The sequence below is a fragment of the Poecilia reticulata genome, linkage group LG20 (genome assembly GCF_000633615.1).
Source record: "Poecilia reticulata strain Guanapo linkage group LG20, Guppy_female_1.0+MT, whole genome shotgun sequence".
Taxonomy (NCBI): Eukaryota; Metazoa; Chordata; class Actinopteri; order Cyprinodontiformes; family Poeciliidae; genus Poecilia; species Poecilia reticulata.
Genome location: NC_024350.1, coordinates 22,674,951 through 22,742,825, shown reverse-complemented (window position 1 = coordinate 22,742,825; position 67,875 = coordinate 22,674,951). Strand labels below are relative to the sequence as shown.

At 38.9% G+C, this 67,875-nt stretch overlaps 5 protein-coding genes across 13 annotated transcripts; 3 read left to right on the top strand and 2 right to left on the bottom strand.

Moving 5' to 3' along the window:
• The first annotated feature begins 3,354 nt into the window (after window positions 1-3,354).
• Window positions 3,355-5,662, top strand: LOC103456943 (clusterin-like protein 1). The gene is made up of 6 exons (XM_008396828.1): window positions 3,355-3,423; window positions 3,652-3,838; window positions 3,922-4,026; window positions 4,108-4,236; window positions 5,019-5,233; window positions 5,465-5,662. The coding sequence occupies exons 1-6, from the start codon at window positions 3,355-3,357 to the stop codon at window positions 5,660-5,662; spliced, it is 903 nt and encodes a 300-aa protein (XP_008395050.1).
• A 1,510-nt stretch (window positions 5,663-7,172) lies between these two features.
• Window positions 7,173-10,000, top strand: tyms (thymidylate synthetase). 2 transcript variants are annotated; one of them, XM_008396694.2, is made up of 7 exons: window positions 7,174-7,520; window positions 8,065-8,138; window positions 8,228-8,402; window positions 8,930-9,031; window positions 9,106-9,281; window positions 9,369-9,440; window positions 9,524-10,000. In XM_008396694.2, the coding sequence occupies exons 1-7, from the start codon at window positions 7,289-7,291 to the stop codon at window positions 9,659-9,661; spliced, it is 969 nt and encodes a 322-aa protein (XP_008394916.1). In that variant the 5' UTR covers window positions 7,174-7,288; the 3' UTR covers window positions 9,662-10,000. The 2 variants fall into 2 exon arrangements, with proteins under 2 accessions (XP_017157374.1, XP_008394916.1); XM_017301885.1 differs by having other exon boundaries at window positions 7,173-7,520; window positions 9,106-9,440.
• On the bottom strand, window positions 9,964-17,073 carry enosf1 (enolase superfamily member 1). Of its 2 annotated transcripts, XM_008396695.2 has the most exons (15): window positions 16,911-17,073; window positions 16,718-16,820; window positions 15,361-15,476; window positions 14,627-14,713; window positions 14,509-14,535; window positions 14,360-14,432; window positions 13,314-13,352; window positions 13,069-13,151; window positions 12,861-12,983; window positions 12,642-12,776; window positions 12,134-12,175; window positions 11,913-12,042; window positions 10,799-10,898; window positions 10,645-10,726; window positions 9,964-10,082 (listed from the first exon to the last, which is right to left on the bottom strand). In XM_008396695.2, the coding sequence occupies exons 1-15, from the start codon at window positions 16,989-16,991 to the stop codon at window positions 9,990-9,992; spliced, it is 1,314 nt and encodes a 437-aa protein (XP_008394917.1). In that variant the 5' UTR covers window positions 16,992-17,073; the 3' UTR covers window positions 9,964-9,989. The 2 variants fall into 2 exon arrangements, with proteins under 2 accessions (XP_008394917.1, XP_017157373.1); XM_017301884.1 differs by lacking the exons at window positions 16,718-16,820; window positions 16,911-17,073 and having other exon boundaries at window positions 14,627-14,744; window positions 15,361-15,447.
• A 692-nt stretch (window positions 17,074-17,765) lies between these two features.
• On the bottom strand, window positions 17,766-40,700 carry LOC103456867 (tyrosine-protein kinase yes). Of its 2 annotated transcripts, none has more exons than XM_008396692.2 (12): window positions 40,124-40,700; window positions 31,495-31,801; window positions 28,947-29,046; window positions 27,862-27,960; window positions 27,583-27,686; window positions 26,323-26,472; window positions 25,876-26,031; window positions 24,324-24,503; window positions 22,513-22,589; window positions 22,131-22,284; window positions 20,711-20,842; window positions 17,766-19,758 (listed from the first exon to the last, which is right to left on the bottom strand). In XM_008396692.2, exons 2-12 carry the CDS (start codon window positions 31,790-31,792, stop codon window positions 19,550-19,552), a joined length of 1,659 nt encoding a protein of 552 aa, XP_008394914.1. In that variant the 5' UTR covers window positions 31,793-31,801; window positions 40,124-40,700; the 3' UTR covers window positions 17,766-19,549. The 2 variants fall into 2 exon arrangements, with proteins under 2 accessions (XP_008394914.1, XP_008394915.1); XM_008396693.2 differs by lacking the exon at window positions 40,124-40,700 and adding an exon at window positions 35,822-35,919.
• Window positions 40,701-46,999: 6,299 nt separating this feature from the next.
• adcyap1a (adenylate cyclase activating polypeptide 1a) lies at window positions 47,000-54,904 on the top strand. Of its 6 annotated transcripts, XM_008396690.2 has the most exons (7): window positions 47,005-47,412; window positions 47,590-47,694; window positions 48,110-48,244; window positions 48,762-48,866; window positions 49,429-49,563; window positions 50,061-50,181; window positions 54,824-54,897. In XM_008396690.2, the coding sequence occupies exons 2-7, from the start codon at window positions 47,597-47,599 to the stop codon at window positions 54,830-54,832; spliced, it is 603 nt and encodes a 200-aa protein (XP_008394912.1). In that variant the 5' UTR covers window positions 47,005-47,412; window positions 47,590-47,596; the 3' UTR covers window positions 54,833-54,897. The 6 variants fall into 6 exon arrangements, with proteins under 6 accessions (XP_008394911.1, XP_008394913.1, XP_008394912.1 ...); XM_008396689.2 differs by having other exon boundaries at window positions 47,000-47,412; window positions 47,593-47,694; window positions 50,061-54,904; XM_008396688.2 differs by having other exon boundaries at window positions 50,061-54,904.
• Window positions 54,905-67,875: the final 12,971 nt, after the last annotated feature.

The following is a 67,875-nucleotide window of genomic DNA, read 5'->3' as shown; positions in this document are numbered from 1 at the left end:
GTGTGTGTGTGTGTGTGTGTGTGTGTGTGTGTGTGTGTGTGTGTGTGTGTGTGTGTTTTATAAACCTAAAACCTGCAAAAATATGTAAAACAGAAAGCTTAGCCCAATTCCTATCATTATATATGTTGTGATATAATATAAGGGTATTTTATTTAGTGTTCAAACTTAAGTCCAACCAAAAACAAATACATATATTTTTGCATATTCACACAAAACTGTTTTGGTTACATACTCACATGCTCAAATAAATACATAAATTTAATTATTCCTAATATACAAAGATGATTTCTCTTCTTTTTTTTACCCAGCAATAAATTTTATTGAACATTATCGGTGACAGACAGATGGCCTCCCTAAAGCAACCGAAATGATCCCCATCTCATCAAGGTTATAAAATGGAGCGTCCACAAGAAACCACTTTCCTTTAATTCTTCCAGGTGCTGTGATAATTCCAACACTTCCTGCATCTGCAGTCTGTCCGGCCTACAGATGCAGCTCGATGATCAAAGGTTGAATGCCCAGCTGCATCCCTGCAGGGCAAACAGGAAGCAATACAGAATGCATGCTGTTGTCTTGATATTCACTGATGATAATTCATGTTGACAAAAGTTCAAACTGGCTAATTTATAATTAAGGATTTAGAAAACCTTGCTCTCATTTCTTCTGAACTGCATTCTTTATTCTGTTTCTCTCTATTTCTTTTCCAAAAGACTACAAAGCATGCCATATATCAGATTCCAGACCAACCTCGCAAGGACAAATACACTAATTTCTTGTTTTTCGAAAGGCTTCAAAACTGTTATCCCACTGTCAGTTATAATATCACCAGCAGGTTTGTGTTAGGGCTCAAAGATTGTGTTGAGATGATCAGAAGCAGATGCAGGGTCAGATATCTTACAGGTTCCTTCTGCTGGCTTTCACTCAAGGGTCTCGGATCTCATTTGCTGGGTCAAGGCTTTTCAGCAGCGGATTCGGATTAAAACAAGGCTCCAAAACGACAGAGGAATTCCACATTTACCATGCAGCTTACATGAGAGGATATTATGGAGAGAAAGTATGTCAAGTAACATTTCTGAGATGGTGGAAGGAGAGGGAAATTGATGCTGCAGGCTTGAATGACAGGAAGCAGAAAAGCACCTTTCAAATAGGATTTCTAAAGTATTTAACTCCAAATTCCTTAAAACTCAGTCCAGTTAAATATCTTTGGGTTGCACATGGGAAAAACAAAAACAAAAACAGTTTATACTCCAAGAAAAAATGTTATAGGTCTTAAGAGTCCAACAATTTTAGTTAAGCAGCACGGGAAGGTTGTGTGTGATATATTGCTTGTTACTTTCATGTTATGGCTGCACAATGTTGCACGGATCAACTTGTGGCTGATTGCATGGCTCCATCTGTATCTGAATTCTCATGCACCTTCTGACAAAAAAAAACAAACTAACAAACTATAAATCAGACAGAGTAGGTGGAGCTGAAATGAAATCACACATGTTAAAGGTCTTGTCATGATTATTAGGTCATACGGATAAGTCTCATGCCAGTATGGACTGGGACTCTCTGAGTACAGAGGCAATTTGAATCAGAGAAACTGAATCAGAGAGCAACTCTACATAAATCTGCGCCAAGTCCGCCCGGAGTTTGTTGTACCCGGTCTTTGAAATTGTTCGCACTGGCACTGGGTCAGAGTTGATGCTTGAGCTGGTCCCACACAGATGATGTTGTTCAAAGAATGGAGGACTCTGCAGGACTTTGCAGGACTTCAGAATTATACAGGTATTCCATGGACACACATTCCACAGTAAGCTCGGACAAACCCCTGAATGTGGGGACTGTCGTTTTCTGATACCGATTTGAAGGCCTCTTTACAAAAAAGTCAACCACTAACTTAGTTCATAAAAATGGTTTCTGTGACTCTTTCTGTATCCCTCAGAGAACAGAAAGAAGATGTCTAGACAAAGAACTAAACACCCAGGTCTAGATCTAACTTTCTGTCAGAGACAGATGCTCATGATGCTTTCCCAGAGTGTCCAGGATCTGGGAACATGCTAAAGAGAGTTAGAAAAATACAAGCCAACTGATGAACATGAGTGTGCAATAGACATGTTTTATGCTGGAAATTAAATAAGTCGTTTCCTTGTCTCCCCAGTAACATGCTCCTCTTGTCTTGCGCATGTGGTGGCCTCTAAAGTAGAAGCTTAGCCACTGTCTGAGACAAAGGAAGTAGGTGCTGGGTCTCTGCAGGAGGTAGAGGCTTACCGTCAGTCTGTTGGAGATTAGAGTGTAAAGTTTAACCTGAGGAAGGTTCTGCAGTCTGTTACAGGCAGGTATGTGCAAAAGACAGACATGTAAACATCTGAGCCTCGCAGTAATTTGTATTAATGCCGGTATTATGTTGATCTCTGTGTATGCTCCACACATAACGCAAATACATTAAGAGGATCTGTGCTGCTGAGCAGCTCCACAAAAATAGAATACAGGAGGCCGACTCTTCCACTCTCACCCATCCGAGAGGACCTGCAGCTTTCACTCCGAGGCTGGTTTATTCATCAAGGTAAAACTCTGGTCTACTCTGTTTCTGCCTCTGTTTTGCATAGAACGTAAATGAACAAAAAAGTAAAGTATTAAAAGCAGCAGCTAACAATATACAGGTGCTCCAAACAGAATTTTTGATTTATTTTCCAGCCAAAGAAGTCATTTGAAATTTTGCATTATGACATTTTATGTTAGTGTCTAAATGACTTCACACACATTATCAAAGCTAAAATGTCTGCAATGTTCTCTTTCTACATCACTCAGAAATGCTGTATATTTCCAGAATACTTATGAAGTAAGACAAATGGTTACACAAGTTGCATTTAATGCATGTATTCCTACTATTCCTACTATGTTGCAAATGTTTCATGTTTTGAGGGAAAGATTTGAGAAATGGCGCCACCTTGTGGCCACCTTTACAGAAATCCTGCAATTTTGGAATAGCAAAGAATCCACACCTTCCACATATATTTTGAGTTAAATGTCTTCCAACGTTCCCAGATTTACAATGTACATAAGAAACTCAACAAAAAATAAGTTAAATTCAGCATTTTTTAAACAGGATGAGGAGGCTTCTAGTTCAAATCCTGTGCATCACTAATATTTCCCTCTGTTCTGCTAATTCTCCTTCACTGAGTGAAGACACTCTGACAAGTAAGGTCTTCCATAACAGTAAAACATTTGACTGTGAAAAGGGGAAAAAAAATCAAGGAAAACTTGATTGCTTCTCTGATTTGTGTAGATCTGTCTGCAGCCGGTGAGAAGTATGTGAACGTGCAGATAAAGGAATCTCTACTCAGAGTGACACAAGTAAAAGAAAAAATGGAGAAAGAGAAAGAGAAGCACAAACACCTGATGGAGGAAGTGAAGTACAGTGGAGACAAGAAAAGGGTGTGATTTTTTTTTTGTCATTTGATAACAATTTTGGCTTTTTGTGGATGGATGTACTAGCTTCTGATAATAGGTTGGAAACTAAAGAATCAATTATTTTTAATGATCATTGAATGCATCTTGCAGTGAGAAAATTATTGCTATTGACTTCATTCTTAAAAAAGTCTGGCAGAAAGTGACGATGACGCATAACAGGTGCTGACCTGAAAAATCTCTCTTTATTTTCAGGTTGAGGAATTTTTTAGGAAAATGGCCTCCCAGATTGAGACCACAGAGCTGAATTCAGATAAGCCTAAATCTGGTTCAGCCGAGAGCCAGATTAAAGAGCACGAAACAGACGTGGAGCTTCTTCAGGCTGATGCTGCGTTCACTCAGCTGCTGTCAGACATGAGTGACTTGTACAACCACAGCTCCAGTCGGGGTCTACCTCTGCATCGCCGGATGAATCTGATGGTGGATTTTTAAAAAGTTGGGGTTTGGTCCGCGTCTTTTACTCAGCATTTGCGTTTGGGAAAGATGTGCTGGAGGAATTGAGCTCCACGGTGGAGGATGTCTTCGAAGAGATTCAAGAAGCTGATGAATATTTTCACCACTCAAACAGAGGTATCTGACACATCCTGATGCATTATGTCTTTATTTGTTTTATGTGAACAGAAATGATAAATTCCTTATTAATGTCCAAAGATGCAGAATCGCTTTCTTCGTTTGGACAGCATCCAAATGGGTATCTGTGCCGAACGCTCCGCAGACAAGCATCAGAGTGTTGGCAGCTCCAAAACCTGTGTGAGAACTGCGGAAGCAATCTAATAAAAGGTAAATAAAGTGTTGTTTACCAGCCCTTTGTTTGCTTAATAAATTGATTTAACTAAACTAACTAAAATTGTACTGCTTTCTTTCACTGTAGAGGTTATAGCAAGAACCATGATAAAAAGAGTTATGTTAACTTTCTGACATAGAGGCACACGCAGCTGCCCCTTGACCTTCTTTTCCGCACATTTTATCATGTTACAATAAACGTATTATGTTCAGATTTTAAGTGGTGGGTTAACTGAAAGTAGAGCATGAAGTGAAAATAAATGACAAATGGTTTTCCAAGATGTTTAACAAGAAAAATATTAAAGGAAAATTAAAGCAAAAATTGTCTCCTACAGCGTTGTGCTTCCTGTGGTTTTAATTTCAGTGAGTTTGTATATAAATGGTAAAAATTTGCGCAAAAGGAAATAATAAAAAATAACATCGAAGGACAGCTGAGGTTTCATGATGCTGCTGGGGTACTGAGCCCCAAAAAACAACTTAAATAAGTTAGCTAAAAACTTTATACAATTTTTATTGTATTGTTTGAATTGTGTTTTTATCGATACAATTATCGTTTTTGCACAACATCTGTGGGCATTAAGTTTTAATGATAACAGCATAACCTCAGTCGTGTTTCATAAGAAAAAATACACAACCCAGACCGAAGAGTCTGCAATCGTATAAATAAGATGGACTTAAAGTTCACAGTGATGTTTTAAGCATTATAACCCATAGGATTTCATAAAAAAGTTTTTTTTTTTACCTCAATTTGATACTTCCATTAATGTTTCTGCTCACAGAGTGTCCCCGATTGCAGCAGCTGCACTCTGAGATGGAAGAGATGCACACCCTGCTGAACGTCTCTCGTCTCCAGTATGACGACAGGCTGCAGCTCGTCCGCAGACACACAGCGGACACGCAGAGGTGGCTTGCGGACACCGGGGACGAGTATGGCTGGATCAGCTGGGTGGCCAATGTCTCTGGGGCTCAGAGCAACATCTTCAGGGTGATCGCAGTACGTCTGGAGAATAACTTACAAAGCAAAGTGTTGCTTTTCGTTCTCTCTTGTTGGATTGCAACATCAATTCTGGAGAGATTTGCCATTTATATTGAGTGAATATTCAGCATCTGATGTTTTTTGCAATAAAATATTACTAATACACAGTCTCTTTATCAACAGAAATCTAAATAAGCTGTTCTCATTTAAATAGTGAGATGATGCTGTTGTACTCTGATTGTTTTTCAGATGAATCTGCAGCAACAACTGAGGACTAACAGCCCCGGAGCTGACAGCAGCGTGGTTGTGTCCGTATTGGATTCAGCTCCTCTAACTGTATCGGTCCCAGCAGCTCTGATGGTGGAGGATCCTGCTTTCATGGAATATATTGCTCACCATGCTCTGACACTCTACAAGCAGCACATAAGGCGTAAATGTTCTTCTTAATTCCCATGATGCACTGTGTGTCACCTTTGAAATCCTGAAATCAAAGTTAAAACACTGCGATTATAAAAACTCTTAGAACTCTTTAGTGCTAAAATGGATTTTTGTATCTCAGTCACATTGAACAGAAATAAAAAATGTTGTTTTTTTTTTACTTACAGAAATGAACTGACCACCCCCATTTCGGAACAAATTTCTGAAGATAAAAAAAAATTGCAGTCCAGTCCACTCATCTTGTCTAATTTGAAGTTTATATCACTAAAACAAATTGGGAAAGCTTTTCAGCTTCTTGGCTTTCATTGATAGATTTTGAATTGCTTTACAGTATCTGATGCACTGGTTACTATTTTTCCTTCCTAACGGGCCAAACGTTTCATTAGCATGATCCTCAGCAATAATGAAAATAAAGAAATAGAAAAATCACACCTTGAGTCATCAACTTTTATGCAAGTAAAAAAATAAAATAAAAGTAAAATCTATCCGTATAGGGGTTGTATGGAGCATAGTGAGTGATTAGTAGCATTCCAGAACTGGACTTTGGGTACCACCGTTTTTCAAAATTACACAATAATCAGCATCATGCAACTTCCGTTTTTGATTTGTTTTTACAGTGCCACGCTAATGCAGTGTAGATAACCTGTTGACTATTATTAAATAATATGTTGTGTGAAATGTTATTCTGTAATAATATCCATCCATCCATTTTCTTCCGCTTATCCGGGGTCGGGTCGCGGGGGCAGCAGCTTCAGAAGGGAGGCAAAGACTTCCCTCTCCCAGCCTCTTGTTCCAGCTCCTCCCGGGGAATCCCAAGGCCAGCCGAGAGACATAATCCCTCCAGCATGTCCTGGGTCTTCCCCGAGGCCTCCTCCCGGTGGGACGTGCCCGGAACACCTCACCTCCAGGAAGCCACGTCCCAAGAGCCAGCTTCTGCAGCCGAGGATCAGACCGCCAGGGTCCCCCCCCTCGGCTGCCGCCCATAGCACAATGCACCCGACCCCTTAGGCCCCTCCGACAGGTGGTGAGCCCATCGGAAGGGGGACCCACGTCTCCTCTTCGGGCTGAGCCCGGCCGGGCTCCGTGGGTAAAAGCCCGGCCACCAGGCGCTCGCCATSGTGCCTCACCTCCAGGCCTGGCTCCAGAGTGGGGCCCTGGTGACCCGCGTGCGGGCGAGGGAAAACCAAGTCCAAAGTTTGTGTCCATCATAAGGGGTCTTTGGGCTGCGCTTTGTCTGGTTCCTCACCTAGGACCTGTCTGCCTTGGGTGACCCTACCAGGGTAATAATATATTTGTAATATTTTATTTGGGCAAAAAAAATTCTTTTTTTTTTTAAATTTTTTTATTTTTATTTTTTTAATGGGTGGCGGGAGAGATGTGGGAGGTAAAGGAAATTGCCTTTTCTCACTCGGCCAAAGCAGGTAAAGTCTCAGGGGAGGCAGCCCCACCTCCCCCCACGTGGCTCCTCCCCTTCTACAGGGCTTCCTATTGTCGGGCCAATAGGAAGCCCTGTATTGCCCGGGAAATTTTGCCCGGGGAATACAAACAAACGCGGGTTCGTGACTGTCTTGATCAACTCAAGAGGCTCGGACTCTGCTTCGTTAACCGAGGCAACCTCAACTTTTATTTGCTAAAATGCCTGCAACGTCTAAAATACACACCGAGGAGGTGCGGAGAGATGCCGCCTCTCGGGCGGACAAGAAGCCTGCAGTGGAGAAAGAGGAGACGAAGTTCGGCTTTCTGTGTGATGAACGGGGATATTTGAGTCTAGCAGAGCACATCATGGAGCACGGCTCCAGGAAAGGAGACCGAACCGGGACAGGAGTCCTGTCTTTGTTCGGAGCTCAAGTCCGATACAACCTACGAGGTAAAGACCAGCTTTAGCCCATACATGTGTCCAAACATAGTCGTGTAATAAATGAATGGAAATGCAGTACAGGTGCAGAGATGGTAAGAGAGTATGCAGTATTTAGAGTTACTAAGATCTAAGATTTAGAACAAAATGAGATTAGGACATTGAACTCTGGTGATTTTAGTTTAGTTTTCCAACGAGTGAGAAAATTAGAGTTCATGAGAAGATGACCAAGGCGAGGTTGTTACAGACTTGGAATGAGAAAGCTGTGCTCTACCTAAATGTGGCTTTTAGTCAGAGCCTAGTCAAAGTCCAGACCTGCACTTTGGCTAGGCTGGCTAGGGTTGAAAAAAAAATTACCACGCAATATTTTGTTTATGATGGAATAAAGTCAGAAAAAGTCAAAGTTGTGTGAAGATTTATTTATTTTTTCAAAACACTAGAGGTCCCTTAGGTCAATCAGAGGTATGAATTGCAAAAAAATCTTAGAATTGCAATGTAAAAGGCATATTTGAGCATTATTAGCAGTTAATCTGCTTTGTTTTTGTTCTCTTTGCAGACCAGTTCCCTTTATTGACAACTAAGAGAGTTTTCTGGAAAGGCATCCTGGAGGAGTTGTTGTGGTTTATTAAGGTGAAGATGATGGGGAAACCCCCTCTTGATCATTTTTCTATGTTTCACCAGGGCTAACGAGGTTGTTGCATTTGTTTCGCACGATGCAGGGATCAACAAATGCCAAGGAGCTGTCAGAGAAAGGAGTGAAGATCTGGGACGCCAACGGGTCCCGTGACTTCCTGGACAACCTGGGCTTCACAGAGAGGGAGGAGGGGGATCTGGGACCTGTGTATGGTTTCCAATGGAGGCACTTTGGTGCAGAGTACAAGGACATGCACACAGGTACTGCACTGTTGCAAAGCTATTAGAATATCTTCAGTGGGATGTTTAATGTTTGACCCATAAAGTCCACTAAAACATATCATTCGATAATCTTTTTTTAAAAATGAAAATACATTTTCTCACTTTAACCGTTTTAACTTTAATAATATATTTAATGAAATTTGTTATCAAAGCACTTAACAAGTCTACGAAAAACGGGATCTGCAGCTGTTATGGTACACTGCAGAGCTGAACCGGCCCACCCTTTGTTTTTTGCTATATTAGATGCCTATTATAAGTCAACCAATACACACTTGTTTATTTATATGAAACAAAAATGGAATATAACTAATTAAGTCCATGAACTGTATGAAAATATAATATCCCTTTTTTTCAAAATACCCACTGTATGCCTTGAATTACCCATAAAACCTACAGTAAACCTCTTAAGAACTACTGTATATCTGCTAAGGGTTCTTTCTTTAATTACAGCATCCAGTCTGACTTTCATTCATCTAAATGTGTTGATTCCCCTGCGCTTTCAACAGATTACACAGGACAAGGTGTCGACCAGCTGCAAAACATCATCGACACCATCAAGAAAAACCCGGAAGACCGACGAATCATCATGTGTGCCTGGAACCCCAAAGGTAAGTCGAGGTTACAGTATTTTGTATTTTTTTCTGTCATTTGTTTTCTGTTTGAACATCCTCGGTGTCTGCAGACCTCCCCATCATGGCGCTGCCCCCCTGCCACGCCCTCTGTCAGTTCTACGTCTGCGACGGGGAGCTGTCCTGTCAGCTGTACCAGCGCTCCGCCGACATGGGTCTGGGCGTGCCTTTCAACATCGCCAGCTACGCACTTCTCACCTACATGATTGCACACATTACGGGACTCAAGGTACGAGCGCCGTGCGAGCCTCTCCTTTCTTGTTTTAATCTGCAGACGTGTTGTCCAACGTCTCATCTCGCATCTCGTCTCTCGCAGCCCGGTGACTTTGTCCACACTCTGGGAGACGCTCACGTCTACCTCAATCACGTCGAACCTCTGAAAGCGCAGGTGGGTAAGGTCGATCGGTTCAGCTCAAACATTTCTTTTGTTGCGTTTGATTTCTGATTCATGCGATCTGTTCAAATGTGCAGCTCCAGAGGGAGATTCGCCCTTTTCCAACACTAAAAATCAAGAGGCAAGTGGAAAGCATTAATGACTTCCAGGCGGAGGACTTTGAGATCTGCTGCTACGACCCACACCCCACCATAAAGATGCAGATGGCCGTGTGAGACCTGAAATTGGCCGTGTGTGCCTTTTAAACTTAAAAGACTGTGGTTCCCACAACGCTTTTTTTTTTGCCTAATTTAGGGGGAAAAAGGTTATTTTGCTCCAGACGTTTTCTACTGTTTGTTGGTACTTGACTATCTTTTTTCTTTCCTGTATTATAACTAAAAAAATTATCTAATTCTGTAAAAAGAAAAAAACTTTATGATCAACCTGATTCGAAACAAACGAATCACAAGAACCCTCCAAATTCTGCGTTTGACAACGCTCTGCTGATTTGAGGTAAATGATTTACAGTGAGTATTTAATAGTGAAATGTTGACAATAAAGTCCTTATTTGTTGAGTTGTAGTTTCCAAACGTCTCCTTCCGGGTACTCGTGTCTCTTCACTGATGACTCCAGCATCTCACAGGAATAGCCTGGATCCTAAAACCAACAAGCACCACACAGATTCAGGACCTTGTAAAATTATTGTTCACGCCTCTAAACCTTTCCACACATTTTGTCAATTTATAACTACCAGCCTAAATCTATTTTAAGTGATGGACGAGACCAGAAAATAATATTGAAAGAGTTGCGTCTTGGTGTTCAGCCACCCTGAGTCAGTGCTTTGTAGAACCACCTTTTGCTGCAGGTCTGGCCGTGCCGCCGCCCGACAGAAATGTTTCTTAGCAAAATGGCTCCAGTTCAGTCTGACTGGACAGATGAATTAGATTTAGGTCAGGACTTTGACTGGGACATCTTTTCACAAGTATACGCTGTGAGGTGAACTGAGAAGGCATTTGGTTGCATTGTATTTAGACTAAAGGGGGCTGACTACAATTATATGCCATTTTTTTAACTTGTAAAATATTTTGTAAACCTTGCCACATTTTTCCTTTCCAATTTTCAAATTTGCAGATCTTTGTCTTGGTCCATCACATACAACCCCAACAAAATAAACTTTCAGTGAAATACGAAACGGTGAGTTTTGTTGTGATTCCTTTACCTTCGGGGTCAGGTAGTGGGCGTTTTGTATCACCGCAGGACTGGTGAAGTGTTCGTGGAGATGGTCGACATATTCACACATTCTGCAAAGACACCGAAGGGTTGTTCAGACGGTGCCGGCACTCGTGGCAGTCGGGGATTAAAACGCCTCTCACCGGCCGCTGAGATCCGCCGACACGCAGATGTAATCAAACAGGATGAGGTGCTGAACCAGTTCACACAGACCGACTCCTCCAGCATGAGGACACACAGGCACTGAAAAAACAAACACAATGTTTAAAAACAAAGACACTGGAGCAGGGTTTAATGTTTACACTTTGTATTCAATACGTGATAAAACAGAGTTGTACAATTGGTAGTCCCAACTTTGTTATTCAGTAACATTGCAACATTATTCAGCACCGAAAGGTCACCATCTGGATCAAATGGTCATGTTTATACAGCATAATTATCAGTTTGTACAAAACAAGAATGATTAGTGTCTTTGACTGTGATAATGCTTCTGCAGAAATGCAGCCTTTTGAAAAAGGTATTAAAAGCATGTTTAATACCCGTCAATGTGCAAAAAAGACTTTCAGTCTTTTAATCTGACAAATGAACCTCGTCATGTTCTAACTTACAGGAAATGACCCGCCTCAATGCTCCTTAGTCGTGACTTTGTGCCCTCATTGTTTTTCTCTCCCATTTAAAGTTGCCCTTTGTTGAAATTGACTTTGCGTACTCTACTTTTTTTCCATTGTAGGTAACTCTGGTTTAGCTAGTGATCCTGTGTTTAGCTAGACAAACTTGTTGACAGAGTAACTGCTGCCGCTTTTGCTTCCTACAGAAAGTGCTCTTTGATTACTGCCTTTTCCGTCTTTTCCCTCCGTCTGCTTCCTGTTCTCTTAAGCACCAGTCTCTGCCACTGCAGATGGCCACTCATAACCGAGCCGGTTCTGCTGGAGATGCCCGTCTCTCTCATCTGATGCCTCGAATCAACAAATTGCTACTTGAGATTTGCTAATTGGAATTGAATGAATCAACTGAACTTGACTGCATTGTATATGAATTCTAACTGAACTGGATTGTGTGTATTTTAATCCAAATATAACTGGGATGCAGTGAAAATAAATGTGAGTTACTGACGAGTTTGTTGAGTGTGTTCGTGTCGTAAAGTGCCTTGACAAGATTTATTGTGAAGTGGTGCTATATAAATAAGCTGACTACATTATTCCAGAGCATGGGTCTCTGAATGATGCGTGGCTGAAGACAAGCTGCCCCGCTTTTTACCTTTGAACTTGTGGGCCATCAGCAGCACAGCCAGGTTTTCATTGACGCTGCCCAACCGGCAGCTGTCTATTTGAACAAACTGCAGCGCCGAAGCCTGCAGGAACTGCTTGAACATCACCCTGTTGTGACACTGCAGAGTAAAAACCAAAATTGTCCCGCTGAGGAACAAATCTAGTTGTTTAGCCATATTTTAAGTGCGTAGAAAACGCTTGAACTCCAACCTGCTCGCCTGAAGCCACTCCAATCCCAAGTGGAGCCAAAGCCTGAGAAAAGAATTGTAGATTATTCATTTATGATCAAAGAGGGACTAAGAAAAAAAAAAAAAAAAACATATTAAAGTTCTGACCTACGATACTAGGTTTTCATAATGTTTTGTAAATTCTTGCATTTAAAATAAATATTCATATCACATTTGTTCATATTTATTCATTTTTAAAAGTATTTTTAGTATCATTTATCAAGGTTTAGTGGTTTGTCTAAATGTGCAGTCCTTAAGTTAGCTAAAAAAAAAATGTAAACCTTTCTAGAAGTACGTGGCCTACGCTGATATTGCATTTCAAAACATTCCAGATATAACTAATCCACAAGCTAGTTAAAAGCTCTCGAAAAAATAAAAAAAAAGTTGTGAAATAAACTTAGAGAAACAAACTACAATCAAAAACAATACACCGAAAACCACCGTCTGGTTTAACGAGCTGTTAAATACATATTAATGAACATTTCTCTTTCCTTAGAAATAGCAGCATGACCCAGGATGTCATCCGGAGAAGTGGGCTCCTCGATCCACAGAGGTTTGACCTCCGCCAGTTTGGTCACCCAGCTGATGGCCTCGACTACGTCCCATCTCTGGTTGGCATCAATCATCTAACTCGAACATATTTCGAAATTCAACAAAAACACTTCACTGCTTCATGCTTAAAAGTGGGATAAAAAAAAAACAAACCTTACCAACGTGTTGCTAGGCCCAATCATCTGCCTGATGAGACGACACCTCCGGATATCGTCCTCTAGGTCAGCGCCAACTTTCACCTTAAAGCGGGTCCAGCCGTTTTGAAGAGCATCCGCGCAAAGCTGGAGAAACATCGTTAAAACAAAAAAAACAAAAAAACGAGACACTCCAATGTGTGGAGACGCAGCAGGTTGTTGTGGAGTCCACCTGTTTGAGCTGTTGGTCTGAGTATCCCAGCCACGCACAGGAGGTGGTGTAGGCAGGATAACCCTGGCTCATCATAAGGTCCTCTGGCAGGTGAGAAAAGTCAGTACAGTTAAGGAGTACTACCCACAGCAGATCTTAGCGAGGATATTTAATTTAACAAAAAGTGCTTGACTTAGAGCACAGAAGAGGTTTTTCAAGTGAAATCCAATTTAGGGATGACATTAATGGCTCTTCTGTTTGCTCACCTCTCTGCTGCTTTCCCTCCTTTGCATTCACAAGTATGCCTGAAAAAGCAGAGGGGAGCAAATAAAGCCAACTAGTCACATTAAGAAAAACAGTGAAGAGTTCAAGGCCTCTCATTAATAGATATAATGACTTAGACATTTTAAAGACACATTTGAACCATTTTTTTTTAGGTTGGAGAAATTTTACAGCATAAAACAACAACTTAAAAAAGAACAAGTGTTAATTTAAAATTATGAACAAAGGACTTTGGGTGAGGCTTTTTGGAAGTCAAGGGAATTCATTTTATCTGATTTGTCCATCTCTACTTTAATTTTGATGTATGTTTAGGACCATAGTCCTATGGGATCATGTGATCCCATAGCATGGTTGATGATATTAACATCATCAACCATCGGACCCAAACGATCACCCTCAGAGGGAAAGAAATCCAGTAACCACCAGGGTGCAGGTTTAGTTTTTTTTTCTGCCAGATGTTAAAGTGGATTGCAGTAAGGGAGTAAAATAAGGACAGTTTATTCAATTTCACCCCCAATCCGCAGCTAACTGGTTGGAAATTGAACACAGTTAGGTGCTCCAACTAGACATTGTGCCAAACAGATATCAAAAATGAACTTTTGAGTAGATAAAGGAGGTTGACATTACTATTCTGGAAAGTTCAAACCCTAACTACACTGAAGATATGTGGCATAGGTTTTAAGACAAGGTCTGAACAGGGGAACCAATCAATAAAAAAATATAAATTTAGTAAGAAGTGTAGTCAAACATCCAACAGGATTGCACTGGAGGCTTCTTTATGGTAAAGAAGTCTCTCTGCAGCTTTCTATGGAACATTTAGCCAGATATTAAGGGACATATGTTTGTATTCTTTAGATTGTATGTATAATTTTGAACCTGTTTGAATAAGAGACAGTCTAGAGCAAATTCAAACTTGTGAATTAAAATATTGTATTTTGTCTTTAAAATCCCCAAATCAATGCAGATTCATGTATACGAGTGGATGAAAAGCCCTGACCGAAAGGCCAAGTAGTTTTCTAACGTGTCTCACCAAGAGCTTCCTCCTCTGTCAGGACATCGGTGATGTATCTGAAGTCAATGCAGGAGACGACCTGTTTCGGATCCTGAATCGACACACGACACAATATCTGTCCTCGGTGATCGCATCCTGGACGCAAATCTGATTTATCTCACACTCACCATGTCGACCAGCAGCTTCCACAGAGGCTACAGGGAAATAGCGACAGTAGCTTGTGAATCTTGAGCCTCGCTGACAAACTGTGAATGTTATCATGAGAGCCTGAAATGAAGGTCCCACCTTGCCCTCCACCCGAGCCCACAGGTCCCAAACAGCATTCAGGACGGCAGCGGTGGCCAAGTGGATCACTCCTTTCTCTGGACCCAGCTACGCCAGCCAAGATAAGGTATTGTGGATGCTTTAATGAAAGCAGTACTTTACATTTGATCTCTAATAGGGTGCTGTTTAGGTTCTACAACAGATGTGAATAAAGAAAAGCCTGAATTCAGGAGTTCCAGCTCTGTTGTATTTGTTTGTTTGTTCAATTTTGTCCAGGATAAAAAGATTCAAAAATGATTAAAATAAATAATCTAAATAATCTGTTGTAAGGTTCTACAACAGATGTGAATAAAGAAAAGCCTGAATTCAGGAGTTCCAGCTCTGTTGTATTTGTTTGTTTGTTCAATTTTGTCCAGGATAAAAAGATTCAAAAATGATTAAAATAAATACAAGCATATATAACATTAGCTGCATTTATTATTAGATCTTTCCTTTAAAATATGAAAAGGAAAAAAAGTCTGTATAACCAAATAATTTGTGCTTTATTATATTGAACATAATTATAATGAACATAAAGTTTGCTTTTTGATTGGAGTCCATAAACTGAGAAATCAGTAAACTGTTTCATGATAAGCTGCACCAAACCCTCCTTGGTTGCAGCACTAATCCTCTATGAAATCTGAAAGCAAATTTCACACAGCAACCAAATTCAAAATCTAAAAGCCCTTATGTGTTTCAGATCCATCCCAACTTACCCATCTCATTTGGCCGTCACTGGTCAGCAGCCGGTAAAAGTCCCGAAAGTTGCTCACAATGTCGTGCAAAGATTTCCCAACAACCAGTCCTGCTAGAGCCTGGACGGCACGCACCACTGCAGGAGTTCACATGGAAAAACACTGCATTAGAATGCATTAATGTATGCATAAAGGCTCCTACATTCCGCAAAGTACATTTGAATATTTTATCCAACAGAGGTCTAAAAAAAATGCACGGACTGACCACAAGGTGGCACTGTTGGTTTTGACAGGAGAACAGAAAAGCTTTCTTGCAGCAATGTTAGAAACACACCTACCCAGAACCCGTTAGTAAATTAGATTTTTAAAGCCAGTACATTATGTCTTTCATCAGTTAAAGCATTATTTAAACTCTTCTTAATAACCAGCGACAAATACTACTGAATAACAATAATCAAATTTGAAGTTTTCCACATATGTGTTATATATTACTTGGTGATGACCTCCAGGTATTTGAGGTTGGATGACCTCTGAGCCATTATCCTGATTTCTGTCCTACCTGACACATTCTCTTTCTGATTCAAACCAAGATTCTACCTGGACCACAGCGAAATTTTCAGTCGGAAACAAATTGCAGCTGAAAACAGTATATTGACTCCAAATTTGCCACGGGTATAAACAGTTGTGGGTTCACAAGCTCTTTGTCTCACAAGGACAGAGAAAATTGTGGATTTCTAGATTGAAGATACAAACAAAAACTAACTTAAGTCAGAAATTTTATAAAGTTTCCCTAACTTATTTTAAAGGAGTTGTTAAGGTTACTAAACCAGTTGTTTCAACATATTTGGGATTTTTCTTCTCTGAATACTAAAATTAAATATCAGGTTTTTTAAAAAAAAATGAAATTATTTTTATTTCAATGAAAAGGTTCATTTAAGGTTTCCAAAAAAAAAATAAATAAAATAAATCTTTGTCAACTTTAATTGCTAAAATAATTTTTTGTATGTTTCCTATATTATTTCAGAATGGATGCACATATTATTTTAGTTTAAATGTCACAAATAAAAAAATATGTTATATAAAAATATTTCGGTCAGACTTGTGAAAATTCTTATTTGTATCTTATATATTATATATTATTCTTGTTCTTTCAGTATCACCATGACATATTATCTGTCTGTTTACATTGTGCCTAAAATGTGTTGTTTTCTCTATGGCCTCTGTTCACCAATCAGCACGAGCTGTCAATCTTGCTCAAACCCAAAGAAGTTCAAATATCCGAGCTTCTTAAAAGCACTTGAATGCACCACCAAGTTAAAGCTCTGGTCACGTGAACACGCCACGCCGTGACAGTCTTCAGAACGGCTTCAACTCTTACCGATCTCAGTTCCTTTTCCTAAAGTGAAAGTGAGCCCGAAGCCCTTCAGCCCACTGTCCGTGTCCAGAACCACGTAGGCGGCCGAGTAATCCGGGTCCGTGTGCTGCAACGTGACAGGAGACAGCGCACAAAGGCCTGGTCTTTAACTGCATCTGAACCCAATCTGCTCGATGTTTGTGCATGAACGTCTTACCATCGCATCTGAGCCGTGCTGCTCCAAAGACGTAGGAAATCTCACGTCCCTCACAGTAAAATTAGTTATTTTTTGCAACATTTTTTGCACTCAAATTAACTAGTCTATTACAATGGTTCACTCTCCAGTCACCTGCGGATTATAATCCCACCCACTCACTCACCACAGCGCCGTTGGTTAAAAAGACACAAACCACGATTTAAAGAAACATATCAAATTGTCTCATACGGACATGTTTCGTGTAAAATCAAGTTTTTATTCTACAAATTCCACAGATGATTCCCCCACAGGTTAACGCCTCAAAATGCATTCTGATTTTATGATATAAAGCCCTCATTGTAAGGCCTGTGCTCACTTTTCATCTTAATACAATCCTGCTGAGTCCATGAAAGAGCAACATTAAGAAAGAAGAAGAAAAAAAAAACATTAAAAACATCCATCCAATGTCTTAAATATAGTGTTTGCAGAGTCCTTTTGGTTACATAGACGGGCGAGTCCAAAGGTTTCTCAGCAGTCACAGTTTAGTGGATAAAAGGCTTTGCTTTCTTCAAGACAAAGGTCAGCAAAGGACTTCTTCAAACTTGGCTGGAAGCAACGTTTCATGTCATCATGACTTGACAGAAAGCCTCAGTCCATAGGTTTCTTCAGCAGCTCTTCACTGTAAAAACCCAACCGGTGAGACAATATATAGAGCGGTTATAGAGAAGGACTGTGATAATCAGGACACAAATTACTGCTTGGTTGAGTGGCGAGCAAATAGAAAGTCTCCAAATGACATTATTAGACACTGTGTAATGTAAGAAAATATAACAAAATATGAAAATGGAGCACAGAAAACACACAAAGGACGTGAGATTCAGTTGTGTAAGATTTCCTTTAAGTTTTATCACCCCAAAATGAATAAGAATGCATGAGACTAACCCCCTGAGAACTACTGACAAAATATATTAACCTTGTTTCTGAAATTGCTAATATAACAAATGGTACATTTACAAAATCTATGCTTTTCAAAACTTGGTCACAATGATTTTGGGCTTTTACTGTGATAATAAAAGTGATGATAAACAGTTTTTTGGCAACACATCTGTTCCTTCATACAGAAACATTGCTATGAAAATACAACCTAACCTTCAAACGGGCTACTTTCGAACACCAATTCGATGACGCAGTAACACGGCTAAAGAACAAACAGTAGATACATTTAGTAATACTTTAATTACAATTATATTTATCAACGCGCTCATGGAGTGGAAAAAAAAAGCTGAAACGGCAAACTTGATCAGAGTTCATCATTGTTGCTGTAAATCACACTCGGGAAAACGAAACAATTATTGCTTGTTCAGGGTTTTGGGTTCACAGATTTCTAGTGTGATGTAACAGTTGACCGCAGCAATTGTATTACAAGTTGCAACGTCTGCAAAGCTGTTTCTAGGCTGTTCACATTATTTCGTCAAGCCTGCACATCTGGGTTTTCCTTATCACTCAAAAAGTGTTTCACTCTTTAAAAAGACCTTCACTGTGTAACAGCGGTGGGCAGAGAGCAGCTGAAACACAATCCATTAGATTTTATTATGTTCAAAGCAAGATGCTAAGTTGACGGGGCGGGAGGACATTTGTCTGCATGTTATTTCTACACATTATAAGCCAAATTATCAAAGAGTAATATCAAAACACAAAACAAACTTAGCCTACCGTTTCTGAAAACTGCTCTGAAGTTTATTGAAGACTATAGCAAAGAAGTAGTTGAGTCACAGAAACATACGGTTGTCCTACAGAAAATAGAGTTGGGACTAAATATCGGTTGCTGTCAAAACAAAACGCACGCTGCATCATGAGAAACGCCACAGTTAAGTGGAGCACAATCGAAAGTGGACCCTGTAATACTGACTAAATGCAGCGAGTTACTTTAAATCGGATGAGCATTTTGGGTGTATAAATGGTTTTGACGTTGAGGTATAACAGCCTGGGTGAAAAGCAAATCATAAATGACTCGTGTCAGGATCGGGGACTAAATATTTGGGTTCAAAGATCGCTTCTACAAAGACTGGACACTACAGCGTTACCTCTGGACAGTTTCTGTCTGTACCACATACTGAACCGGCTACTGCACTTTGCCCCTTCTCTTCCCTATAAGTGTAGGGAATACCGACTAGACCAAAAAAAAAAAAAAATCTGTGCTCTTTTTTTTTTCTTATCTAGAAATGAAATAACATTCCATACTTTCATAGTTGCTGTGAAATGAGAAAATCAGGGAGAATATGTTCAAATAAAAGGAGGCAAATTGCCTTAGTAAACCATAGAGATGTGAAAAATGATTACAAATTTCATTGTGGATGTTCAATCACAGCTTATTTCACAGAAACATAACACTGTGTGATGTCTGGTATTTAAATGTGAATGTGTTTGCTCATAACTGCAATCATACATATTAATAAAATCTTAAGTTGAGGTAAAAAAAAAAAAATTCCCTCCAATCATTGTTGTTGTGCCAGATGTGAGAAGATAAAAAAAAAAATCACGTAAAAACAAAAATCTGAACAGACAATGGAAGAACAAAAAAAACTAAATTAAAAACAATGGACACAAATTAAGTAGAGTTGTATGCAACAGTCTTTAGCAAAGCCTCTTCCTCCTTATGGCTATAGGTTTTCTCCAGGCTGATACTGAGGCTCTGTGGAGGTGAAGTAGTCCTCCAAGTAGGACTGCAGGTACTCGAAGGTGGGCCTCTCATCTGGCTCCTTCTTCCAGCAGAGCATCATCATCTCATGTAGGGTCTCAGGGCAACCTGGTGGGCAGGGCATGCGGTAACCCCGCTCCACCTGCTCCAGCACCTCCCGGTTCACCATACCTAAAAGGAGCAGCATTAGGATCGCAGATTGCACCGAGAGCTGGACATCCAGGACAAGACGTTTATTCACTACCATTAATAATTACAAACCTGGACGGAAAGACTAATCTGGACAGTCTGAATGTACTTGATTCTGATTTAATTTCTTTTTGTGTATCTTTTATTCAAAATACACAAATTAATGTCTGGAATTAATTATTATATTAATTCTAGACATTCCTGAGAGGTTTTAGAATATTTTAGCATATCTTACTGCGGATGTTCTTACACTGGTCAGTCTTTAAAGTATGGGACATTAATGATGGACAGACGGATGGACGGACAAAATCCAGACTGAATATACTTGTCAAATTCTTAATCTTGCAAATTTTTGCTAAAAAAGTTACACTCCTGGTTTGAATTATAATAATTTGCATGTTTTTAAAAAAATGTTCCTGAAGCTCCTTCTGCAAATTTTACTTTTTGCAACAACGCAAAATTTTCTTTGCTCTGTAAAGCTTGAAACTTGATACATGACAGAGACATTTCTAAATAAAACGCGTAGTTTAAACATCTACTCTGTGTGTCTGAACTAATCTCTTAAAAGACGCCACATTAGACACTTGCGAGGTGATCTGCGACGGTACTGCAGGAAATCGAGATGCAGAGTGAGTCCGGCAGATGGCCATTAATAACTGAGCTGTTTGGTCCCCTGATCGCCTCCCACCAGATGGCCTCATCTAATCTCAAATCTGACCATGTGTGTGAGAATGTGTGTCAGTACCCCCCCACCCACCCTCCAGTCCCCCTGCAGAGCCATTAACAACCACCTTACACAAAGTATGAGACGCTTCACTTTGTCCTCTGACATTAACAACAGCAGCATGACAACACCTGACAGACTGGAGTCAATCTGCTGCAGCCATAAATCAGAAAGAGACTTGTGTGTATGATGGAGGAGTGTGTCGCTCACCTGGATAGGGCACCCTGCCTTTGGTAACTAGCTCGGTGAGGAGGATCCCGAAGGACCAGACGTCTGACTTGATGGTGAAGCGACCGTACAGAGCGGCTTCGGGGGCCGTCCACTTGATTGGGAATTTGGCTCCTGTGATGGTTATGAAGAGGTGTAAGATCAGAGGCTGTGTCCTCAAAAAAAATGTATTGCATAACTGAAAGTAGTTCTAATTACAAACACAGGATTAATGTATTTAATTAATAATATAAACCAGAACAAAGTAGGAAGAAAATGTGAAATAGACGAAGAATATCTGTTTTATAAATGTCATAAAGCCATTATTAATAAGGCTGTGCATTTATATTCACTCCCCTGAGTTAATAGTTGAGGTATGTCTTTGCCAGTTTTGCACATCAAGACATGGAACGTTTTGCTCCATTGTTCTTTGCAGACTTTCTCAAGATCAGTTAATTGCATGAAGAGCATCTCTGAGCAGTCAAATACTCTCCATCAGATTTAGGTCAGTTTCCCCCATTAGGGTCACAAGCCAAAACGTGTTGGTTTGCAAATAAAGTTGTTTTATAGTACCTCGAGAGTTCCTGGAGTCTTCGCCTCACCAGATCTTTGATCTTCACTTTCCTCATCAGGAGTCAGTAAAGTTGTGCCAGAAACGTTTGGATCTCTGAGTTGAAGTTTCTGGCCATGTCTTGGCTTGTGTGCAGTTGCTCCATCCTTTTTCCATTTCCAGATAACTGGCTGAACATATCACCGTGAGGGGCTTAATAACCTGTCCTCACTTTAAACTGACCTGTCTGCTCCGTTAGTTGGTTTTCATGACGCTGCTTCTTCAGTAATGTTCTTTGACAAACTGCTGGGGCTTTTTCCACGAAAATCCGGGCTTATAAAGTAAAATTACACACAGCTGGACTATGTTTATAACTTAGATGACTTCTGATGGCTAATTGGTTGTACTGGACTTTATATCAGGGTCTCGGATTAAGAAAAGGGGCTGAATACAAATACACAACAGTCATTTTAAGATTTTCATTTGTAAAATGTGTCTTAAAACCTTCATTTTGCTACTCTAACCTACTTTGTGTTGGTCTATCACATAAATGAAAACACACTGAGGCCACGATGCAACACGACAAAATGTGAAAAAGATTAACAGTGCAGCACTGCACAAAATTTGATATGGTGATCTGACAATGAACAAGACAAAAACATGTAGAGAAGGAAATGTGTTCTAACCGGTGACAGAAATACTTCACTTCGCAGTGTGTGAAAAGTGCAACTAATCAGAGCAAATAGCAGCGTCTGGTTTCCACTATTAGCCTAATTCACCATGATGGGAGACCACATATAGCTCTCCTGTATTTTCCATTCCTTCTCCACATACACACACACACAAGGTGTTTCTCTGTGTGAATGTACCAACCTTGCCTGGCTGTGTACTCGTTGTCTTCTATCAGCCTGGCCAGACCGAAGTCGGCAATCTTACACACCAAGTTCTCGCCCACGAGTATGTTCGCGGCACGCAGATCTCTGTGAATGTAGTTCATCCGCTCGATGAAAGCCATCCCGTCTGCAATCTAAAAATAAAAAAATATCCGCGTGAGTCATTTCAGCTCCAAACAATGTCGGACATAAAACACACAAAGCAAAGGCAAAAAAAAAAAAAAAAGGGAAACCAGACAGGCTTGCCTGTCGTAACGGTTCTTTTTATAAACGATTCTTTTTTATAAACATCTTAAAATAAAGCTCTGAAATCGGTGCTGCACAAACTGAGGCAAAGGGGAAACTGTGGGCGTTTGTCTCACCTTTGCGGCCATGTCCACCAGCGTGATGAGCGTCAGGAATTTGCCGTCACCTTCTTTGACGAAGTCAAGCAAGCTTCCTGGAAAAGCAGAACAGAGTACAAGCTGTAAAAAGGAAGGTTGTTGATGTGACTGTGTGAAACAATCCACATGCTACAGCAGAGATATCACTTTTGTCAGCACTGTTCTGTATCACACAAGCCCATTATCCAGTTAATTCTTAGAGAAAGAAACAGGAGGCGTAAGAAACAGTCTGTCGCAGGGCAACACAGAGAGACCCACAGGACAAACAACCATGCACACACACACTCACACCTAGGGGCAATTTGGAGAGGCCAATTAACCTAACAGTCATGTTTTTGGACTGTGGGAGAAAACCGGAGTACCCGGAGAAAACCCACGCATGCACAGGGAGAACATGCAAACTCCATGCAGAAAGACCCGGGATGGGAATCAAACCCAGAACCTTCTTGCTGCAAGGGAACAGCTCTACCAACTGCGCCACTGTGCAGCCATTTTTTGTTATTGGAAAACATTTTTTTTTTATTTTAAAAGTGGAGTATTTGCGCTACAAAGCGCAAAATATGATCTTATTTTAGAGCGCGTGTGTTTGTGAAGTGTCATTCGGTAAATAAGGAAACTTTTAATGCAAAGTTGCTCTAAAGGTTGCATTGAAAGTTCTTTAGAAATGTCAATAAAAGTTGTTAGACACTCCAAGTCTTATGGCATTATCAGGAAAAAAATAGTTTATCCATGTCTTGCAGAAAAAGAGAAAGCAGCTGTTTCTTGTTTCCCTTTTGGTGGTTAAATCCAGCTTCAGGTAGTCCAATTTGCTTTCAAGGGATCGGACATAAGCAACCAAGAATATTTTTCATACAGAAATGACTTTAGTAAGAAGATAGAGCTTTTGAAAAATTCTATAACTGAGTTTCTGTAAGTATTTCAACATTTCAAGCTTAAAGTTGCATTTAGATTCCTCAAATAATTATTTTTCAATTTTTCTATTGGGAAATTTTTATCTTTCCTTGTATTTCATCAGCTTTTCAGTTTGTCCGTAGTTGAATTTAAGATTGGAGGCTTTCTGTTTTTTTTTTTTTGTCTTTGTGGTTCAAACCGTACAAGACTACACACGGTCTGGTGTAATATGAATGAAGTATAATCATTTATTTTTACAACGTCTCTCCCTGTTTTTGATTAGAAGGCATTATAATCCAGTAATAAATCATTAGCCAGCTCTCCAAGCATTGCTTCTAACCCTACTCACAATAATTAGCTACACTGGCGACTCCTTTCTTCTTGCTGTCTTCACCAGATTTCAAATCAATAATTTTATTCCCGTTCCAACCACCATATACAAGAAGATTCTGGAAAATACTCTTTAGGTCCAAATGACAAGCTGTGTTGGAAAAACTATCTGTAGCCCATATATGCATTCCAGTAAGTAAAAAAAAAATTTTGCCATTCAAAGTTTAACACCCAATAAATATTTAGTCATGAATTACTTATCAGACATTCTGAAGCTTTCTGGATATTAATTCCAACAATTATGCTGATTTAACTCAAATTATTTGAGAACTCAAATAAAAGGAAGCATGTTACACTGTTGTAGAGATACAAGTCTGGCAAAGACTTCTGGGAAAATATTTAAAGTAGGTGGAAGTTCAAATCTTAAATTAATACAACTCATGCTGTAAAGATTGGTTTTATGATGCGTCTCTTTAAAAACAGAACTCAGTAGGATTGCATGAAAATAAAGACGGGTTGTGCTTTTTTTTCTCAGGGGGGGAAAAACACCCAATGTTTGTTTCGGTTACCTTTGGACATGTACTCTGTGACGATATAGATGGGCTCCTCAGACACAACAGCATAAAGAGGCACTAGTTTGTCATGTCTGAGTTTCTTCATGATCTGAGCTTCCTGCAGGAAGGCCTCGGGCGACATGGTGCCCGGCTTCAGCGTCTTTATGGCCACTTTGGTGGTGCCGTTCCACGTGCCTGCGGAGACAAAGACAGGAAGCAAAGTGATGGAAGTCACGGGGGGAATCAGTGTGAATAATCGGCTGGGAGTAAGGCCGTATCATTAATTAGGTCTTGTAATTGCTCAGACGTGTGCTGTCATGCAGCTATGAGCAGATTCAACCTCAGTTAACAAAGTGGCAGAATAAATGGCGTGCAAAAGTCTCGGTTCATCCCTTATTTATTTTTTTCCACCTCCTCCAAGCAACCACACTGTTTTGTTATCACATCTGCATTCTTCAAATCTTTCTGAAGCTTGTTTTTTTTGTTGTTTTTTTTTTTTTTACCAATTTTCTTGTCAAAGATGAATCTAATTTTAGAAGAATCATTTAACCTTTTCACCAGAACTGACCATCTAGCGGACATCTTTTGTGGAAATGATTTATTTCATTCCTCAACTTAATGTCATCAAATGTTTTTCTCTCTCTCTCCATTTTCTCGCAATTATCAGTCTTGAGTCTGAGGGAAATATTTGAAGGCAGCAGATCGGGGTATTCTCAAATGTAAAACAAGCAACCAAAGAAAAACTTCAATCCTAACAACCTAGGCAAGGCCATGAAAACATTATCTGTCAGGTTTCAAGAACGCCCATGAAATAAAAGCTTATTTCAACAAAATTTTAAAGTCACGACGAAGGCCTTTTCAACAACCTTGGTCAGAGTGTGAAGTGTGTACCGTACTCTTGCAATGGAAACGTCTGGAACGCTGCATCTCTTTCATTGCTTTTTCAGGTCGCTCATTTCTCGCCTTTCAGAGAAATATGTTGAAAATTGGACCGTTTTTTTTTTGGTCCATATGTCTGGTCTAAACAAACAAGCTCAGTAAACCAGTCTGATCAACTCTTCAGAAACAATTTATGCACAAATGGATGTATTTGTCCAGATATGTTTTCAACTTTTAACCCTATTTTAAAAAAAGTCTGACGGAAGAAAACATCTTTTATGCTGAGGCTTGCTGATTGTGTGTCACCCCCCACCCCCAAGAAACTGTGTTAAATGTTTGATTGATGTTAATGACTGTACAGAAAATTTGTAAAAGCAGTCAAAGGTAAAGCAATAGAAGTATAAAAAAAAACTGTACGACTAATAATCAGGGTCAATTTAAAATGAGCAAAAAGTCGGCATCCTTGGATTCCACGCGTAAATACAACAGGGTGGTTTAAAAGTTTTGCACAGTTCTGTGGCATCAGCTATTAACATGTGGCGATAAAGAGGACACAACAAACAAAGGAAGCAACTGCAGGAAGTGGATAACTCCCCAGTTTTGACACCAACGGAAAGACACTACAGACACAGAGTCTCCTTATTATCTGCATCCACTTCTAGTAAACATGTACAAGCTTTGTTCTCACCCATCCACACTTCTCCGAAGCATCCCTGGCCCAGTTTGACCTCCAGCTGCAGCGACTCCCTCGGGATCTCCCAGGCATCTTTAGCGAGCCCCTGAGTCTGAGGCTTGACCGTGGGGCAGACCGTGGTCAGCTTGTGGCAGAGTCCGTCTGCGTGCTCTGCGACACGGAGACACAAAAGGCTGCTACAAGGATGCTCCGCTTTCACAAAGCTTTTTAAAATCACAGGCAGGACCTCTCTGGGGTCACAGTGAAATCTTGTGGAATCACAGAGACTTAACCGGAGGCATCCCCAGGCTGAAGACGTGGCCAAATCTGACGGTATAACGTCAACTATTATTAAAATTAAAGAGCGTTCATCTCCCTTGGCAACACAGCGAGGTGTGTGGCACAGAGCAATTTTCAAGACAATTCTCCAAGGTCTGACTGCAGGGGAGGACAGGACCGTACCTGTGTAGTGTTTGACGAGCTTTGGCAGCGTGTCAAACTGGGCTCGCGTGGTGATGTAGTAGCCCCCGTTATCCAGCTTGCGGATCTTGTAGTGCTTCACATTGTCTCCTTTGGCTTCATCCCAGTCGCGTATGGACAGAGAATAAGCACCTGAGGCGCGACAAAGAAAGGTCCAAAGACCAGTTTGAAAAGTTATGAACTGGGCTGGGACGGGTGGTTTTCTGGGAATCTGTTCACAAGTGGAGAATGAATCAGTGGGTATGTGCCAAAGATTCCTGAAAGACAATTTCTCAAAAAAATTATTTCTAACCTTCCCAACTTACTTTAAGTTTGAATTTTCCTCTTCTGCACCAGAGTCCACTGCCTTTCTTACAAGATCACCTAGCTTTAACACCTTCTTAACAAATACAGTTAGCTGCAACATAGCTTACTGTTGCAGGTTTCAGCAAACTATTGTGACATCCCTGCTGTTAAGCTAAACTTGTTGAAAGTTGCACTTTTTCTTTCTTTTGTCACACATACATGTTTCAGATGATCCAAAACAAAAGACTCTTTTGAAAGTGATGATTTAATTTTGTATGAAAACAAAAATCAATCCAAATAATCCAGGATCTATGTAAAAAAGTAACTCCCTCTAAACACAATAACTGGTTTTGCCATCAATTGAATTCATGTGGAGCAATTTTGATCCAGAATTGTTTTATTCAGCCATGTTGGAGGACTCTAAGAATGAATGGACTGTTTTAGGTCATGGTACAGAGTCCCAAACTGTTATAAGACGCATGAGCTTGATGTCACAAACTTTTTTTTTTCCCATGATTTTCCGGTAGAAAGCAGAATTCATTGTCCCTTCAATTGCAGCAGGTTATGCAAGTTCTGATGCATCAAAGCCTCCCCAGATCATCTCACCACCTCCATTATGTTTCGCTTTAAATGTGAATTTCTTTTTCTGAAATGATGTGTTGGTTTAATACCAAAACACATCTTTCAAGCAGTTTATTTTTATCACCATCAGTTTACAAAAAGCAGAAATTGAAATTAACTGTTGAACTGCATGACAAACTGACTACAACTGTTGCCATGCTGGTCATCCAAACAAGCTCATCGTGAGAGCTAAAAGAAGCCTCCAAAAGCCTTAAAATGTCACCGAGAGGCTTGCGGCAGACTTTTGCTCATGTTGAAATTAAAGTGGATACCAGTAAAACCAGAAAGAAACGCAGACACTGAATGAAAAATGTTCAAAAAGAAGGAAAGTCTGACCTTTAGTTGTTTCACTCTCCCTCACCAGGAAAGTCCCTCGATTATTCCCGGGATTGAGGAGCAGCCTCTCGGCGTCTTTGCGTCCCATTTTGCCAAAGTACCACCTGTGAAACACAAACAGCATATGAGCAGAGAACCCAGCAGATTCTGGCTCACAGAAAAGGGTGTGAAGTTAATAATGTTGGACAACACCGAGACATCCACACTCATGCTACAGCCTCTACTCTCTGACCCACACTCTGCAGACAGAGGCTAGGAGAGGCAACAAGCCAATCTTACTCTTCAGCCTGAATGGAGTCGGCGGGGGCCACATAATTGCTGGGGATGTAGCCCTTCTTCCCGGTGTTAATGGAGCGAGCCTCCCACCAGTCTCCTTCGCTGTAGGAGAACAATGACACGGGAGAGAGCACATAGACGGTTTGTTCATTCAGCTGTCAACTGTCAGGACTGAGGCTTATACGTATATGTGGCAGACTGACTCAGAGCAGCAATGAAACACTGGTAATGGTACTTAATCATTTTCTGTCCAACTCTATAATGAAAGAGGTTCTGCAAAGAATCTGCGACATGAACTTTGGTTATGAAAAGACGTTGAAGAAAATGAAATAAATCTGCTTCTCATTGAAAGTGTGCAGCCGCAAGCTACTTTTGCTGTTGGAGGTTTACATACATTGTTATAATGTATACAGCATACAATGTCAAGTTTGAATTTGTTGTATGTATACAGACACTCCTACAAATATTTGATTAAGGTCCCTTTAAGGCCTGGTTTACTTATACCAATTGTTTTCTGCAGACATCAAAAAGTGGTGATTTATGACCTGTGTGTTTTAATACCACAGATTCGGCCTCTAAGAATAATCCAAAAAATCTTAGATGGTTTTAAAAATGTTATTTCAGAATCTTGATGACAGACGACATTTTTTTTTATTCATTACAAATTCAGTTTTGATGTGTTTAAGATGATTATTTAACTAAAACACTTACATATCTTCAAGTTTCAACTGAATAGCTGTTGATTTGAGGTCAGCAATGTCCTTTCACCCGAGTGTCATATTTTGGGTCAAATAGTGAAAAATCAAATTTGGGCAAAAATCCACATTAAATTCAAACTTCTGCACCAAAAAATAGTTTATAAACTACCCCACGTGAGTTAGTTGTTTAATCAATCCTTTGTGGAAAAAAGAATAATTCAAATACGTTGTTGAAGTCTTAAAATCATAATAAACATAAACACTTCATTGCCGACGATGAGTGTATGTACGGTAGACTTCTGACCACTACTGCAAGTCATTCATGAACACGAAACAGAGCCAGATCCTCCATGGAAACAGTTATTGAAGAGAAACTGAGGAGATTCTTACGTATTGTTGATGATCTGAAAGCGATCCCCCTTTTTAAATGTAAGATCATCTGACGTTCTGGCTTCGTAGTCGTACAAGGCAACAAAGAATGTGACGCCACCTGAAAATATGAAAACAAAACCCACAGTTGAAGACCAAAGGTCGCGTAGAAAACATTACAAAATATGCCAGTCTAAGACAGCTGAGACAGATACAGGCACATTTGGCTAAAGTGCCAGTATTTGCCTTTTTGTGTAATTTCACTGTGCAGGTACCAGGTCTACATCCACAGAGACACATAAAGACAGTTACAAAGTTGGCCTTCTATCGCTTAAAGATTGTTTCCAGGAGAAAAAAAACGGCAAGATCTCAAGAAACTCTAGGGGGAAATTAAGTTCATTTTTATTCAGTGTATGTAAACATCAGGCATCAGCTATAAAGATGACAGATGAAATCTGACAATACCATTGTTACATAGGTCAAAGAAAATTCTATATATAACCAACCTGTCGGCAGAAATACGACATTTCTTTGAGTCATAATTCAGATCAGGTTGGTGGCTTTGGTTTATTAGAACATGACCTCAAATGAACCACCTGTCATTATTGCATGGTATAAATCGGCTCGTTCTTTGCATCCCATGACAACATCTTGTAAATCAACATGCCTACTGTGCAGCAGCCTTCCCACGCGGAGGCCTTTCACGACAACAATGCTGTCAACAATAATCCTATTATCACCTGCAGAAAGCAAACAGCAACCCAGCGACGCGTCTAAGAGCAGATAATCCAACACCGGGGAGGATTACAACCGAAATCCCATCTAAACAGGAGGGTCTGATCATCAGTTCTTTTCTCTGTGGATCAAGGCTGACAGAAAGACTTGCATAAAAATGTATCAGCGTAAAATAACAATGACACAGAGGCAGGAGGTTTCGGTATGAAACAGGATTAGTGGATTGTAAACACCTCATTCAGTATTCTATCAAAAAAGTGCGTCAAAACATCATGAATAACCCAAAAAACAGTTAAATACATGTCTAAAAATCATATTTCTCTGGGTACTCTAGCCTTCGCCTCCCCGTCCAGAGACATGTTAGGTCAGTTCTCTAAATTGCTCTTAGGAACGGGTCTATTGATGCATCATTGTGTTTCCTGTGTGTCTCTGTGTTGTCCTGACCTTTCCAGTGTGTGGCCCATTTGCAGTGCTGCTTAAAAGTACAAATTTTCTTAAGTAGAACCAGAAAACAATGGAAAACACGTTCACAGTTTACTTTTTGCAATGTCTTCTCCATATTGCAAAAATGCTTAGTGACCCTATGTACTGCATGTTAGGCCAAATAATATAGTATTATCATTTAAATTATAAAAACTGTCACTTTTATTCAGATTTTCTGTTTCTTTGTAAATTATTATGATGTGTTTATGCATTAGGAGATAATATAAATATAAAAAACACAAAGCATTCAAAATGCAAATTCAAAATTTAAAAACTTTAATAACATTTTTTATATAAATCCAAATTTAGTAGTTATTTTTAAACTCTACGGCGTCTAGACAAACAGTTAATTATTCAGTTTCTTTGATCGACAGCTGCAGTAAACAAAATGTACATGCTAATTTAAACGACATCTCAGGTTGACAGGAAGGCTATTCCGAAGCTGACAGAGATGGGAACTAAGCACTGCCTTTTCCTCTTTAGTCTTGAAAGCACAGAGAAAGCAGGTCTCTAATAATGTAGGGAGTCTCTACCTAGGATTTGAAGACAAAAGCAAACGTCCAGTCCTGGCTACACTCTCTTGAAATCCTCTGAAAGGATCTTAAACCCTGACAAAAACAAACCTCAACCTTTGGGTCAAAAATTCTAGCGAGAAGCAACACTGTGGCTAACAGAAACGACGCCGTCTCCACTGTAAAACACGATGATGGCAGTAATTATGCGTCAGGGAAAGTCTGAGTTTTAATAAGGTGGCTGAAAATATGAATATTTTTAATTACTGGTCAGTTTTGGGCAACAAAACGTCAGGAACACAACTGTTCAGTATAGCTGTGAGTCAAAGCATACGTCCAAATCTACAAAACAAAGGCTCAAAAGGAAGAAAATTCATTTGGAATGAATTTTGTCCTCTATTAACTCCAAAATATAATCTGTGAGGTTACCTGGCAGGACGTGGACCAAATGTTCTCGCAATGAGACAGAGCTGGAGAACTTTTACAAAGTGGTGTCCATATGTGAGAAACTCCTACCAGAAACTCAAACTAAAGTCATTGAAACTCAATATTAGTTAAATATTGACTCAAGTAACCAGGTTGCTGCAGCATCTTTGGATGTTTTTGTCTTTAACTGACCAATCAATTTAGCTTTTTGGACTGGCTGTAAAGTGCACCGAACAGCTCAACAAAATGAATTCAGTTAAATGTCAGCGGCCGGCGGGCATTGGCAGCGTGATTTCAGGACGTTTAAAATCTGACGAGAAATATTTGAAAGCAAATACACTCAAAACGTAAACAGAAAAACTACTAGTGGCAATGTGACGACGTAAAGCTTTAAGAAAGAAAACTCCACTCACTAGAGACGGCACCAGAGAAGGAGTTGGACATGGGCCCAGAGAAGGAGGTCGACGCTCCACCAAAGGGAGTCATGGCAGAGGAGGAGCCTCCGAACGGAGTGAGGGCGTGGTTGAAATTCAGAGCTGCGGAGCTGGAGGAAGACGCGGGAGCCTGATTCTGCTGCGTCTGCGTCGGGTCTGGCCCGTAGTGGCCGACGTGAGGCACGGCGGCGGAGGCGTTGGGGTCAGACCGGGAGGAATTCTCGGTCTGATACTTCATGGTGGGACCTTTGTTTTCTTTGCTCTTCACGCAGCCCATCGTCTCAGCCTGTACGGACAGACAAATCAAAAAGAGATCCATTTAACGCAAACAGAGTCTGGAGAAGTGCACGGTGTGGCGTGAAAGGCTACAAAGGGAGGAGTCTGGATTAGGAATCGTGACATATGGCTTGCCAGCTCTGGTACAAATGTTATGAAATCAAAGTATAATGACCTGATATTTCCATGTTAATCATTTTGTTTCTGCTTCAACCACTAAGACTTTAAGCCCTGTTGTAACTGGGACATATGGTGAATTCTAAATCTGCTTTTGAACATAGCTATGAACAATGAGTCTCTGAATGTACTGAGGTAAAAACTAGAGAGATAACATGTAAGAGAGCCACTAGGTTTTATGATACCACACTACAGTAGTTTGGCAAAGTATGAATATCAAAGAATGGCTTGTTGAAAATTCAGACTATCATCTAACTATGGAATCTGTGCTGAGACTTGAAAATTGATGTTTATAGATACTTTCTATCAAATCTCTTTTTTTTCTCACAACTACTGAATATTATTCAGAACTATAACAAAGCAAATTGAGTGACTATCAGAACTCATCACAATCATTTTGGCAACTGACTGTAAAATCCAAAAAGTCAGATTATGGAGAATCCCTCTTTAATCAAACATTACTATTACAGATTGCCCATAATTGTCTGTTCACGTATATTCCATAGATTGTGACATATTTAGTACATTTTTCTGTGTTTATTATTGTTAGAAAGGTGCAGTCACATTGTTTATTGTTTTATGATGGTACACTGGTGAAGCAGTAGCTGCAAAGATATCAGGCTACTTTATTACTCAGTCAACATCATGCAACGATTAGTCAAAGAGGTGTAGCATTCTCTCATTCTGCAGCCGTGGCCTTGATGTTAGGAGAATGTATTATGTCTTATCTTAGAGGGAGGTGCATACAGTAATTGAGAGTTCACAGAGTTCTTCGGATTTACTGCCAAGTGATTCAACAAAATGGGCATTTTTCAAACATTTTAAAGCAGTTTGCACAGATAAAATGTTGCAGGTGCTTAAACTGCAGGCTGCAGCAACTGTTGCCTTAAGAAAACCAATTTTAGATGTAACAAGGCACTACAGAGGTTTCTAAATAACAGATTTCTTACAAAGGGTTTGAAGTTAGTGTGGCTATAAATCCAACGTCTGACTTTAGATGTTCAGCCAACATGCTGAGAATGTTGGCACGCAGAAGAGACGTACAGTTCCCGAGCCAGACGCTGCTCCAGCCTCAGGATGAAACAACTGTCACGGAAAGCAGAGGCAGGCTTCATCCTGTCCTCTACGGCAGGAGGTGGAGGGGTCTAAATTTCATTAGAAAAACTGATGAAAGTCTGCTGATTTTGCTCAGCGCTTACCTAGCCAAGCTGACCGGAAAACAGGAAGACTTTTCCATCCTTTCAACTAAACCACCACTATATTTATGTTATTTTATATCGACAATAAGCAAAAAAGCTTAATAAATATAATCTATTGATTTTTAAAAAAAAGTAAGGCCTACAAGGTGCAATGAGGCTGAAAACTGATTTATGTTTCATTTGTTATATTGCTTATGTTATAGCAGGTAAAGTCAACCCTTTGTTTGTAGCTATTTAAATAGAACAGCAATAGTGGTAGAAAAGCTGAACAATAATGAAAGTCCTCTTCTTCTGCCTAAACCACATTTGCAAAAACTCAATCATGTAAAATGGCACAGGAAAAGCAAATTTCTGCTTTTGTGACTTCTGGGGGTGGAATGTCTTAGACTTGCAGGGTCAAACACAGATCAAAAACACATATTGTACCTCTTAAGTCCCTGACAAAGATCGTTAAAGAAAATGCACAGCAATAATTGTTGAGATGTAGAACAGACTTTAAAATACTTTTGTAAGTTTACAAGTCATTGAATGGCTTAGCACCAAAACACATTAAAGATGTCGCCATTGTGTGAACCTACCAGACCACTCAGGTCTTTTGGTTCAAGCCTGTCCATTCCTGGAGTCAGAACCAAACGTGGAGAAGAGGCATTCAGTTTTTATGCTCCTCTAATCTAAAACAAACTTCCAGAAAACTGCAAAACAGCTAAAACACTGAGATCCTTTAAATCAAGGAGAAATATCCATTTGTTCAGAGCTGCCTTTGACCAATAACAGCTGGAACATCATCTGTTTTTCAACTTTCTATTGTCCTTCCTTACTCTATTTTCTTTATTTCGCTTGTTAACTGTTTTATTTTTCTACTTTATGTAAAGTACTCTGAATTATCCCGTTTCTGAAAATGTGCTGTAAAAAAATAAAACTGCCTTGCCTCTAAATCCCCGCTGATAAGTCCGGCGCAGCGAGTTCAAATAAAAATTCATCCGAGTGTTTGTGTAGGCACAAATAAAAAAAAAAACAATTTTGACCTTTCTGCTCGCGGAGCAGGAGAAACGGCAAAGCGAGACAGCAGGCCTGCCTGAATGAAAGGGGGGCAGCCAGGCACACACGGTGCCAGCTCTCCCAGCTGGAAGTACTAGGAGGATTACAAGGGTGAAGGATTTACTCAAAGAGGATAATAACAGAAAACAAAGTAAGAGTGACCACCAGGGTCCGTGGGGGTGTGTAGTCATTTTGGCCAAGCTCACCCTGCCTGTAATGTCACACAGAAGCCTGACTTTGCCCAGAGCTAAAGCCAGACAACTCGCTGTCAGTCGGATAAATCAGACAGCTGTTGCATAACGACGCCGTTTTCTTTTTCATATACAAATTCAACAACTGAAGAGTGCATCGTCCTAGATAGAAAATGTAAAAATTATAACGTGTCCTGGGACATTCAAGACATAATATTAATTAGTATTAGCTACTCTTTAAGATTTCAAACAAATAAATAAAACATAAAGAGGCAAATACTAGACCTGATGCTATTGCTGCTGCTACTACCACAAGTAGAAAGACTAATTTGGAAAAATTATGTAGTACAATAATAATAATAGCAACCTAAGTAACATTTTTTAAATAAAACTTTAGCAAAATATTGAATACTTACATAATAGTTAAACATCATTATTTAGAGTAATAAATATGCAAATATTTAAATTAAAATTTTAGGTTTACCCATACTATCAGGAACAAATTGATTAAAAAAAAAATCATCATCACAATTCATTAAATACAGGATAATAACAAATTATTTAATAAATTAATTAAATTGTGAGTACTGTTGCAGTACAACTTCTACAATACTGCTAAGCAACAAATAAATTAAAAACGGGAAATTAATGAATGATTGCAAAATAGATAAAAAATGAAAAAAATATCAGCAACATCATTACCATCAAATATGAACTATATGATCAATAACGATACCATTCTTTCCTCTGCAATTGTATATCCAAATTTAACGTAATGAATGAAATATTAGTTTAGTGCAGCAAAGTCATTAAAAACAGAGAAACAATCTGGAATCACATCTGTGTGTTTGTTCCTGTTTGCCAAGTTTACGCAACTACGTCTTATAGCACATCTAAAAGCTCAAGATGTCCCTTCGCTGCACATGAGGCAACTTCTGACCAGTACAGCCATGCAGACACTGGGAAACTATGATGTGCTGCTAATTATAGCAGCTTATTGTAATTGCGGACAACATCCCGCCCCCAGGATGACAGCATGACCTACAAACATAAGAAGACACTCAAAGTCTTCCCAGATGGAGCCAAACACAGCGACAGAGGAAGGAGAAGAGTTCAAACGAGGAAGCTGCATTGACAAGACGTAAGCATTTATACAAACTGGAGCTCTTTGTGCTGTCTCTTTTGCTTCAGAGGCTGAAAATCAAACATAAGTGAGCTTGACATTTAAATCAGCCTGAATCGAAGTTAAGCAATCAGGAACGGATTGTTTAAAACCTCTTCCTCCAGACATAGATCTCTTCTTATGCAGCCAAACTCTGCATAAATATAAACACGGCTGGGATAAGCACTTGGTCAATGCTGCCAGTGGTCTCTCCTTAATAATCCACAAAAACAGTCAAAAATGTGCAATAAAAGCAGCAGTACCTTTCCAGCTAGTGCTTATTTTCCTCCTCCTCCTCATTCCTCTGTCCAGTAAGAAGTGTGGCAGATTAGGCAATAATTTTGCTTAATACCTCTTCCAGCAAGGTCGGACTGCCTGAAGGAATAACAGGGATTTAGTCTGTTGCTCAAGGCCCTTAAAAAAAAAAAGGAAAAAAAAGAAAAGACTTGCTGAGATCTGCCTCTAACTGAAAGCATTTACATTCTTTTAAGGATGATTCTTTGTTGAGTAATGATTGTTATCATTGTCATATTTTCCAGGAAACAGAACAAACAAAAACTCTATGTATCTGCAGACATCCTGATTCAGCTCCAGAGGTCTGGAGAGGAAAAATCTTTCCACAAACATCCGACGTGCACAGAAGATGCTGCGTGTCCAAAAGGCTCTCTGACTCTTGACCCTCTGTCTTTGGTGCTTTCATTAGTCTCAGAGGCACGCTCTCATGCATCTCTGCGAGTTTGATTTACTAATATTGGCTCTCGTAATTCACACTCCAGTCAGTGTGCAGCGACAGCATTGGAGGGATTTCACAGAGGCTCTGGGATTGTGCACGCTTAACCAAAAACATACCACTTTGAACAGAGATCCGCGGCCAGCTGCGGCACAAAAAAAAATTATTCAATGTCTCGCTGAGCTTTAAAGCTAGGAAATCATTCTTTGCATATCCAAGACCTTCCTGTGGTTTCCTTCTTCCATTCCAACCACAGCGTGATCAGTCAAGGCAGGATTTACGAAATGCTGATAAGACAGGGAGAGGTTAGGTTTTTGTTTTGTTTTTTCTGGCAAAAACTCTTAGGATCACAACTTAAATAATTTTTTTTAAAGTTCACAGAAAGAGCAAGTTGGAGGTATGAGAGAAATCCTCACCTATAGTTATAACTGTGAATCCGGAAAGGATCTCAGTGGTCTAGGAATCGTCCACTTTATTACGAACACCTTGATGGTTCTGGGTTATTAACTCAAGACACAGTGTTGGACGCATTCCTCATAGAAAGTGTCCCCCACACCAGACACTATACCGCCACCATCACCACCAGAATCGTTTATAACAGGCAGGGAGATCCATAATTTCATATTTCATGCCTCCACCAAAAGCCATTTAGAGATATTAGACAAGTTCGCCATGGGTGAAACCTACACCTTCATCTCTACTGCTCAACCCAAAAATGTCATTTTGTTCCAGATGTGGCACCATTTATAGGAAAATGAACAGGTTTTTGACAAGAAATTGTTGACAAGCATTCATTTTCTTATTTTTGGGCAAGTTTATGTAGCTGGTAGAGTCAATTTTAGTTGGAAAAACTTAACTCCTGAAGGGACAATCGTATGTAAAAAAAAAAAAAAAAATCGACATTGGCGAGCTTTACATCATGTTATAATATTATTCCCTCATCAGAATCACACCTGGAATATTGCTTTTATTCTTTCATGATTAAATGCAACACTTATAAAAGGCACTTCCCCCACTCCACTCCTTCAAACTAGCAGCAGCAGCAATTAGCAAACCCCTGGTGGAACTGCACATCTGCAGACCTTATTATATGAACTATTTCTCAGTCCAGTGCTCTAATGAACATTTGTAAATGCCTGATAGAAGAGTGTTGTTGTGAGGACATGATGAGGGCAGGAATTTAAAGACACGTAGGCCTAATTTCAAGATGTTAAAGTTATGAATTGAGAAATCTTTTAAGTCATATATACAACCGAAAGTGACATTTTGATCGTACTAAAAAAATTATACTATGTGGCTGGAAAACAAATAATCCTGCCCCTTTAACAAAGCTTGCAGAGTTCCGCTGAAAATACAAATAAGCAGATGTAGCAATGATGCAAGCTCACTGTGGATTATTAATGGTCCGAGAGCCGATTCTAAAATAAAACAAGTCCCTCTGTTTTAAACAGATTCTTCTCCTCTGGGGTTTAGATCACAAGACATTTGGCTGGATGACAGCCCGGCAGCTGAGCTTAAAGGAAGCATGAGACCGGAGTTCCTCCATCCATCAGCCAGCGCTCCGACTGAAAGCGTGCCCAGCTGTGAGTACAGGCAGGAAGGCGGTCTGTGGAGCCTTGCTGAAGTTCAGATCTGCAGCAGATGCTGGCTGCCACTGAGCACCACATTAATTTTAATGCCCAACACACTACATCCAAGTAAGCCTTCAGAGCCTTTCAGAAAACCATCACCAGCTAGTTTATTTTGAGTCTTATAAGGGTTAGGGATTTCTGGTTTAAGATTGCCTTGCTATTTAGATCAGATTAGGACAGATTTAGGAGCAAAAGTACAATTCTGTGTTCTACTTTTGATAGTTATTTTGTATATTTTGTGTACACTTAAGTGAACTTTGTACTGTTTTAATTGTGTGCACCTTGTGATCATTGTTTTGCATACTGTACACCGGTGTGCCTCTTAGTCAGGTTTCCCTTTAAAAAGAGATTTTATATGAATGGATCTTTCTTTTTGTACTTAAGCTTGAAGGCCTAGTACAAATATATTCAACTGTATGTGGCTGCTGTAGTGGTCTTAATATGTCACATGCCTCCACAAAGTCAGATTTTTTTTCATGTTTAAAAATAATGTGTTTTTGCATTTTAACGCAAAACACGTTTCTTCTATTATGTACCTTATTTGAGTTAAATGTCCATGTTAACATTTCTTAAAGAGTGTAAGTGAACGTGGTTAAACGTATTTATGACATATTCACTTTCACCATTTTCTAATTTAATAATCACAAAATAGAGCATAGGTGTGAAGGGAAGGAAAAAGGGCACATGATATATTTTTGTTTACAATATCTGATAGGCAACACGTGAATTTGTATTCACATGGACTTTATTCACATGGACTGGATTTATATTAGACAACCTGAAAAGAGATAAAACTTAACATAAAAGTCTCAAATGCAAATGAAAGTGTCAACCTCAAAGAACCCATCTCGTGCTTTGGTCTCATGTTTTCTCAGCAGAAGATCTTACTGTAACTCTCATATGAACCACCGCCATAAAATTCGATCAAACAATACCTAAATGTTGCAATAATGATCCCATATTTACTTTACTTACTCATTTGCTACAGTAATCAGGTTCTCTGTCTGACTGATGAAGTGTCACTCACCTCACTCACACACATGCTTGGACCCAGCAAGAGTGTGTGTATGGACTCACAATGGATTTCTTACCACATAGATTGACAACACACAACTCCTGCAGGTCTAAACTGATTCTCAGACTGATATTAAGAAAAAGCATCCAACTTGAGCAACACATCTAGGACCCATGGGTTTCCCTTTTTATCCAGACTACATTACAGGGACTTTGGCCCTGCTTTCTGATATTACAACTAATAATTGAATTGACCATTTGGGAGCCCCCATAAGACTGTACACAGAGCATTGACCTTTCAGTTCTCAAACTGAAAGGTCAATGCTTTCATTGACATGGAAACGAAAAAAACAACAAAACAAAATAGGTGTGGTACCTATTCTGACCCAACGCCAGGGTGACAAACATCACCCTGTGTGTGTGATAAGACATAAAATGTTATTTCATTTGTCAGATTTAAACCCATTTTAGATACACTAACATACAGACTAGCGGCACTCCCAACTCTCTACCTTAAAAGGTTTGAAAGCAGCTGATTCAGGTAGAGCTGTGCAAAAAGCTGTTCAGGATGTGACATGTTACTGAATCATTTTAGTAAAACAGCTCTAATCTTAAGATATTCTGTGGACTTTGTGCTGATGACAGGCATAGAGAAACTCCAGCTGTTAAAAAAAAAAAGAATCTTGATGTTCCAGAGGGCTGAATCAGCATGACTCACGAGTGGGTTAAGAATTTAACAGTTTACCAAAAATGATAAGCTACTTTAGAAAACCCATTAAAATCAGCTGTTTAAATTCTAAATATTTGAGTCAAACGCATTGCAATACGGTAATAAAATGAGTTGGGAGTTTTCATTTACAGCTATACCCCATAATGATATGTCAACGTTTCTGTTTCTTGTAATAAAGCTATAATTATATGCAATTTTCCAGATTAAAATTTTTCCAGAGAATTTGTGTTTTTTTTTTGTTCCCAGTGGGATTAATTTCGTGCATTGCCTTTTGCTTTTCTTAAATATAACACATTGGTGAATAAAAACACAGTAGCATATAATCAGCTCAGTGTTGGCAGTGCTTGCAGTCCTTTGTTGATGACAGGTCACACAGCGGAGCAGCTGGCCCTTCTTGTTTTAATCATCCTGCTCTGACAAAGAAACAAATAATTACATTCCTTATTATTTTTGCCTTTACCTTCCCGGTCCTTCCAGTGTGATTTTTCTTCCTATTTTCACCACTTTCTCCTTGAATCAGTTCGGGACAAAGTAAATCCGAGTTATTCCAGCCGGGACCGATCCGCCTTCATCCTCACTTCATCCATCCAGTGGTTTGGTTTTGAAGTTAAATCAAGTGTTGCAGTCCTGAAGGCTGATGTTAGCGCTGCAAGAGGCTGTCATTTTCCTTCATGTGGCGAAATCGCTGAAAGGGAAAATCCTGCAGAGGCATGCCTGCTGATGGAAAACAAAGAGGAAGGAGGAAAAGTGGGATCCTGGAGTATCCCGGAGAGATGGAGCCTCCTCTCCACTTCCTACTACCAAACTTCCATCAACCCCCACACAACAACATGGCCGACCCAGCCTGCGGGACTGGAGCCACGCAGCTGGAGACGCAGACACGGAGCCGTCTGGTGCAGCTGGTCTGAGCGCAGCCGCGGCGTGAAATATTCACGTGAAAAACCTTACGCTGGGTAAAATAACAAAGAGCAGAAGGGAAATAGATAGGTGAAAACAAGCAGACCGGCCCGTGGAGAATTTTTAATCTCCCAAAAAAAAAAAAAGGAGTAGTCACTCGTACCGTTACCATTCACAAATGTAAATTTGTGGCGCCCTCTGCTGGTTTTATGCATCCATTGCGTGTCAAACAGTAATATTTACTGAGTGAATACTACGTAAAATAGCATTTCCGATATTTATGACCAAGCTTTGTAGTTCTTTTAACGCATGCAAAATACAATAGGTTCAATAAGTAGGTTTTTAGGTCTTTTATATTGAAATTCTTGGAAACAATTTTTGTACAGAGCTATAACAAAATATTTGCTAGTCTTCTGAGTAGGCTAGTGTTAGAGGAGGATCAAAATGTAGACAAGAGTTCTGGACGCTCATGGTAAAAAATCTTTAATAAGGAATATGAAAACGACTGACAAAAATCAGGAACAGGAAAGAGAGGAACTTAAGGACTGATGAAGAGAAGGAAGAGATAAATAAACCAGAAGAGCAGGTTAGTAGTGGCATCTGGGGAAGAAAGTTTGCTGAGAAAAATTAGGAGATGTGCAACAGCTGTACAGAAAGACAGGCTGAGGGAAAGGAGGAAAAAAAACTCAACAAATAGAAGAAGACCCTGAAACAAACATAAAAACTAACAGAAAGAAACATAAAACTCAGGAAACCCACCAAAGATGAGAATAATTGAACTAACACAAAGATAAAAGGTCTAAGTAAATAAGCAACAATGAAATGATCAAAACAGAAACATATCTGAAAACCAAATGTCCAACACCTAAGGACCATAACAAGACTTCAACCAAGTCAAAAGGTTGCTAATGATTCCTTGTTCTAGTGCTGTGGTAGAAATCCTCCGTTGATCTTTTACCAAAGAAAGATCACCCATCAGTCCTCAACAACCTTTTCCCATGACATCCCATTTCATGAAGGTCCTAAGGAGACTCTTTTTGACTCCCACTAGTCAAGTTTGATTCAGGCCTCTCCCTGTCTGCAGTGTCTGACCAGGTGATCAGGAGCAAAGGGGTGCCACCAAGAACTATACTCTCCCCAATCCTTTTTCACTATGCCTCATCCTTTGAGTAAAAGTCAGAGTCTTGCCATCTGCAGAAATACTTTGACAAGTCTGCAGATGCCGCTGTGTCAGTTATGTACAGGAAGCTGAGTACAGAGATATGGTGGTGGTGGAAACCATTATCTTATCTTGAATGTGAACAAAACATAGGAGATAGCTGTAGCTTTCAGGAGAAACGGGAATAGATCAAACGCTATTTCCATGACGGGAAATGAAGTGGAGGTAGCAGTAGAGTGTATGTTCCCTACACAGAGCGCTTATCTAGACAGAAAGCTGGACTAGCACTGCAACAGTGAAGCTGCTTACGAGTAGGGATGGGACAGATTGCAGTTCCTGAGGAAGTTTAGGTTGTTCAGTTTTTGCAAGAATGGACTGTAGATTTTCTGGAACTATGTCATGCAGAGAGTAATCTGAACCTCTGAAGCTGGTTGGGCAAAGAAGGATTCTGTGGAGCATCATGAAGCTTAGTGGTAGAGCAGGAGCACCATGCGGGGAAGCTACTGTCCTTAATGCAGCTGTTTGATTCCTAACCCTGGGAATTGTTGCATGTCTTTCCCTTCTCTCCATGCCCTTCCTCCTGTCTAGCTGCTGTTGAATACAGGCCACTAGTCCCGTGCAGTCTTTTTAAAAAGATGCTTCATAAAATGAAGCACATAACAGACAACTAAGCACCCTCTTCAAAAGGTAGCTATAGTAAAAGAGAGCGTTTTCAGTCAGAGATCTTTACAGACTTTGTAAGGATTTTTTTTAATGTATTTATTTAGGTTTCTGTGTTCTGTTGAGTCTCTGTGTTGTCACCGGCTACCCTTTGATTGTTTACACCTGTCCTTTGTTTCTCCTGATTGTCTCCCTGAGTGTTTAATCCCACCTGTGTTCCCTGCTCCTTGTCGGATCCTCATCTCACGTCTGTCTAGTGTCAGCTGTCAGTTATCACTTGATTTACTAGTTGCTACCAGACTCAGAGCTTTTGTCACTGCTCATCTGTGCTGCCTGGATTTTGTGAAATCGTTTCTTCATTAAAACCTTCATCGTTTGCACCTCATCCTGGGTCCAACTGCGTTTCTGCCTCACCACCACAAACCGCAAATCATGACAGATTTGCTGTAATGCAGAGATTACGGGAGACAATTCCTGCCCACAGCAAATTATTTTAACCTTCATTGTACTTGATAAAATCTGTTCACTCTCTTGTCTGCTTACATTAAATGATGACTTTTATCAGAAGTGTTTACCTACAGGACAATATACCAGGAGGTTTAGTGTGGTTTATGAGCTATTCCTGCCATTAATTTATCTATGATGGACCCAGTTTATTGACAAATCAAGTCAATTATCTTGCCACCGATGAATTCTTATGAGGTATGATCATTTTTAATTTAGAGTTTATATGAGAACTCTACCATGATTAACTTAAAGGAGATATTAAAGCTGAAATTGCAAATAAAAACAGCGCTCTGCCATCTTTGCACATGGGATAAGAAAGTGTGGAACAGCTGTATGACTAATGAAAAAAATATTAAAACGTGTTTCCATTTTTAAATTGTGTATTGTACAATGAAGACATCTGTCTCTTTGCAAATGTTGTGGACTCTTTATTGAAAAGATTGCAGGAACAACTTTTTAAATTTTTTGTTCTGAATCATATATCCAATAATAATGGCAAAGATGTTTGTATCAGTTTTGGTGCATTAGATAAGTGAGTATTTTCCCCCCAGTAAAAGACAAGGATAATAAGAAGATTACGGTTTAACCTCAATGTTCAGAAAACATCTAACACCAAAAATAATAAAAGTTACTTGGTCAGAATTCATTATCTAGCTTTTATTTGTCAAAAGCTAGATAATGCATTTGAACAAATGTGTTGTGGGGAAAAAAGCTGCAAAAATGTGTTTGAACTCATGTTTCTTTTTCTTCATGTTATACTGTGTCTTTTGTAAGTTGTCACAAAAGCACCATAACACCATTTAATCCTTTTGTCAGATTCTGTCAGAAGAACAAAATAAACAGTAGACAACAAGCAATAAACGGACAGTAGACTCAACAAGATCGAACTTTCTAACTTTTATTCCTTGAGTCAGTTTCTAATTGGCAAAAAAATAAATAAAATAAAAAATCACGTTAAAAAGTACACAGACTCTCCCAAACTAAACTTTACTTTTTATACTGTAACAGTGAGTCATGTTAATTTCCTGCAGATAAACACTAACCACAAATCTTCACATTAAATGTAATGATTTACAAGATAAGGGCTTCCTTTCTCGAAGTCACTTCCCCACAACGTGACAGAGGGTCCACAATGTGAGCAGTGCCACTTTGCCCACACACCTTTCAAATTTGATTACCAAAAAAAAAAAAAAAAAAAGCTTGTTCTGTAAGCACTTGAGCTAAGAGACAGCAACATCAATAAAATTCTTCAAACACAACGTACCAACGGCGGAGACAGCCGAGGCTATTAAAAGCAAACAGAGCTAAAATTAGAATGAGTCATATGTTCCTCTGCCGTCTTGTTTGAAGTGATAAAGCTCAGTTTTACTCCGTGTGGTGTAATATGATTACTTAGACCTCAGCCTCTGAGAAAGCAGTATGAAGACACATCTGAACAAACAGTGCACGTATTTATTTTTGCAATAGTTATCAAAAAAAAAAAAAAACCTGGTGCCATCATGCATTTTGATTAGTGAAGTGTATGGTAAATATGATGCGCTGCGGTCAGCAGGTTTATTAGTATTAAACATACAGTAAAGGCTTTAAAGGTTGCTGTGACTCAAAGCATTGGTTTATTAAAGCTAAACATTCATATCTGCTTTATGCAGGTTGTAATTAGATCCACATATCCTGCCACAATCAGAAAAAGAGCTTATTAAGAGATGATTGAAGCTGAATAAGTAATCACCACTTTACAATGATTACTTAGATTCATTTCAACATAAGATAGTCATGGAAATGTTATGATTAGCTGCTTTAGTCATAATTACATGGTTAAGTGTCCAAGAGACAGTTGACCTATTTTTACACACCAGAGCATTAAGTACATATTTGTATCTAAATCAGTTAAATGATACTTTAGCTCACTCTATGCAATTTTGATTTAAGATTGGTAGCTAAACATGCTGATTTTCTTGATCCGTCTTAGACTCGTGATGTATTTTCTTCCCATAACCACTGGGGTGCAGTGCTCACCCAGTACAAGAAACAGTTGATCTTTAAGACGTTCTTTTGTTTTTTATGTTTTCCTTTACATATTCCCCTTCTTCTATTTCTCAAGAATTTAAATTAAAGCATTTCCTTTTAGCTAAGCAAACCATCAGATGACGTCAAAGAGCGGAGAAGACTGAAGAGGTCTGAATCACCTACTAAAGATTCCACACATGGCCCTGATGATGCCTGCGCATAGGAAAAGCACATCTGACTTCTAATGAACGTGGTAGAATGGGAGAAAAAAAAAAAAGCCAAGTTAACATAAGTTTTAATCAGAGTTTTAGTCTTATGCAACTTCATACTTCTGCCCAGGACTTTGGGAAAATGCATTATAGTCTAATTTTGCTCATGTGGCCGCTTCTCAAAGATGTAAAGTCCACTGGAGAAGCTTGGCGTTATCCTGCCCTGACCCATTCTAACGCCAGTTCTGATGAATGTGCCGGCCTCTTTTGTATATTGGACAAACCAAATGAACTACATGACCTGAACTGTCACCCACAGAAGAAATAGGTTTTCAGTTTAACAGTGTTCAAGAACCACCCAGACTTAAACCACCAAGACTGGAAGCAGCTTGAATACTGGTGTCACCGTCCACAGTGACGCCAGACTGACAGGGAGCTGAACAAGGAGATTAAAACTCTTCCCCAACTGCATTTGTTGCACAAACAAATAAATCAAATCAAATTTTTATGTCCAGGTTTGGTAAAGATTGTTCCGTTGATGTTTCGATGCCTGTAAAAACCATTTAGTTGCACTGCAACTTGCTAAGATTCATGCAACTTGCTAAGATTTATGTATCTAAATATTACTGGAGGTTTATGTATGTTTTAGAGCCTGTGAGGAATAAAGAAAATACTCAATAGATTTTTTGAACTTGTGCAAACAACCACGTTTTATGATTCATTGCAGTGGCATGTTGAATAGTAAACTACGGGTCTGAAACCTGTGGATGCCTAAGTCACTCTTTGCATCTTCCACAACGGCTCATAAAGAGCCAACAAATGTTTTTAAATAAAGATATAACAACAAATACAGTTTTTAAAGGTTTTTCAAAGAATAATTACGCTGAATTTCCATGACAGAATGACTAAACGTACCAGAAATATTTGTAGACTTATTTTTCCCTTGTCATTAGCTTTGAAAATGTGGGTTTTATTATTTCGTTTTGCATAATATTTCACAAACCTCTATTGAAGAAAATGCACCAATTTTCTTTCTGCACAAGTTTTATAAAATAGAACTATTTTCAGAGTGGGAAAATTCAGGTGTCACGGCAGCAAGTTGAGGTAAACAGGAACATGCAGGTAAAAACTACAAAAATAAGAATAAGATGTACAGTAAGAACACATTTACAACATATGGGGGAAAAATACAGTGCAGTTATTAAAACATGACATACTCAGACCAACAGTAATATGCAGATATGCAAAGCATATGTTTTAATTAATTTTAAACCTAAAAATAGAAATTGAATTGAGTTTTTTTAATATATATTTTTGCGACTTTTGCTCTTACTTCCGTTTTAACATTTTAATGATCTTAATGTGTATTTTCTTTTGTTTTTCGATGCTTTTTTTCTGTACAGCACTTTATCACAGCTGTTGTTTTTAAAGTGCTTTATCAAAAAAAAATAGTAATATTGACCAATTTTCTATGATATATATTCATCAAAAACTTTATATGCTTCAGTATTAAGTTATGTGAACTGCTTAAGTGGCCAAAAGGAAACATCATTGAACGTAGCCTGATGAAATAAATGACTTCCTCCCGTTTACGTCTTGCTCTTGCCTCTAACGCTCATTTCAGCACTTCCAGTAGCGAACAGCTCCCATCCTGCCCACAACAGCCTCCGAAGGCCCGTCACGTGACGCTATTTATGGCGTGACGTCAGCTGTTGACATTAATTCACGGTTTAATTAATGATGATGTTTGAATTGAAGAGCCACTCGCTCGTTTCTTTTTTTTTTTTTTTTTTTTTTTTTTTTTTTTTTTTTTTTTATGAGTCGGCTCCGGGTTTTTCATTGACGCGGAAGACGTCTGCGCTCATATGGGACAGAGAAAGGGAGGGGTGAGGGCGGAAAGGACTGATGACGCAACCACCCACCTCCACACCCCACCTCTAACTCTAACTCCCACCCCTTTCTGCCAACATGATAAGTGCAAAGAGACGAGCCTTTTGAATTCGTGGATAAAAAACCAAAAGAGAGGTAACTTCACAAGACTCAGGAAAGTTTTGGCAGAGACAGCAGCTGCTGCTGTGGAGTTTGTTATTTTGTTTGTTTGTTTGTTTTTTGTCCCGTCCATGAGCTACTAAAAAAAAAAAAAAAACTAAGAAAAAGAAAAAAGCTGAGCAGAGGGCGCACGGTACGCTGCACAATCCCAACAAGGACGCCGAAGAAGCACTTCCCAGAGAAAGAGAGAAAGAGAGTGAGATCCAATCTCACTCTCCTCGCTGAAGTCCTCGGAAGATCGTGTCTATCGTCTCGAAACTGGTAAGAAGAGGCGCTTTTACGCAGCGTAAAAGTGATACAATTTTGGATTAAACCATCTTCTGATTATGTTTTTTTTTCTTTCCATGAAAATCAGAATTTAATTTAATACAATAACATCCGTAGGATCACTTTTTATAGTCTCATAGTTATTTTTTTATTTTATTCCCCCCCCCTCAGCAGGACCATGTCTAGTAAAGCAACTTTAGCACTGCTCATCTATGGAATCATAATGCATCACTGCATCAACTGCTCGCCTGTAGGAATAAGCTTTCCAAGTATAAGGTAGGTAGTCATTTTAGCACTTATTTATTGGTAGAACTGGTTGAAAATCCCTGTACTGTACAAGCGCAGCAGCAAGTACGGGATCTGCAAGTTACATCTGTGAGTATTACAGCTTATTACAGGATAACATCAACTGACAGACAATCTATAGGGGCTGAGATACATTTACCAGGGAGAGGAGGTAATGTAGTTTAGGCTGCTGTGGCACAGCCTTAGGCTGACCTGGCAATTAATCGATCAATCTATCTGGATGTATAATTATTAGGAATTAAACTGGAGCAAAATGGATACAACAAACAGCTATGAGACACTGTTTCCTCTCCTCGTTTCTAGAGTAAACATTTAAATCTTTCAAATTAAAGTTTGCTTTTATTGTAAAATTCTTGTCTCCCTTTTTTTAAACATAAAATTTTAGACTTGACAGTGAGCTTTACGATGAGGGTGGCAACTCCTTGCCCTCCCTGGATTATGATGGAGATCAGTTGGAGGCGAGAAGCCCCTCTTCTGTCGCAGACGACATCTTCACCATGTTCTACCCGTCAGAGAAAAGGTGATTTTGTTTTCAACAAGCAAAACTGGAGGATAAAACCTTGTCATTCGTTAGTGTATGAGACATCCCTGTTGAACATGCTGTTTCAGTATTCCTGTCTATGTATCTGTTCTGTGTAAAATCAATGTGTCGTCAAAATGTTTCCGTATTTCTTGTATTTCATTTGTTCATAGTTTAATTCACCTTCTGGAGATGCCTTTGACAAGTTCAGTCAGAAAAAAAGCTTGTTGTAAAAATAATTCTAAACAGAAGATAATTAAGACCAAAGGTTTAATAGATCATATACATCCCATATATATATACCATCTTTCAATTAAACTACAATAATAAACAAAATTAGCAAAAATCTCATGATTTCTTTTCATCAGTTTTGCCAAATTTTTATCTGAAAATTTGAGCAAATTCCACCAAATAACATCGTAGGATGGATATTTGCTGCCCTGTAGAGTTTGAATATGTGCCGCTACGTTTAGTGTGTGTGGTGATTTTTACCATGTGGCTATCTATATCATCCCAGAATGGAAAGGCATGCAGACGGCATGTTTAATAAAGCCTACAGGAAAGCGCTGGGTCAGTTATCAGCAAGGAAATACCTTCATTCTCTGATGGCAAAACGTGTAGGGTAAGAATCTTCTTGTTCGTCTCTTCTTTTTTTTCTTTAAAACTGCCGTTTCTCGTTCTCTGTGCGTCTTTGTTTCTGTGTGCTGGGTCCTTAAATGCTCATAACTCATGCTGTAATATGTCTGTGGTGTAATTGTTTTCCCTCAACGTGATGCCAAATATGTGCCCCCACCCCTTCCTACTAAATCAGCTCATCGTGAAATCGCCAGGAAGAGGAGCAAACTGTTCTTTGATTCATTTCGGAAGTGTTACTTTTCAAGCTGGCTGCCGTGGAAAAGGCAGTAGGGGAGAATTAAGTTAATCAGTTTTAGATTTATTTCCCTCTGAATAATTTATGGGACTACATCCCAGTGGATTCTGATTGGAGGGAGGTGGGTGGATGCAGTTTGGGGAAAATGCACACTGGAATTCCTAACTTTGGTTACGATTCTTCATTCAAGGTCTTCTCCTGACAATCTCAAATCAGCCGTGTTATTATTCCCCGTCTAGGGTTACTGAAATGTACTGTACATGTGCCCAGCACAGACCCTCTGTAACACGACTCCCTGTTTCGTCTCCCACAGTGGGGGCAAAACGCTGGACGACAGCTCGGAGCCCCTCTCCAAGCGACACTCAGACGGGATCTTCACAGACAGCTACAGCCGCTACAGGAAGCAAATGGCTGTCAAGAAATACCTGGCGGCGGTCCTGGGGAAAAGGTACAGACAGAGAATTAGAAACAAAGGACGGCGGATGGCGTATTTGTAGCATCGCCCACTAAGCCTCCTGAGTATAGAGAACCCCTCTGCCCCCTCTCCCCTCCCACAAAAAAAAAATAAATTCAATGTGTTCAGTCCCAGATGAAGTCATTTTGGAGATTTTACCAATCAGTGGATCGCTTTTTGTGTTCCTAAGACATGTATTTATGTATGAAGTAAGCCATTAAATGAATATTTTGATAATATTGTTTTCATTTTGTACTTGAAGCACTTAAGGATGCACTTATTTCCAATGTGGACCAATTTTTGTTCATTTAGAGAGATATCTCTTGTCTAACATGAAAATTTGTTCTAGTAGTTCTGTCTTTTAAACTTTTAGCAAAGACATAGAAACAAGAAGGAAATAAACAGCTTAAAAGATAATCAATGCATTAAATGCTGCTTTCTTCCTGCCTGAAACATGACATTAAGAGTTTAGTTGTCTTTATTCACAACAGCCTTGAAGACATAGGTATTCAACATATCCTACAAGCGATAGACTTTGACGCCCTCCCGGACGGGGATGAGCTTGACGCTTTTTTGGGAGACTGGCTGAAACAGTTTTCTCCCGAATTTGCGGTGAGTTTCCGGCTCTTTCCCGAAACTGGGACTTCTCAAGTCCCTCCTTCTTTTTTCTTCTTCTTTGTCCTAGTCTTTTTTTCTCACTTTGTGAGGTTGCTTTAGAGTCTCGAATCAAACTCTCCTTTCACCTCATCTGTGCTTCTGGCTCACGGACAACAGGAACACAGGTTGCTAATGAAGACTGAGAAAAGGAAATTGGCCAATCTGACGTAACCTTTGAGGTTGCAGTGGCAGGTCAGACTTTTTAAAGAGCGGTTATGTAAAGATGCTATCTATTTTACCTGTAGTGGAAAGATGCTGCACATTAGTGAGTTTGTAGGAAAGTGAATATATCCTCTGAGCAGTAGAAGGACCTGGCCACATTAACAGATATTTTTGCAAAACAGAAACTGCTGCATTTGCACATCACGTCCACGACCATATGAAATTTTGCCAAAGACAAAAAAAAAAGTTAACTTTCAGAAATATTTTCTAAAATGAATACTTGAGATGTTTATGTGTGTGCTAGATATCTGAGTGCAGCAGACATGATAATGTAGTTGCCTGGCCACCTTTGTTTCTGTACTAGATGCTACAACAAATGAGACATGTTTGAATGTCTTTCCACATCTGCTTCACATTCTCCTGACTTTGTTGTTAATAATTGATAATTGAGGGGGAATTATTGTTAATGAAAACGTTAGCTGCGGCTGTTTTAGGATAAATCTGTTGCCCTACACAGCTTTAGCCATGCTTAGGATATTTTCCTTTGGAAATTTGACGTATTGTTGACCTTATCGCCACCTGTTGGCACAGCATAGGTTTTGCAAGGTTGCTAATTGTGGAATCCCAGAGACAGTGCAGATGTCATTGTGATCAAAAACACAGGGGGGGAAGTACCTGTAGTTGTGTAGCTTAATTGAAGTTTACAGAGACCCAAGTAAAGAAAATAGCCCAAGCTGAAGGCCCTATACATTTTTTTGTTGAGCTTTTTTGTGCTTTAATGACATGCTAGGCTAATGCAAGCGTGGCTTCTCTATATTTCACATAAGACCACTTAGAATTGTATAAGTTGGGGTTTCAAGTGAGTTTCTGTCAATAAAACTTTGAGTAAGAGCAGTTCTCCCACATTATAAACCAAATACTTTATTGTGAACATTGTAAATATTTATGAGCAGTCATTTAGCACAGCTACGGCCAAGTTTTCTCTAAAACAGAAAATGTGGAGTGGGTTTAGACTGACTTGCTGTTCAGGCCTAATCTAGTTTGAAATCTTTGAGAATGTTGATATGGTGCATACTAGGTTTTAGTACATTTAATCTGTTGCTTATTTAATTCATATCTCATTACACTTCCAACATTCTGTTAATTTGAAAATACAAAATCAACAGTTTCAATAAGATTAGATTCACTTGCCAACTAAGATTTTCTCTAGTTAAAGTATTTTGATCCAACCAAATATCACATAGCCAGTGAAAAATGGTCCCTTGTCCCTAAAAACGTGTCCTTCAGACACCAAAGAGCATTATGTTGTATTCTCCTTCTACATGGAAATTGTATTATTCATAATTTCTGGTTGTAATTTCAACACCACCCCCTAAAAATCAGAATTCTTTAGTGTCCAAAACTATGTTCACATAGAACATAGCAAAAGTTACAGGTAAAAACTACTTATCAGCACTCATGAGGTTTTGCATGTTATTATTCCAGTGACACACATAGTGCTCATAAGAGCAGCCAGTTTGACTAGATGTGGACCTTTTAAAGTGACCTGGAGAAAAGAAGCTAAAATAGGAGAAACATAGGCTTCCCTACACACTTTATAGTTTGATACATTAAAATGATGCAAATGAATGCATTTTAAGATTCATATGTCACTAGAAAGTCCTTAATTATAATTCTTATGTGCCTTAGTGAAAGTGAATATTCTAAACCTTCAGTATTACCCACTCTCCTACATACCTACCTTGAGGTCAAATGCCATAAGATACATCAGCATCACCTTCTTATGAATTTGACTTGTATACATATTTAGATCACTGGCTAAATGAGCTGCAATGACTGGCTAAAAATTCAACTGCCCTGCAGATCTCATGCATCATATGTACCTTAAATGTGTTTGACTGCTACTCAGATATCACTAAAAAAGACCCAACGTTAACAACACTTAATCTCATAACATCGTGCAAACACTCTGTCTGCACTGAAGGCTCATCACAGCAAAAGTACTTTCCCTCGAACCTATTCCACATCCCTGATCCCAATGCACATGCACCGTTCATATTGAGACAATCAAAACTGACACGTAAAACCAATTGGAAGAAATACATTATGCACAATATATACGTAAATGAGAAAATGCGAACAAATAATCAAATTAAAACGTCGCAAAACTGATCTCAGTGTTAAAATAACAGTAAAGTATCTCGGCTTTGGTGAGAATTTAAAAAAATGATTACAATAACTATGCGAATGGCAGCACAATAAGAACCTTACAAGTCTTAGTTTACAAAGGTGGGTAAGTTAAGATTTTGTTTTTTTTACTTTGGAAAATTATGCCTTTAGTTTTCATCTAAAATCATTTATTTAATCAAGCATTATTATTGTGTTGTGTCCGAGAATTAGTACACATTAATTAATCCACTTTATATTAAACGTAGACGGTTATTATCAGTAAATATAGTGCTGGATCACCAGGTGTGAACATTTTTAGAGTGTTTTAATTAGGCAAAATTAACTAAATCCCTGCCCCTTTGACAGTTTCTATTAATTTTCTACTGCTCTTTGTTCACTTTTCTACAAATTCATTAAGATATGATACCTTTCTGCCTCAAACAAATAAACATATGACTATTTATATGTTTACAGTACCTCGCTGAAATGAGTCCATGCCCCGTTAGATCCACATGATTTCCAAAAGTAGAAAATATCAGATTTGAGAGGAGGAACAAATAATTTTTATTTTTTAATTTAATTTTTTTTACTTTTTCCTCATTTTTCCTCCCACTTCAGCAATGTTTACAAAGAGATGCTCCACTTTTGACTCATGTAAAGTGCCAATGCTGTGTACTCACCAACTTCAATCCAATGGGTTTGGAGATTTTCTCGTCTCTTTGTCCATAAAATAAGTATCAACAACATTTCAAGCATAAAAAGCAAACAACAAGCAGAAAAATCCCAAAAAAGAAACAATGCTTGTTACATGGTTTTCTTCAATTTGTTCTCTGTAAGGGACATACAAAGTGGTTTGAACTCTGGATCTCTTGTGCTTCCCTATTTTCTGTCATGTGAACCGCTGTACAAACTCCAAGCAGACTGCATGATTAAAGTAATTGCACCAGCTCATTGCATCTGTGCAGACAACTAGATGGTTTTGCTTGCTTTCTGACTTCTACGTACATACATATCTACCATTGCTGGATGTTTTGTGCTCTGTTCTTCTCACTTACTCTTCTACACAAGTAGTTTGTTGGACCTTGGTTTGAATGTACTTTATTGTTGCTCAATCTGATCCAATCTATTAAAGCCTTTTTTTTTTTAAAGATAATTCCAAATAAGCATCTTATGATTTCTGCCTGCAAAGAGAGGCACAAAAGCTGCCTTAAGTGATGACATATTAAGGACAGAAAGCACATAAACCGAGGGGAAGCAGGCAATAAATCTGCTGATTTTCAGGCAAAGTTAACCAACTTCCAGGTGAATTAATTTGAAATATCCCCAAAAGTACATTTATTTCAGGAATTCAATACAAAATGTCAGTTTCAACTATCAGATATTGTAGATTCATTACACATGGAGTGACATATTTTTTTTTCAGTTTGATGGAAATCTAATGGGGGGAAAAAAGCATTTAGACTAAACTCATTTTAAAAAAAGATAGTTGTCCAGCAGATAATCATTAGGGCAAGCCACAAAACATTTCTAAAGAAGCCTGCTATTTAAAAAAGTTCTGCAGGCAAGTCTAAAAAAAAGAAAGTTGAGTGGAAGAAAATAGTACATTAGAAAGAGGTGCACAGAGATTATGCTGCACAGAATGGCTGTGTATAATAATAGATTTCATCTCACCTGTATTGTAGGTTCTGGTGTCCTTATTCCTCCTATTGACAGATCTAGATTCAGAATTGGATTGCTGCAGTTTTAAAGTGTGTCACAATCATCCCAATACTACTTGTGTATTTTTTTCTAGCACACTTTTTTCTTCCACTCAACTTTCCTTTGATGTGAGAACAAGCAGCTTCTCCAGTGGTTTGTCCTCCTCTTAGGTGTCAATGATTGCTTGTTGAACAACTGCCAGATCACTGCTTTTCACTTTGATTGTGTCTTCTATAACCTTGCATTTCTCTGTTAAAAGTTGAACGTAATGTTAACATTTTTTGAAATTTTGAGTTTTGGGATTTTATATCATGCATATTTATATTTATATTCTGTATATTTAAATCAAAAATATACAGAAACTTTTCAAGATATATCACTCAGAGTGTAATGAACCTGTAGAACACATGACTATTTTTTAAAATTGAATTTCTGAAAGAAATCATCTCACTGACGACGTTCTAATTCATTAATTTCCTGTATGAGGAATAATTAAAGGACAGGATTAAAGTTGTTCCATCCGTCTGTTACTGTATCAATTTTTCTTTACTTCTGCGTTTTCCTCCAGGCTTTGTGACGCAGGGGAGGAGTTTGCAGCTGTGGTGCCTTGCATCGACTGTAACAAAAAAAAAAAAAAAAAAAAAAAAAATGCCATGAATCACGGATGGCTATTTAGTGGCCCTACAATGCTGCACATCTTTGGCGCACGCTTCATCACTAATTTTTTTTTGTCATTTTCGTCTCTGTGTTTGATAGGATCTTTAGCCGCTTAGACATCGAAAAATCCACCTTGCAATGCTTTTTTTGTTTTGCACTTTGTTTTAGAGCTCTATGTTTTTGTGAAAACAGCGGGGGAGGGGGAAGGTGGCAGCTCCCCCAAGAAATATGACATGTATAATATTGAAAGCGCCAATAGCCTTACGAAAATGAATTAATCTTCAGAGATACATACATATATATATATATATATATTTACTGTGTGGAAAGTGAATATTAGATTACTATAAAGTTTGAGTCAATAAATGTCTAAAAAAAAAAAAAACAGGTGTTGTACGATTTGTATGAATAAATTTTTGTAAACAACAAATATTTTGTCCAATCTTTGAAGCTAATAATATCTTGAGATGTGAATTTATCTAAAGATATATAGTTTTTCAGGTGAAATATACTTCTATTCTCTATGGGGTCTTACAGAATAAAAATAAAGAAGATCAAAGATGAGCTGTGAATCACTGAAGAGCAAACAAACATTCAAGTTCAACTCATCATCATACATTCGGATGATATGATCAGATATGATCAGCAAGCCGAATTAACAAATTTCAAAAGGGGAAAGAGAGGACTTAGAGACTCTCCTCCCCGTTTTTCTCAGTGACTCAGTGGTTTTTGGCGGAGGAGCGTTGACACCAGTTGGCCGGGTGTCTGCCTCCATTTGGGACAGCATGAGTAGAAGGGAGACGTGGGAGGGATCACCCAGCCCGCGCCACACGCTGTCTCGGTGCACTTTACACCTCCCCTCCTGCAGCAGGTGCCGCCGAGGGCCTGCGGGGCCTGGAGGAACAGTTGGCCGCGCTCGGCTCCATGGAAGAGAGCAACAATATGAAGCAGAAGAGGCTGTATACGCAGACATCAGGGGATACATGTGTAAAAACACAATTTATGAACGGTAAGAACTTGCAGGACTTGCTTTTTCTTTTTTGTCACATCCAATAAGCTGGATAAGCAAGCAAATTTTAAAATTTACAAAGATTACCTATCTTTGCCTCCCTTATTTAAATCATGAATTACTTGTGATTGACCATACGTTTTCAGTCAAGTCTTATCGAGCCACACACAAGCCTGATTGTTGCTTGATCTGTAAAATTCAGAAATCACTTACGTAGAACCAGTCTGACACACAAGAAGGAGGCAAAAGCATCTGAATAAGCAAAACCATAAGTCTCAATGTAAAAAAAAATAAAAAATTCAGAACAGATGAAAAACTATGTTGATGACATTATCATTCTAGATGGGGTTATGAAGTCATTTCCGAGGTTTTGTGACTGTAGTTAATGTGTATGTAATTTTCCTTTCGGATCAATAAAGTATTTTTAATGTTTGAATTGATTCAAAAATGAGAGCCATTAAATAGAAATGAGAATAAAAACATGAAACATTGGTTAATCTCTCACAATTGACCTGCCTAAGAATCCATGAACGACTCATCCAGTAGTTCACTAAACTAACATCGCATTTCAGAAAACAAACACAATAACCACAGTTAAACACAGTGGTGACGGAGTGATGGTTGGGGATTGTGTTGCTGGTTCAGGACCTCAGAAACTTGTCATCAGTGACAGAACCATGAACTCTGCTAATGGACAAAACCTGAAGACAAACCTGAAGAAGAAATCTCAGAGATCAGTTTGTGACCTTGAGCAAACTTACATGAACCTGCTCATTTGCTGACATCATCTTAGCCCCGCCCACTGCACTTCCTGCATTCATTCATATGGTTATACTGTATCTCCCACATTACATGGCTAAGAGCAGCACAAAACGTTTAACATGTCATCTCCCAGAACAGTCACATTGACTTGTGGGTGTGCTGACAACACCAGTCTGCATTACTATTTTGAAGTGAGGCTATCTTAAGTGTGAATGTAGAGGAATAATCATTATAAAACCATGAAAAAAGGATATAAACAATTATTCCTTTGCTTTATTTTGTAAAAAAATATTTAGGGTGATAGAAATGGTGACACTTATCCATGATAGACTGCATATCTGTAGTTTAACTATTATAATCCACTTTTTTACTCTAACTACTGGAGCTCTGAAAATCTAGAAAAAATTATTAAATTATAACAATTCAGAGACATTGGACCGTCCCCCATCAACAACAAAAAAAAAAAAAATATCAAGAAGATTCCAAAGAAAAGAATACTGAAAAAACAGAAAAACAAACTGAAAATGTGCTATAACCATTAAGTTATGTTCTATTGGAGAGCTTATTTGATTTTACAGATTTGGCCAAATTTGATTAGTGAATCATCAAATGTTAAACATCCCTTTTAAATTAGGTTTTGGATAGCTTTTGCCCCTTGAAGAAAATGCTTGAAGAAATACCAGACTGCTAATTGTATTGTTACCAGATTGCCAACAACCCTGTAAAAAAAACAACAACTGAAGTTTATATCCTGTTGTAATGCAAACTCTGTGGGTGCAGAAGTTGGCATTTAAAACTCCACCACCCACCCTGGTGTCCTCCACTCTGTTCTTTCATCACCTTTTTACGTGCATGTCAGTGTCAAGGAAAAGCTTTAAAAAAAACTTATAGGTTGACATTAAAAGCTTCCTCCTGCTACAGCTAAGTTATATCTGCAGAAGGTTGGGACGGTTGTCTACGCGGCCAAAGAGGCCTGCCAATGCCCTGTGAGCGCATGATGACCCCCCACTCAGACACGAGGGCACGGCTTTGATTTTTTCATTTTTATTTTTTTGTGGCTGCGTCCTCAGTTCTCAGTGGAGCTCACAGGGAGGATGATCAATGGGAGTGATCTGATTCCTCCGGCCCGTGCCAGACCCTTTCTTAACCTTGCTAACCCAATCAGCTGCCGTTGCCAAGCAACCAGTCCCGGGAGAATGCGTTGGGAGTGGGTGGTGTGTTGGTGGCCTTCGCGAGAAAACAAAACATCACAAAGGATGCATTTCTCTCAGACGGACTCGGCCGAAGCTCTGGTGTCTTCTGCAGGGCTGAATGCTGCAAACAGAGAGAGTCACACAGTCTCCCTCTTCCTCTCCCTCTCTCTGTCTGTGGCGGAGAGGAGGAAGACGTTGAGTAATGCAGTGATTCATTACAGTGTACAGACAGGCACACAGAGTGTAACTAATGATTTTGCAAGCGAATCACACATAAACAAAATGAACCAGACATAAAGCAGACCAAAAAAAAAAAAAAAAAAATGCAGAAATTGTTACGGATATGGAAAGTAGCAAGAAGTTACCTGAGGAAGCACCTGCAAACCATGAGCACGAGTTAAGCTGAATTAATCCAATTAAAAACTTAAAAAGAAAGCACATGCATAGCAAATAAATAAATCATTTAAGAAGGCTGTGTTGGTTGTTAAATTTCCAGCAAACATTTTGCATTTATTTTATTTTGTCATGCTGATTTAGTATAAAACCGTAGCCTGATGTTGGCAGCCATATTGCTAATTGGTTACAATCTGAGCGACCTGCAGTCTTGAACACCTTGAAATGTTTCCTACTCTATTTTATCAAATTTATGCGGATTGAAAAAGATGTCACTCTATTAAAAGCCTTGAAAAGTTGATTGAGACCGTTCACTGTCTGAGTTTATGCTGAAATGCAGAATTGGATCAAACAAAGCCACGGACGGAGTTTGGGGACAAAAATCAAGCAGTTATTTCTAAAAAAAATAAGTAAATAAATTGCTTTGCTTAACTTTGTAAATCTCTTAACAGAGCTTGATCAGATTTCTTTGGTTCCAATAGCTGCAAACTCATGATTTTACTCCTTCACTTTAAAAAAAAAAAAAAAAAAAAAAAGAGAGAAAGCAGCTGCCTGACTGGCTCCACTGTTGAAACACCAACGACAGAAAGATCGTGGAAAGACACCCGAACTGTGTGACCTACATCAAACATTTAAAAAGAAAAATCTGCCACAGGAATTGGTCACAGATGGAGACAAAACCTCTACACAAGGAATAGTGTGTTCTGATCCTGTTAACGTTTCTTTTTACCAATCTTCGACACATTTCTTTACCTGAGTGACAACAGCAAATTTGTTGCAACGCTGTGAAGTAAAAAACATAAATACTTTGAAAAACATTTTTTCATGCCAGACTTGAGTCTTTCAGTGCCCACCTCAACATGACACTTCTTTTTTTCCAAGGCCAGAAAAACAACATATTTTCCCCTTTGCTAATGAAGATTTTCAGCAATAAAAGAGTAACCTTGATGAAGTCAATACATTCAGGGTATTTCATCTGACGCCAGTCTAGTGTGATTAGAAAATACCGTATTTTTGTGTGTGTAGCACACATTACAAAGCCTGCTGGATGAGCTGTGCATTATTACAGGCAGCTCTCACTCTATACAAGCCTTTACATGCTTCCCACAAACTTGTTTTTCTCAAAATGACAGAAGAAAAATTGGATTTTTAAAAATAAATGGCAGAATATTTCCTAGAATATAAGATTGAAACTTGAACATTTGCTGAAAAAGTTTCTTTTTTTCTCTCTCTCACTTTGAGAAGTAATCTTTTTCTTTTTTAGATGTGATAAAACCTTTTTTCATCTTAGTTAAAAATGATGCGTTCACCACAGAATAAACTTTTAAGCCAGTTACAACTAAACAAACAAACTTTGAAATTGTTTCATTTCTTGGATACTGAAGTTGAAGCATAGCTCTTCTCAAAGACTGGAGTTTGACAATCATTCTATCAGTAGTGAAGTCTGGAAGCAAAAAATACTGTTTTTGGTATGTGGCTCTGTTTGTGAATATTGCTCAGATGAAGGAGTTTTGAATGGGAGGTTTAAGATATATCCTGGTAAAAAAAAAAAACCTCCAGCAATCTTCATACCAGTGGTGTTAGGGGCTAAAAAACAATAATGTTCTAGTTAAGATTTCAGATTTTGTCTTTGTTTGAATAAAAATTAAAAGGATTTTATGTTTTCAAAACATGTTGTACCATAAAACACACTGATGTCTGAACCAGGAGGTTACAATTGAACCCAGAAAAACATCTAACCCACCACACCGGTGGACAGCACTCAAAACATGTGAAGACCTCTCAATACTCTCAGCTGCAGCCTGTTCACAATCAGCCGCCTGTTTCTCATCCAGTAATCAGGTTCCCAGAATATAATCTCCTCCCTTTGATTCTCTCCCTGCTGGATTATGCTGTTTGTTCACGTTTCTCCTTGGTTTCATGTTGTTTCACTTGTCCCAGTTCCTTTCCTCGCCTTTATCAAAGTTCTGCATTTATTTTCATTGGAAAAAATGTTTGCCTCAAACAGGATCTGAATCCAGGTCCAATTACAACCGACACCAATCCCTAGCATGCAGTAACGTAAGACTCATTACCTCTTCAGCACAAATGCGTGCTGTCCTCCCGTCATTTACAAAAGTTCATTGCACGCCATGTTACGCGGTTGATTCTGTTTATCTTATTTTTTCGCAGCAGACGGCACGCGTCTTTTATTGATCGCTCTGAGAACCCCGTCGAGCAAAGTTCCACCCCAAAATCATAAATACCCAACATTTTGCAACCGTATTCCTTTTGAACCTTCATCTGCAGTGCACACCGGTTGCCATTTATTGAGTTTTTCCTCCAGCTTTTTTTGCACTGTGCCTCTCCTCTCCACAGACGCATGCAGCACATCAGAGCCCAATTAGCACTCTCCAGCCTAAGACGTCACTCAGGTCTGGGGGGCTTGGAGGCCAGAGGTTGGGGAGCGTGTTCCTGGACTCGAACTTGAGCGCTGTACTCATTACTGAGCTTGTCAGGTGACCCCTGATGTCACTTTGCTCACATTGTTAGAGATGCTGTTGGTCTCACAGCTAGACTGTACTCACACTCTCTCTCACATTACTGCACCATTAATATGTATCCACTGTCGTCACACTATCGATCCATCCATTAGCAGACTCTGTTTCTGCACGAAATCATCGCGTAGAGATCCAGTGGCTGTAGCTTTGCAACTGTAACGGAATAAGAAGCTTCCAGATTCTCACGAAGGCTGATGTTGGAAAATAAAACTCTTCTCTCCAGCTCAGAACTTGCTTGTGGCCACAAAGGTAGACCTAAAAACAAACAACAGGACAATAAATTGTCATCTTGCAGTAAATGTCAGTTCTTGATGCCCATCATTCACCCGACATCAGCAGAATTGTGGCGATAAATCAGTTCACCTGCTTGCTCTAAATCCTGTTAAAGTTAGAAGTTGAGTTAATTTATCTTCTCTCTGCTGACGTAGGGGGAAAAAAACCCTGTTCTCTGCTGTAGAAAGACTCACACTGCAAACAATAATAAATGATTCACCTCCAAAAATAAGATAAAAAATAACGATTTTGTTGCCTCCAGCAGCAAGACGTATTCCCTTACCCTACCTTGATAACTTTAATCTATAGCCTTCTGGTTTTCTTAAAAACCTTATAGACAAAGTAATTTTACAAATTCCTCCAATTCCTCTGAGTGGCCCCCTTTACAGCAACACCCTAATAAATAGGTGATGAATAGAGAAGGTAATCTGTTTTGACTCCAGCCTAAACCTATCTCTAAATTATCTGAGTAATAGTTACATGACTGCTCCAATCTGTTTTGTGGAAGAAATTAATTTCCTGTCATACGTGATTAGGAAGCTCGTTCTGAACCATATCCAGGTCAAAGTCGAGTAAATGAGTCATTCATCCCGCTTTGGATTTTACACATCATTAACGTTCCGTCGGAATGAAGTCATCCGTTTGGCAATAGCGGCAAATGTTCAGGATGATGCTGATTTTATAGTTCCTATTAGACTGCAGCAAGTTGAGGTTTAATCTCCTGAACGGCTCGTTTGTTTACCTAAAAGAAAAAATGAGTCAGTGGGTTAACGACCATAAACAGATGTTGGACAAATTTGCACAAATCGGGAACACGATAACCTTTCGTCCACAAAACATGCATAATTACGCGACTGGCCACTGACTTGAAGTAACCTCCGACTGTTTGATTAAAGTGGCTTCGTCGTCGCTGTCTGAATGAATGTGCTATCACTCTTGTCATCTGCGTCTCGCCTGCTTCGTATGTATCTTTAATATCTGCAGGGACTAAAATAGAGTCACTATCTTTAGCCGTTCACAGTTCATCTTTGCAGTCAGCGACTGCGCCTGAAATAAAAGTCTCTGTTCGTAGTGTGGAAGTGTTGATGAGGCAGCGGGGAGCAAACGACTGAGAAAGCAGATGAAGGATGTTTATAGCGTAGTTTTGTAGCTGAAGCTTAAGCCAAAGGAGATGAGCAGAGCTTTACTTAAAGTTTTGATCATATTATTGCGTAGCATGCAAAAAAAAAAAAAAAAAGAGTAAACTACAGCTTTGTTTTGTTTTTACTTTCTTGGAACACTTTCGATCATCAAGTAGGTCTTGCCATTTCAGACAAAAAGCTATTTTCAAATTATGATTCAAGTTATTTATTTTTTTTCACACAATGCCAAATTTTCTTGGATACCTTTTTCCTATCAATAAAATCCTTGATTTTAAGTTACATTTTATGTAGATTGTCTTTGACATAAAATTAAGTTTGATGGCCTAAAATTGTTGCGACCAAATAGCAGAACAGAAGAAATTTGAAGAGATGGACACTTCTTCACTCTAGAAGAAATCCCAGAAGCACGTATAAGAAATTTGGCACAATTGTTGAAGAATCTGAGATATGTAAGAAGAAAATATGTGGTTAATAAAAAAAAAAAAACTTTATGATTTACTTCAAGTTTGAAGTCATATAAACCCCCAGTTTAATTGACCCTTGCATATTGTTGCTTTTCCAATCTCAGCAAAGCAACAAACCACCATCGTTACTGTCTAGCAGTGAATTGTAGCTAAGCTTAAAGCTTATTTAAAAGACAGAGCGTGCCATGTTTTGTGAAAGCAATTTTATTCTAGCGGTCCAGAAGATGTTTAGAGCCAATACTCTGGGGTGTTTTTTACTGTATATGCTTCTCCTTTAGCATTTGCCAAGCAGCATCACTGAGAACCACAATCATACCCTGTGGTGCTGTTTAAAGATATATATTTGTACTGCAAGAGTCTAGGAAAAGGGCAAATGAGAGAGTTGAATGCATGGTTAAATGTGAGTAGTATAAGCAGAATATTGGCCAAGGTTTTGTTTTCAAACTTTTTTTGCAAATAAAAATATGACAAATGTGCTATTCATTTGTAATCAATGTTTTGTTAGACCATCTTTCACAGAAGTTACGACTGCAGGTGTTTTGTCTAACAGTTTTACACATCTAGAGATAAATTTAGCCATTCCTTCTTAGCAACATAAATTTCCCTTAGCCACAGATGTGGAACTTTGCAGAGGTGTAATTTCGTCAGAGGTGGATAATAACTAGTTACATTTACTTGAATAACTTTTTGGTAACAATGTACTTTAAGGAGTAGTTTGCGTTTTACTTCAGGCTGAGCAACATTGTGAAGTATCACTACTCTTACTTCAGAGAAATCTACTTTTTTGTAGATGAGCTTTGTTGTTCTGACTCTATTTTCTATTTGCTTAGTCTGTGGCTTCATTTGGAGGTCATGTGAATGTACAATAAATACTAAAAATGATCACTGGAAATCATTTTCTATGCTCCAACATTACAAGTATTAGTTTGACATTTTAAATAGAAAAAACATGACTTGGAAAAATATCTCTTCTGCTTAAAATTTTAGATTTTGTAATTCTGAATCAGTTTTTCAATTACCAGAATTTGCACATATGTTTATATTTTTGGTCTCTGATGACACTGCTGAAAAATGTTAAATTAGATGTTATAATTATTTACTAAGTACTTAAGTTACCTTTTTACAAAATACTTTTTTTAAACTTACTTGAGGAATTTTTTGGACGGCTACTTTTTACTTCAGTAAAAATGTGCTGAATGTGTGTGACTCTTTCCTGAGTACAACTTTTAGCTACTACCTACCTCTGCATTATATACAGTATAATGTAGATAAATATATGGTTTCTACTGTATTGCTACCTTTGGTAGAAAGAACACTGACTGACAGCAGTCACCTTTACAGTTAACAGCCTTGACTTACAGCTGAGAAGTGCTCCAGTGTTTAATCTTCAAGATTTAGTTTTCATTTAAAGTTAATACAGTGATGTGATCTGAGCTGCCATGAACTGAATGGTGGATGTGATAACTGTGCTCATTAGGGGCTGTGCATGTTCTGGCAGAGACATTTTCATTTGGCGAATCTATAATGGAAGACGGGGCAGGGAGGCATGAAGTCAACCTGCATGTCATTGGCTCATATAACCTTAAAGTTTATGGCCAAAGAAAAGTGGAAAAAAAAATACAGGTGGGAGAGAGCCACTCTGAAAGTATTTTATCACCAGCTGTCAATCTAACTTGCTCTATTTATTACAGAGCATTAAATAAAAAAAAACAAAAAAAGAAGCAAAAGATGGTGGCGACAGTGGTCGAATAAAGTCAAAAACATTTCTCCATGCTATGTTTAATGGATAGGATTGTTTCCTCATCTTTAGCTAGCTTGAACAAGGACTTCTCTCATTATCGATCCCTTCGATGCTGGGGTGTTTTAGTGTCAAATGAGATTTGTCTCACCATTAATAGAAGTAATTGGCAGAGGCTCTCTCTCAGTAATTTACTCCCAGCCAGTGCCACATAGCCTTATGGTGAATAATTGCTCCTGTCTGGCTCACCACTGTTACGGGCAGCATAAGTGTAGGGCCCCTGCAACCGCAAGGACAATGATCCTCCATCCGCCGGGCTCAACCTCCATCTATTGTAATCTGTGCCTGTACCATGCTTGGAGCTAAGCTTTCCCCTTGGACTTTGTTTTGCTGCTAATGGTTGAAAATATCAGGGTATCAAAGGAAATGCGTAAATATTTCATGTAGCGAGAACTGATAATGATTTCGGTATTATTCTTCTATAGAACCTGGATTCGAAAGTTCCCCTTTAAAAATGTTTTTTCATAAAAACTATATCCCGCCAAAGCCGCCTGGCAATAAAGAAGGGAGGCAAATCATACTACTTTCTCATTAAATAAGTACAATGAGTTCTTGAGACAACATCGCAGCACAATAATAATAATACAGGCACAAAAACATTTTAATAATATGGAGCTGTGAAGTTTTTATTCCCCCTACAGAGCCCAGCCACATATCCTCACTGTATACTGATGAGCTGATGTAAATGTCGTCATGAATATTAAAGTGAAAAGATTGTTTATTCACTGAAATCTTAAAATGGATATGACTTCCATAAAATTTGTATTTATGGTTAATGTCTCTTCTGTGTATGTTTCATTTGTTATTTTTCTATCCTTATTTTATTGATTGATGGGTTTTTTTCCCCCCTATTTATGTTTTTCTTTTTTCCTCAGTTTGGTCATCTTATAGATTGATATTTAGATTAAACTACACAGCTGGTAAAAATGAAACTTTTTAAAAAAAAAGAATTTAAAAGACACATTCTTTTTGAAGAAATACTAAACCTGGGGCAGACATGTTTTAAAATGATTAGCAATGTGTGGACCCATAAGCATGTACTTCTTGGCATTGGCAACAATGTTGCTTTGATGAGATGTCAAAGGAGATACCACAGTGACTTGAGTTTGCATAGAACATGCAGTAACACAGAGCTTTATGCGATGGACCAACATGATGTGGGGTAAAACTGTGAAGTAGAGGAAAAATTGTCTGATTTTAAAATGTCTTTACAGACAAACATTTCATCAAAGTTAACTCTATACTTTTAAAAGTCGCCTAATTAGTAAATAGTTTTCCCTTTTCCAGTTTATTTGTTCCCACAGTTAATGCAGCTGCTCTCTGTAAGCCAAACAGGGATTTTCTTGGAGCATATGGTTCAGTTAACAGTTTCAGGATAAGAGTGTGGCAAGACCACAAATCATAGCTGTCAAAGAGAACATTAATCAGAGAACATGGAGCTACTTTAGATCAGTTAAGATCAAGAGCATGTTTATGTCTTAAACTGGCCGAGACTTCAATTTAATAAGGGACGTTTGTCAGGATTTGAATGCCGATGCTCACAGATGCTCTTTGTCCGATCTGACCGAGCCTGAGCCATTTTGTAAACGAGAATGAGTAAATATTTCAGTTTTTTTGATGCGCAGAGATGGTGGAGGTATGCTCCGAAAGACTGCAGCAAAAGATGGTTCTACCAACTATAAAATAAGAGGTCTTAAAGAAAAGCATGCCACGCTATTCAGATTCATATTTGTGAAGATCAAAAGCCGAATTCTTTTGTTTCTATTCCTGCCATTAAAAAATTGACAATAAAACGTGTTAAAGTTGGCTCCTGTCATATGACAAGATATTAAACTATTCAAGGAGTATTAATTATTTTCCAAGGCAAAGTAATTTATCGTTACTTGCATTATTTTTTAGTGATTGCTCCTTGAACATTTAGTTTAGTAAGGATGTGCAGAACTAAAGAGGAACAGACCCTTATGGTTTGGCTGACTTTAGAGTCCTTCACTGTCTGCTGGCAGTGTCCCGGTTATACATGCCTCACAAATTTTTAGCTCAGAGGTAGGATTTGAATAAAAATGTCATAAATGATTGAGCGATAAGCTAAGTCCCTGTCCTGTTGACACTCGCCCTTCTTTGTGTGTAATGAGTTGGCAGGCTCCCTCTCTGTGGAAATTTGATCGTGAAGCTGCGACCTTGCCGCCTCTCAGTAGCTTCATCTGGGGGACGAGGACTTTCAGTGAAGAGATCTTTAGAAATTAGAAAGTAGATGCGAGTGTAGGCAAAGTAGTGTTGAGCAACACACCAAACAAAAGATAATTCATGTCAATTTAGAGATTTCCACTCATTTTTAGATGAACTTTGTTGAACTGGGTCATACTCGAAAGCCTAGACTGATTAAATTGATGAATACTGGAGACCTGGGGTGTGACTGATGGCTCTAGCAGGTGCAGTAGTGTTGTTTTTGCTGCTTGCACCACAAGCAGTTGACACCTGTTTGACACAAATTCAGCAAATAAGAAAAGGAAGGTTAGCTGACTGATTATTTTGTCATTCAGTGTTGAGCATTTTCAGTGAATCAGAGGAATTAGAGGAGTTGGTAAACAGGGAGTTTTGGCTCTGTCAAATTATGGCACGAACTTTAGCTGCAGTGTTGTTTTGGTGGGCAATTAACTCGAATTTGGTTCTGGTCAAAATTGTGACCTGGAAGCAATTGTTGGTAAAGCCCAATTTCACTAAACAGTACCAGATATTGAAGCAAACCATAAGTGAAAAAAATATTTAAATATATCTTAGGAATTTGCATTTGCATCAGTTTAACTACAATTTAATTGTAATTTAACTTCTAGACTTGACAAGCCTGGAATTTATTTATTTTTATCGTCCTTATAATAATATCTTGGTTGATTATTTAGCTAAAGCTGAAATATCCAAATGATTTATGTTGTACAAAGGTATCTGTCAGGAAAAGGGTATAAAACATACGCAGCCTCACGTAGAGTCATATTCAGTAAATTAGACTATGTGGTGAGGCTCGTTTACCAAACTTTAAGAACATTTTGAAACAAATAGCATGCAAATTGCAAGTTGAAAACTTTCTATGACCTCTTAGTCACCAAATTCTAATTATTGAAGTTACCAAAAAGGACTTTGTGTAATGGCATTATGGGAACTATATCTTTTGAGGGTATTCCATGGTAATGACTTAATGTCATTTATGGATCAGCTGCTTAGACCGCAGTGAGTTTCACAGATGAGGTAGGCGGATAGAGAGGATTGAGTGTGTGAGGAGGCTCATGACAGCGACAGGCTAATGTGCTCATGTTCATTCATTACCTTCATTAAAGTTTGAGGGGCAGCTCAATGCTCACCCTCTGATTTACTCCGTCAGTCAGGGCTATTATTGA

Coding starts and splice junctions, on each gene's coding strand:
- LOC103456943 (XM_008396828.1), top strand. CDS start 3,355: ATGGAGAAAGAGAAAGAGAAGCACAAACACCTGATGGAGGAAGTGAAG. Junction 4,237..5,018: donor CGGAAGCAATCTAATAAAAG/GTAAATAAAGTG, acceptor TTCTGCTCACAG/AGTGTCCCCGATTGCAGCAG. Junction 5,234..5,464: donor ACATCTTCAGGGTGATCGCA/GTACGTCTGGAG, acceptor ATTGTTTTTCAG/ATGAATCTGCAGCAACAACT.
- tyms (XM_017301885.1), top strand. CDS start 7,289: ATGCCTGCAACGTCTAAAATACACACCGAGGAGGTGCGGAGAGATGCC. Junction 8,403..8,929: donor GTACAAGGACATGCACACAG/GTACTGCACTGT, acceptor CGCTTTCAACAG/ATTACACAGGACAAGGTGTC. Junction 9,032..9,105: donor GTGTGCCTGGAACCCCAAAG/GTAAGTCGAGGT, acceptor CGGTGTCTGCAG/ACCTCCCCATCATGGCGCTG.
- enosf1 (XM_008396695.2), bottom strand. CDS start 16,991: ATGTTGCAAAAAATAACTAATTTTACTGTGAGGGACGTGAGATTTCCT. Junction 12,777..12,860: donor TTGGGCCTAGCAACACGTTG/GTAAGGTTTGTT, acceptor TGTTCGAGTTAG/ATGATTGATGCCAACCAGAG. Junction 12,043..12,133: donor GAGTGGCTTCAGGCGAGCAG/GTTGGAGTTCAA, acceptor TTTACTCTGCAG/TGTCACAACAGGGTGATGTT.
- LOC103456867 (XM_008396692.2), bottom strand. CDS start 31,792: ATGGGCTGCGTGAAGAGCAAAGAAAACAAAGGTCCCACCATGAAGTAT. Junction 22,285..22,512: donor TGGTGGACATGGCCGCAAAG/GTGAGACAAACG, acceptor TTTTATTTTTAG/ATTGCAGACGGGATGGCTTT. Junction 19,759..20,710: donor AGGCAGGGTGCCCTATCCAG/GTGAGCGACACA, acceptor TGCTCCTTTTAG/GTATGGTGAACCGGGAGGTG.
- adcyap1a (XM_008396689.2), top strand. CDS start 47,597: ATGTCTAGTAAAGCAACTTTAGCACTGCTCATCTATGGAATCATAATG. Junction 48,245..48,761: donor TTCTACCCGTCAGAGAAAAG/GTGATTTTGTTT, acceptor ATATCATCCCAG/AATGGAAAGGCATGCAGACG. Junction 48,867..49,428: donor CTGATGGCAAAACGTGTAGG/GTAAGAATCTTC, acceptor CGTCTCCCACAG/TGGGGGCAAAACGCTGGACG.